Source organism: Triticum aestivum, chromosome 5D, assembly GCF_018294505.1.
Source record: "Triticum aestivum cultivar Chinese Spring chromosome 5D, IWGSC CS RefSeq v2.1, whole genome shotgun sequence".
Classification (NCBI taxonomy): Eukaryota; Viridiplantae; Streptophyta; class Magnoliopsida; order Poales; family Poaceae; genus Triticum; species Triticum aestivum.
In genome coordinates this window covers 274,205,878-274,277,966 of record NC_057808.1, presented here as the reverse complement: position 1 = coordinate 274,277,966, position 72,089 = coordinate 274,205,878, and the positions used below count along the sequence as shown (strand labels likewise).

General features: G+C 44.3%; 3 protein-coding genes and 1 pseudogene across 3 annotated transcripts; all 4 read left to right on the top strand.

Annotated features, from left to right (window-relative positions):
- The first annotated feature begins 28,461 nt into the window (after positions 1–28,461).
- On the top strand, positions 28,462–29,456 carry LOC123124654 (ribosomal L1 domain-containing protein 1). The gene has a single exon (XM_044545235.1). It carries the CDS (start codon positions 28,508–28,510, stop codon positions 29,297–29,299), a length of 792 nt encoding a protein of 263 aa, XP_044401170.1. The 5' UTR covers positions 28,462–28,507; the 3' UTR covers positions 29,300–29,456.
- A 4,175-nt stretch (positions 29,457–33,631) lies between these two features.
- On the top strand, positions 33,632–34,594 carry LOC123120500 (ribosomal L1 domain-containing protein 1-like; annotated as a pseudogene).
- A 4,237-nt stretch (positions 34,595–38,831) lies between these two features.
- On the top strand, positions 38,832–39,749 carry LOC123120499 (ribosomal L1 domain-containing protein 1-like). The gene is made up of 2 exons (XM_044540510.1): positions 38,832–38,837; positions 38,943–39,749. Exons 1-2 carry the CDS (start codon positions 38,832–38,834, stop codon positions 39,717–39,719), a joined length of 783 nt encoding a protein of 260 aa, XP_044396445.1. The 3' UTR covers positions 39,720–39,749.
- A 4,210-nt stretch (positions 39,750–43,959) lies between these two features.
- LOC123124653 (ribosomal L1 domain-containing protein 1-like) lies at positions 43,960–44,955 on the top strand. The gene has a single exon (XM_044545233.1). It carries the CDS (start codon positions 44,144–44,146, stop codon positions 44,933–44,935), a length of 792 nt encoding a protein of 263 aa, XP_044401168.1. The 5' UTR covers positions 43,960–44,143; the 3' UTR covers positions 44,936–44,955.
- Positions 44,956–72,089: the final 27,134 nt, after the last annotated feature.

The following is a 72,089-nucleotide window of genomic DNA, read 5'->3' as shown; positions in this document are numbered from 1 at the left end:
AGAAACAGCTTGATGAAATGCTCCAGAAAGGATATATCCGTCCCAGCTCTTCACCATGGGGATCACCTGCTATCTTCGTGGATAAGAAGGATGGCATCCTCCGCATGTGTGTGGATTACTGTCAGCTGAATGATGTCACCATCAAAAATAAATATCCATTGCCCAGGATTGATGACTTGTTTGATCAGCTCAGTGGGGCCAAGGTATTCTCCAAGATTGATTTAAGGATAGGATATCATCAACTCAAGATTAAGAAGGAAGATATTCCTAAGACCGCATTCACTACTCGGTACGGTCTTTATGAATATACAGTTATGTCCTTTGGTCTCACCAATGCTCCTACTTTCTTCATGCATATGATGAAAAAAGTATTCATGGACTTCCTCGATAAATTTGTGGTAGTCTTTATCGATGACATACTTATATACTAAAAAAGTGAAGAAGAGCACAAAGCACACCTCCGAGCAGTGCTACAACGACTCCGTGACCATCAGCTATACGCCAAATTCAGTAAATGCGAGTTTTCGCTCAAGCAAGTTGGATTTCTTGGACACGTGCTATCCGCCGAAGGTATAGCCGTGGACCCGAGCAAAGTAAAGGATGTGCTCGATTGGTTGCCACCCACCACCGTATCACAAATCTGGAGTTTTCTTGGATTAGCCGGATACTACCGTCGTTTCATTGAAGGGTTTTCCAAGATTGCTAAACCCATGACGGAACTGCTCAAGAAGGATAAGAAGTTTGAATGGACTGAGGACTGTGAGAAAAGTTTCAATGAGCTAAAGATATGGCTGACGACCGCACCTGTGTTGACTCTTCTAGATATCTACCGCAGTTTTGATGTGTACTTCGACGCCTCCAGACAAGGCCTTGGATGCGTACTTATGCAAGACGGCAAGGTGGTAGCATATGCATCGCGATAGCTACGCCCCCACGAGGGAAATTATCCTACTCATGATCTGGAATTGCCGCGGTGGTTCATGCTCTAAAAGTTTGGAGACACTACCTCAACGGGAAGAGGTGCCAAATTTTTACCGACCACAAAAGTCTCAAGTATATATTTACTCAGCCAGATTTAAATCTCCGTCAACGAAGATGGCTTGAGTTAGTCAAGGATTATGATCTTGGAATAAATTACCACCCGGGTAAGGCCAACGTGGTTGCCGATGCACTCAGTCGAAAGCCTGTCCGCCTGAATGTCATAATGAAATCCTTTCCTCCTAAACTTCAAGAGGAGATTGCTCAGCCCAACCTGGTCATCGTTGATGCGGGTCTTGCTAATATTTTGGAAGTTGCACCTACACTTGAGGAAGAGATCCTCAAGGCCCAGCCAGCTGACACCGTCCTGGAGAAATGTGCCAAACATACGATAGCAGGACAGACTTCAGATTTTTCTAAGGATCAATTTGGTACCCTCCGATTCAATGGAAGGATTTGTGTACCCGGTCAGGCAGATTTAAAGAAGAAAATCATGTCGGAAGCACATGAATCTTCTTATTCTGTTCACCCTGGAGGAACAAAAGTGTATGAAGACCTTCGACAAATATTCTGGTGGGATGGAATGAAGAAAGACATTGCCTATTTTGTGGCCTGTTGCGACATATGCAACAAGGTGAAGGCAGAGCATCAGAAGCCCGCCGGACTTCTCCAACCGCTGCTAGTTTCACTATGGAAATGGGATGATGTCTGCATGGATTTTGTCACCGGGCTACCTAAGACTCAGCGAGGCTATGATGCAATCTGGGTCATCGTGGACACCCTAACCAAGGTAGCTCACTTTATCCCGATCAGAACCACATATCGAGCAGATCAACTTACACAACTGTATGTATCCAGAATAGTCAGTCTGCATGGAGTACCCTGAACAATTACTTCTGACCGGGGGTCACTTTTTACTTCCACGTTCTGGTCCTGTCTCCATCAAGCCTTGGGGACAGCGCTAAAATATAGTACCGCTTATCATCCTCAGACTGATGGACAGACTGAGCGGGTAAACCAAATAGTTGAAGATATGCTACGAGCCTGTGCTTTGGCCCAAGGATCTAAATGGGAAGACTGACTGCCGTATGCCGAGTTCTCATACAACAACAGCTTCCAGACCAGTCTAAAGATGTCACCGTATGAGGCTTTGTATGGTCGTAAGTGCCGCACTCCTTTAAATTGGTCTCAAACTGGGGATAGCCGTATTTTCGGAACGGATCTCATGATGGAAGCTGAGAAGCAAGTCAAGGAAATCCGAGACAGATTGCAATTGGCCAAATCGCGACAAAAGAGTTATTATGATGCAAAGCACCGGCAGATCAGTTTTGAACCCGGAGAACACGTATACCTCCGAGTCACTCCTATGAAAGGAGTCAAGAGATTCCAGACTCGTGGAAAGTTGGCACCCAGATTTATTGGTCCATTTCTAGTCATGTCCAGAGTGGGTACTGTTGCATATCAGTTGGAACTACCCCCCGAATTGTCGGAAGTGCACAATGTGTTTCATGTTTCACAGTTGAGGCGATGCTTATCACCGCCTGAGAAAACGACTGCTATGACTGAGATAGAGTTGGCAAAGGATTTAACATATGAAGAGAGACCGGCCAGAATTTTGGATCAGATGGATAGGGTCACTCGTAGTAAAGCAAGGAAGTTTTACAAAGTTCAGTGGGAGCATCACACAGAGGCAAAGTCGACTTGGGAACAAGAAGAATTTCTAAAGGGACATTATCCAGAATGGTTTTCCCAAGAAACCGAATCTCGAGGACGAGATTCATCCTAAGTGGGGGAGGTTTGTGACAACCTGATTTTTTGCACTCTTCTCTTTGCCTGATTTTCAGTTGGTTTGATTTTTATATTTGGAGTTTTGAATCTTTTCAGATGGACTTAAACACTTGGGTACCCCTTGACTTTCACCCAAGTGCCTCATTTCCCTCTCTAACTATCATTTCCTCTCTGGTTCACCTCAAAATAATATTTTGAATATTTTTCTTAAATGAAAAATATTCATTTCCCTCTCTTAAACCCTAGCTAGCTCAATGTGCTCCAAAGCAACCCCAATTTTTCTTGCCCACAAAAATCTGAGAAAATTCCCAAATATTCTTTGAACCCTAGGGCACCTTCTTGAGCAAAAATATTTCATAACGTTTTGGAATATTTTTGCTACAGAAAATATTTTCTGTTATGGACAGAAATGGTAGTTTCTTCAGCAACTACCATTTTACTTGCTCTATTGTGGCTGATTTTTCTTGTGCATCATCACCTTAGTAGGTGATTACTAACCTCCAAAGCCCAGCTCCCAAATCTCAGTAGTTTGACCACAGTAAGCCCTCAAAGTTACTGACCAGAAACATACCAGGAAGTTGAAATCCATTCTACTGCGTCTGAGCTCAAACCAAAGCGTGGTAACCTCTCAATCTACCACGAACTACACGCCAGACATGAATTTTGGGCTTAGGTCGGCCTGAGGTCAGAGTTCACGCGGTGATCACGCGTGTGGACGATGCCAACCTGCATGTCGCCGCGCTCTGAGTGCCGCCGAGCACTCTATTGCGCCCGTGCTTGCTTCCCCGACTGCCAAACCTTGCCAAACTTCGCCATGATCTTCGTCCCGACCTTCTTAACTCCTTCCTGGCGCTCGCCGACGGCGGAGCTCGCCGCAGCGAGCACGGGCGCAGTCCGGCCAACGCAACAGTGAGCTGCGCACTATGTTCGTCGCCACCCTCTCGACCCTGTGCTCGTCTCCGCTCGCCGACAGTTCCCGCGTGAGCTGCGTCGCCTTCCCCCTCGCTCACTGACGTCGTTCGTCGCCGGGCGTCGTTCCAGGTGTCCTCCGGCGGAGCCCGATCCCCTCTCGCCGCTCGGCTATAAATAGAGCCCTCCCCAGCCTCCTCGAGCATCATCCACTCCTCCCACACACTCCACAATCTCGTAGAAAGCCGTAGCCCGGCCGGGCAGGCCGCGGGCCGCCATCCCCGAGCTCGACCTCGCCGGCGATCTCCTCGGGTCGTCTTCGCAGCTCCAGCCCCTCCCAGTCTCGGGCCACCCTTCCAGGGCTTCCGCCGTGCCTCGGTGGTGCCGTTCCGCCCGGTTGGAGCCCCTGGTGTCGCCCCTAGTCGCCGTCGTCTTCAACTCCGGCGACCTCGGCTTCCTGTCGCTGCTGGAGAGGTCGTTTCCGACGCCCTCCGACCACCCCTAGCTAACCTACGGGTATGGGCAGGTGCGCCTCCATCTCCTCTTTCGATCCCTCCCTCCAGTCCTGGCCAAGAAGCTCTCCTCGCCGGCGTGTGCTCCGGCGAAGCCGGGCCATCCTCTGTTTCCCTCTCCCCCTCCCTCTCACCTGACTAGTAGGGCCCGCTAGTCAGCCACTCAGTAGGCACGCGAAGCGATACGAGTGGTGGGGCCCGCAAGGTTTACGCCTTCGACGTCACCCCCCCCCCAGTTCTGTTTTAGTTAAATTCAAATTTAATTCTATCCAAAGAGCTTCAAACAGCCAAAACTTTTTAACCATAAGTCCAAATGAATTGATTCTTTTTGCATTGTGTTCTTTATGAGGAAATCTAGCAGCTCACCAAAAATGAGATTTTTCTCTGCTATCTAGATTTTCTGGTGAATTTCATAAGGGTTCTTGATGTTTTATTTTTGTGTTTTTAATTATTTTCTGAAGGTGAAGCTTGTCTTGAGGATCACCAGGAGGTTTGTGAACCTCATATGCACTAAGGCAAGCCACGGCAACATTTTCATGGTGCCGTTACAATATTTGTGATTTTTTCAACTTGAATTAATGGTTTAATCCATGCATTTAAATCACTTGAATATTATTTATATTTTGTTGGTTGCTTGTTTAAGTTGATATGCTTAGTTTACAGAAGTTTGAAGCTAACTAAGTTGGTTAAGTAACTAGAAGTAATATTTGTTATGAAGAAGTAATATGGTTATGGACATAAGTAATTATTTTGAGTTATTTTCTTGGATGAGAAAAATGATAAATTTGTTAAGTAAAGATTCTGTTTAAAGTGATGATTAATCATAACCAGAGGAGTGTTATGAGTTGTTGATGTCTATGCTTAGTGTGGATATAGTTGACCCAGTTATTTCCGTTGATGTATGATGCATATGTTAGTGCTGCATTTCATGGCATATTATGACACCGGTTACTTCCACTTTAAGTTGAACCTGATAATAACTCAACTTGAATATATCGTTGACCGGTTCATGGTGCCACTGAATCGAGTTTTTCCCAGTGCAACCACATTTGCCTTTATGGGAAGGCTTTTATTCGGTCCGTTGTCATGCCTCTGGTCGGTGCCTCCAACGAGGGAAGGTTATGGGCGTGCGGTACCCTGGCTTGGTAAGCAGACATAACCTTGTGTGCCCGTTGTTGTTATGGCACCTTGTCCCCGTTTGGGACCGTTTATGTTTTGCCACGACGGTGGCCATTGGTGTCTTTGGTAGACATGGGGCCACCCAGGACTAGCCCTGGGGGGAGTGAGTCGGAGTGGCCGGGAGAGTGTCATGGCAATGGAGGGGTTTCCTCGGAATGCCATTGGTCCACCCGAATGGGAGTGCGAGGCCTTGGGTTCCGTGGTGTGGGTACAGTGCGCTACCTCTGCAGAGTGTATTAAATCTATCGATAGCCGAGTCCACGGTTACGGACACGCTCGAAAGTAGGTCACACCATGGGTCAACGTTTAAATTAATTTGCACACTAAGTTATGAACATCGCACTGTTGAGAAGACGATGGTGGTTAAACCATCTTGATATTGGAGACCAAGTGTTGGTCATGGTTGTGATCGCCGGAAGGATCACCGTTTGGTCACGAGGTAACCCGATCAAAGGCCATGAGATTGGTCCGTTTGTGATCCGAGAGCGATCACCGTTGGTAAGCAAGTCCGAGGGACTTATATCATGAGATCATGATCACAACATGTATGATATGTTGTTGCATTATTAAAACAATTGGTTAAATATCATGATATTGTTTGTCATTATGTTTATGTTTGTTGTGAGCTTGCAAGTACATTCAATGTACTGACCTGGCGTGTCATGCCAGCTTTCAGGAAAGTCTCGTTGGAAAGGAGTGCTGTCCGGGTCTAGATCGTGTCCACATCGGTGTCCCTGTGCTATGGAGTTCCGCTACGACGTTGTTCCGCTGCCGCGTAGTTGTTATGATCGAGGCCCCTTTATGTTCACTAAATAATGTACATATTGTTCAGCCGCACCGTGTGTGCCGCTTGGCCTCGCCACCTGTTGTAATATGAACTATGATCCGCTAGCATCAATAAAGCGGTTGTGTTCTGTACCAAGATGTTGTGTGTTGCCAGAAGACATGGTCTCTGGGCTGGCAATGCATGGTAAAGCGGTTGCTCTGAGCCGGGGTGCCACATACATAAACATAAGTTTGTCCTTCTCAATTTCAGTCTTTAGTTGTACAATCTAGTTCCTTATTCGTACCATTTAAATTAAACTAAACATAGCAAGTAATCTTCTTTAGCACTATGTGTATGCTTGTGTTCTTGATCTGTAATCCAGTGGTGTGGTGAGACTACCAACAACAGCACAATGTCATATCCTGCTATGTCTCAACTATGAACAATGCCATATTATATTAATGTTATTTAAATCGTGTCTCTTTATTTACCAATCTGAAATGGTATAAATTGACAGTGCACTCACCATGGATGCTTATACGTTGTTTAGAACTACATCTATGCTTGTGTTCTTGATCTGTAATCTAGTGGTCTGGTGAAGCTGGCCGCTCCTGCACAATGCCATTTCCTGTCGTCTTAACTATGAACAATGCCTATTATGTTAATGCTATTTCAAACCGTGTCTCTTTATTTCTGACAAAGAAATGAGATGAATTGACAGCGCTGATGCTTATACATGCAAAACCTGTTATCTACCTACTTGTTTCTCTTTCAGGATGACAACACTGCTGCTAGGAAGAACTGCCACAATGATAGTGAGACGAACCCATTGTTTGTCCCTCTAACACATATTCTAGAGGAGAAGGCAACACATATTGAGGGTAGGGATACAACCACGAAGTCATATCTTGATGTAGTGTCAAATTTACTCAGTGACACAAGCTCGATGAAGTCGCCGCCTGAATCTGTTCGACTTATTCAGTCTGAAATTCAAGCAGAAATACATGCTTCCGCTCAAATACGACTGGAACTCCAATCTCTATGCAAGATTAACCGTAAGTACATGACGTTTATTGATGCTATGCAGCTTAAGTTGGTGGATATGAGCGCCAAAGAAGAGCAGTCTGATCAGGTTGCTAAGTTGCTTGCGCTGCAGCTCCTGGGCCGGGCTAACCTTTCTTGAACTGTGTTGAAGTGCTGTCAGTTCCGTCTATTATTTTGTCCGCCTGTTAACTTCCACTGGTGGCGACCTGCTCAGTTTATGTAATCAGCTGTCTAGTTGCCCTTTATTATCACTGGCGCCAAAGTTTGATGCCGAGGGGTATGCTGTAATTTCTTTGTTGTATAGTCTAGGTTTATTATTGGTCGGTATGCTGTAATTTAGGCCGGAAGGTTCACTGGATCTCAGTGTTGTCGGTCTTAAGGCCGGCCCGTTACTCATATGGGCCAAAACGTGGGCCTATAATCATCTTAGGCCATTAGCAGGTCTAAACCTATAGTAGTTTCTCGCGTTTAACAGGCTGAGTAAAGTTCTAGCCAGCTGGGCCAGAGAATACCATGGGCTTTTAACAGGCTAAAACCTAGATTGGGCCAGCGTTTGGCCGAAAAATTCACAGGCCAATACAGGCCAAAACTGCCTAAGGCCCATGTTTGGCCCAAATAGGACGAGCAGTTAACAGGCCAAAATATATCTCGGGCCAGTTTGGCCCAATAAAATTATGGGCTTTAAGTAGGCCGGTATCCATGTGGGCCATAGGCCCAAAAGTGTCACGTGCCATTATCAGATGGGTTGTAAGAAGGTCTGATTCAACGCGGGTTGTAATTAGGCCCAACTGTTCCACGGGCCATTAACTGGCCGATAGGCCTGTTGGGCTAAAATTTATCCATGAAGACTACGGGCCGTTAAGAGGCCTAAAGTTACTTCGGACAAGAAATAGCCCAGTTTCTGCATGGGCCATTAAAGGGCCTAAAGTTAAACCGGGCCGACAACGTCCCAAATGCACCACGGGCCGCTAACAGCCCAAAACTATTATCGAGCCGAACTAGTTAACGGGCATTTAACAGGCTAAAATACAAACATGTCTTGGAATGGTCCCAAAAGAACAGTGGCCTGTTAACGGGCCTGATCCGATATGGGCAGTAATTTGGCCCAAAAACGGCAGGATGTGAACGGGCCTGATCTGCTATGGGCCTCAATTTGGCCCAAAACATGGCAGGCTGTTAACGGGCCAGCCCACTAGTGTTTGAAAAAACATAATGGACCTTTAGCTGGGCCGGCCTTTTCACCGTAATGGGCCTCTGTTGGGCCGTGCCACGTGTCGACGTATCATAGGCGCCTCCTGTCCAATGAGTGGATGACATCTATCCCAACGGTGAGCAAACACGTGTTTCCTCCGGCCAATGAGAATTTTACACGTGGAAAATCCCCATTGGTCCGGGCTATTAACGGGTTATCGGATCCAAAACCAGACCCGATAGCTTAACGGCGACCCGTTACGGTCAATGCTACGTGTCGGTCACCCTTGACGAAAGCACTTGTATGACGCGGGATTTATCATCATGGAAGTGGACACTTTCGTGATGATAATTTTGGTAATGTCATGGAACACTTCTACGACAGCACAGGTATGACTATCTTGATTCTGTCATAAAATCGTCATGGATGCACATGCATGACAGAAAACGTGACCTACTGTGACAAACACGTATCATCACGGAAGTGTATTTTTTTGTAGTGAATCATGTCTTTCAAAATATCAACACTAAAGAAAGTTATCCCTACAAAATCATATAGTCTTGTCATGCTCTGTCTTCTTAACACAAAGTATTTATCATGCACAACCCCGATGACAAGCCGAGCAATTGGTTCATACTTTTTAACGCGATTCAGCTTTTTCAACCCTCACGCAATACACGAGCGCAAGCCATGGATATAGAACTATATGTGGAATAGAATATGATGATATGGGTAAATATAGAGAAGACATAAAAAAGTAAGGAAGTCTCACATCGACGCGGCTAATCAACGGGCTATGGAGATGCCCATCAATCGATATCAACGTGAGGAGTAGGGATTGCCGTGCAACGAAGGCACTAATAGCTATAAGTGTATGAAAGCTCAACGTGAAACTAAGTGGGTGCGCATCTAATCCTATAATGAAAAATTCCCACTAGTATATGAAAGTGACAACACAGGTGACTCCTCCATATGAAAAACATGGTGCTACTTTGAAGCACAAGTGTGGTAAAGGATACTAACATTGCCCCTTCTCTCTTTGTTTTTTTTTCTTTTTTTTCTTCTTTTTTTTCTTCTTTTTATTTTTATTTTTATATTTTTTCTCTCTCATTGTCCGGAGTCTCATCTCGACTTGTGGGGGAATCATAGTCTCCATCATCCTTTCCTCACCGGGGCACTGCTCTAAAAAATGAATAATGCTGATCATCACACTTCTATTTACTTATAACTCAAAAGAAATAAAAATTACAACTCGATACCTATGACAAAGTATGACTCTATATGAATGCCTCTGGCAATGTACCAGGATGTGCAATGATCTAGCGTAACATGTATGAAAATGATGAACGGTGGCTGAGCCACAACTATTATGTCAGCTATATGATCATGCAAAGCAATATGACAATGAATGCTCAAGTCATCAAACGGAAGCGGTGGAAGTTGCATGGCAATATATCTCGGAATGGCCATGGAAAAGCCATAATAGGTAGGTATGGTGGCTGTTTTGAGGAAGATATAATAAGGCTTATGTGTGATAGAGCATATCATATCACGGGGTTTGGATGCACGTGCGAAGTTTGCACCGACTCTCGATGTGAGGAAGGGCAATGCACGGTACCGTAGAGGCTAGAAAATTGCGAAAAGGTAAGAGTGCGTATAATCCATGGAGTCACATTAAACATAAAGAACTCATATACTTATTGCAAAAGTTTATTAGACCTTGAAGCAAAGTACTACTATGCATGCCCCTAGGGGGATAGATTGGTAGGAAAAGACCATCGCTCGTCCCCGACCGCCACTCATAAGGAGGACAATCAATAATAAATCATGCTCCAACATCATAGCATAACGAGAGACTATACGTGCATGCTTCGGGAATCACAAACCTTAACACCAATATTCTTACTAACCACAACCTTTACTAGTACCCCCCACATATTCCATCTCTATATCGCAAAACTATTGCAAGGAATCAAACATATCATATTCAGTGATCCATAAGTTGTATTTAGGATTTTATGACTAACCATGCAATTGACCAATTCCTTTTGACTCTCTAAATAGATATAAGTGAAGCATGACAGTTTAATTCTTTCTATAAAAGACAAGACCATGCTCTAACAAATATAAGTGAAGCAAAAGAGCAAAATGCGAGGGACAAGAGTTTATGATGGGTACTTGGTATGTCTTGACTTGAGCGTAGATCTCCCCGGCAACGGCGCCAGAAATGGCTAGTTGACGGGAGATCAAATCTTGACTTGACTTGGCGCAAATCTCCCCGGCAACGGCGCCAGAAATCCTTCTTGCTACCTCTTGAGCATGCGTTGGTTTTCCCTTGAAGAGGAAAGGGTGATGCAGCAAAGTAGCGTAAGTATTTCCCTCAGTTTTTGAGAACCAAGGTATCAATCCAGTAGGAGATTACACGCAAGCGCCTAGTACCTGCACAAACAATCAAGAAACTTGCAACCAACGCGATAAAGGGGTTGTCAATCCCTTCACGACCACTTGCAAAAGTGAGATCTGATAAAGATAGTAAGATAAATATTTTTGGTATTTTTGTCGTATAGATTGGAAAGTAAAGATTGCAAAATAAATAGATAGTAAACGAGAATTATAGATCTGAAACTTATATGATGTAAAGTAGACCCGAGGGCCATAGGTTTCACTAGTGGCTTCTCTCATGATAGCATATATTACGGTGGGTGAACAAATTACTGCCGAGAAATTGATAGAAAAGCGCATAGTTATGGGAATATCTAGGCATGATCATGAACATAGGCATCACGTCTGTGTCAAGTAGACCGAAACGATTCTGCATCTACTACTATTACTCCACACATCGACCGCTATCCAGCATGCATCTAGAGTATTAAGTTCATAAGAACGGAGTAACGCATTAGGCAAGATGACATGATGTAGAGGGATCAACTCAATCAATATGATATAAACCCCATATTTTTATCCTCGATGGCAACAATACAATACGTGTCGGTTCCCTTTCTGTCACTGGGATCGAGCACCACAAGATTGAACCCAAAGCTAAGCACTTCTACCATTGCAAGAAAGATCAATCTAGTAGGCCAAACTAAACCGATAATTCGAAGAGACTTGCAAAGATATCAAATCATGCATATAAGAATTCAGAGAAGAATCAAATATTGTTCATAGATAATCTTGAACATAAACCCATAATTCATCGGATCTCGACAAACACACCGCATAACGTATGACATCGAATAGATCTCCAAGAACTTCGAGGAGAACTTTGTACTGAGAACCAAAGAGAGAGAAGAAGCCATCTAGCTAATAACTATGGACCCAAAGGTCTATGGTAAACTAGACACACATCATCAGAGAGGCTATGGTGTTGATGTAGAAGCCCTCCGTGATCGAATCCCCCTCCGGCAGAAAGCCGGAAAAGGCCCCAAGATGGGATCTCACGGGTACAGAAGGTTCCGGCGGTGGAAAAGTGGTTTCGTGGCTCCCCTGGATGTTTTCAGGGTATAAGAGTGTATATAGGCGAAATCAGTAGGTCGGTGGAGCTACGAGGGGCCCACGAGGGTGGGGGGCGCGCCTACCCCCCCTGGGCGTGCCCTCCTGCCTCGTGGCCGCCTCGTTGTGTCTCTGACTTCCACTCCAAGTCTCCTGGATTGCGTTTGTTGCAAGAAAGATCTTCGCGAAGGTTTCGTTCTATTTGGATTCCATTTGATATTCCTTTTCTGCGAAACACTGAAATAGGCAAAAAACAGCAACTGGCACTGGGCCTCCGGTTAATAGGTTAGTCCCAAAAATAATATAAAAGAGCATATTAAAGCCCATTAAACATCCAAAACAGATAATATAATAGCATGGAACAATCAAAAATTATAGATACGTTGGAGACGTATCAGCATCCCCAAGCTTAATTCCTGCTCGTCCTCGAGTAGGTAAATGATAAAAACAGAATTTTTTATGTGGAATGCTACCTAACATAATTTTCAATGTAATTTTCTTTATTGTGGCATGAATGTTCAGATCCGAAAGATTCAAGACAAAAGTTTAACATTGACATAAAAATAATAATACTTCAAGCATACTAACTAAGCAATTATGTCTTCTCAAAATAATATAGCCAAAGAAAGCTCATCCCTACAAAATCATATAGTTTGGCCATGCTCCATCTTCATCACACAAAATGCTCTCATCATGCACAACCCCGATGACAAGCCAAGCAATTGTTTCATACTTTAGTATTCTCAAACCTTTCAACTTTCACGCAATACATAAGCGCGAGCCATGGACATAGCACTATGGGTGGAATAGAATATGATGATGGAGGTTGTGTGGAGAAGACAAAAAAAGTCTAACATCGACGCGGCTAATCAACGGGCTATGGAGATGCCCATCAATTGATGTCAATGCGAGGAGTAGGGATTGCCATGCAACAGATGCACTAGAGCTATAAATGTATGAAAACTCAACAAAAGAAACTAAGTGGGTGTGCATCCAACTTGCTTGCTCACGAAGACCTAGGGCATTTGAGGAAGCCCATTGTTGGAATATACAAGCCAAGATCTATAATGAAAAATTCCCACTAGTATATGAAAGTGACAAAATAAGAGACTCTCTATCATGAAGATCATGGTGCTACTTTGAAGCACAAGTGTGGAAAAAGGATAGTAGCATTGTCCCTTCTCTCTTTTTCTCTCATTTTTTTGGGCCTTCTCTTTTTTTATTTGTCCTTTCTCTTTTTTCTTAATTTGGCCTTTCTCTTTTTTTTCCTCACACGGGACAATGCTCTAATAATGATGATCATCACACTTCTATTTATTTACAACTCAAGGATTACAACTAGATACTAGAACAAAATATGACTCTATATGAGTGCCTCCGACGGTGTACCGGGATGGGCAATGAATCAAGAGTGACATGTATGAAAAATTATGCATGGTGGCCTTGCCACAAATACGATGTCAACTACATGATCATGCAAGGCAATATGACAATGATGAAGCGTGTCATAATAAACGGAACGGTAGAAAGTTGCATGGCAATATATCTCGGAATGGCTATGGAAATGCCATAATAGGTAGGTATGGTGGCTGTTTTGAAGAAGATATAAGGAGGCTTATGTGTGATAGAGTGTATCATATCACGGGGTTTGGATGCACCGGCAAAGTTTGCACCAACTCTCAAGGTGAGAAAGGGCAATGCACGGTACCGAAGAGGCTAGCAATGATGGAAGGGTGAGAGTGCGTATAATCCATGGACTCAACATTAGTCACAATGAACTCACATACTTATTGCAAAAATCTACAAGTCATCAAAACCAAGCACTACGCGCATGCTCCTAGGGGGATAGATTGGTAGGAAAAGACCATCGCTCGTCCCCGACCGCCACTCATAAGGAGGACAATCAAAGAAACACCTCATGCTTCAAATTTGTTACACAACGGTTACCATACGTGCATGCTACGGGACTTGCAAACTCCAACACAAGTATTTCTCAAATTCAAAATTACTCAACTAGCACGACTCTAATATTACCATCTTCATGTCTCAAAACAATCATCAAGTATCAAACTTATCATAGTATTCAATCCACTCTATATGGAAGTTTTTATTATACCCATCTTGGATGCCTATCATATTAAGACTAATTTTATAGCCAAAGAAAATTACCATGATGTTCTAAAAGACTCTCAAAATAATATAAGTGAAGCATGATAGATCAATAATTTCTATAAAATAAAACCACCACCGTGCTCTAAAAAGATATAAGTGAAGCACTAGAGCAAAATTATCTAGCTCGAAAGATATAAGTGAAGCACATAGAATATTCTAATAAATTCCGATTCATGTGTGTCTCTCCCAAAAGGTGTGTACAGAAAGGATGATTGTGGTAAACTAAAAAGTAAAGACTCAAATCATACAAGACGCTCCAAGCAAAACACATATCATGTGGTGAATACAAATATAGCCTCAAGTAAAGTTACCGATAGACGAAGACAAAAGAGGGGATGCCTTTCGGGGCATCCCCAAGCTTAGGCTTTTGGTTGTCCTCTAATTTTACCTTGGGGTGCGTTGGGCATCCCCAAGCTTAGGCTCTTTCCACTCCTTATTCCAAAATCCATCAAATCTTTACTCAAAAACTTGAAAACTTCACCACACACAACTTAAACAGAAAATCTCATGAGCTCCCTTAGTGTAAGAAAACAAACCACCACTTTAAGGTACTGTAATGAAATCATTCTTTATTTATATTGGTGTTAAAACTACTGTATTCCAACTTCTCTATGGTTCATACCCCACGATACTAGCCATAGATTCATCAAAATAAGCAAACAACACACGAAAAACAGAATCTGTCAAAAACAGAACAGTCTGTAGTAATCTGTATCAAACGTATACTTATGGAACTCCAAAAATTCTGAAATAAATTGTTGGACATGAGGAATTTATCTATTAATCATCTTAAAAAAGAATCAACCTAAAAGCACTCTCCAGTAAAAAATGGCAGCTAATCTCGTGAGCGTTAAAGTTTCTGTTTTTTACAGCAAGATCGCAAAGACTTCACCCAAGTCTTCCCAAAGGTTCTACATGGCACAAACACTAATAAAAACATAAAACCACATATAAACAGAGGCTAGATTATTTATTTATTACTAAACAGGAACAAAAAGCAAGGAACAAAAATAAAATTGGTTGCCTCCCAACAAGCGCTATCGTTTAATGCCCCTAGCTAGGCATAAAGCAAGAATAGATCTAGGTATTATCATCTTTGGTATGCAATCCATATGTGGCTCTCATAATAGATTCAGAAGGTAATTTAATTTTATTTCTAGGAAAGTGTTCCATGCCTTTCCTTAATGGAAATTGGAATCTAATATTTCCTTCTTTCATGTCAATAATTGCACCAATAGTTCTAAGGAAAGGTCTACCAAGAATAATATGACATGTAGGATTGCAATCTATATCAAGAACAATGAAATATATGGGCACATAATTCCTATTTGCAACAATAATGACATCATTAATCCTTCCCAATAGGTTTCTCAATGGTGGAATCCGCAAGGTGCAAATTTAAAGAACAATCATCAAATTCACGGAAACCTAACACATCACACAATGTTTTTGGAATCGTGGAAACACTAGCACCCAAATCACACGCATAGAATTCATGATCTTTAATCTTAATTTTAATAGTAGGTTCCCACTCATCATAAAGTTTTCTAGGAATAGAAATTTCTAATTCAAGTTTTTCTTCATAAGATTGCATTAAATCATCTACGATATGTTTAGTAAAAGCTTTGTTTTGATCATAAGCATGAGGACAATTTAACACGGATTGCAAAAAGGAAATAATCTATCAAAGAGAAATTATCATAATTAAATTCCTTGAAATCCAAAATAGTGGGTTCATTGCTATGTAAAGTTTTGACCTCTTCAATCCCACTTTTATTAATTTTTGCATCAAGATCTAAAAACTCCGAATCACTGGGACGCCTTTTAACTAAAGTTGACTCATCTCTAGTCCCATATTTATCAAGATTCATATTGGAAAACAAAGATTTAATAGGAGACGCATCAATCACTTATAGATCTTCATCATTATTATCATGAAAACTAGAAGAACACGCTTTCACAAAGCAATCTTTTTTAGCATGCATCCTAGCGGTTCTTTCTTTGCACTCATCAATGGAAATTCTCATTGATTTGAGAGACTCATTGATATCATGCTTAGGTGGAATAGATCTAAGTTTCAAAGAATCAACATCAAGAATTCTATCCACGTTCCTAGCCAACTCATCAATCTTAGGCAATTTTTCTTCAAGCAAAGCATTGAAATTATTTTGCAAATTCATAAATTCTTTAACACTAGTCTCAAAATCAGAAGGCATCTTATTAAAATTTCCATAAGAGTTGTTGTAGGAATTACCGTAATTATTAGAGGAATTATTAGGGAACAACCTAGAATTAAAGTTTCCTCTATACGCGTTATTACCAAAGTTATTCCTACCAACAAAATTCACATCCATAGATTCATTATTATTCTCAATAAAAGTGGACAAAGGCATATCATTAGGATGAGAAGAAACACTCTTATTAGCAAACAATTTCATAAGTTCATCCATCTTTCCACTCAAAACATTAATCTCTTCAACGGCATGAACCTTTTTACTAGTGGATCTTTCGGTGTGCCATTGAGAATAATTAACCATAATATTATCTAGGAGTTTAGTAGCTTCTCCTAAAGTGATTTCCATAAAAGTACCTCCCGCGGCCGAATCTAAAAGATTTCTAGAAGCAAAATTCAATCCGGCATAAAAATTCTGTATAATCATCCATAGATTCAAACCATGTGTAGGGCAATTATGTATCATTAATTTCATCCTCTCCCAAGCTTGTGCACCATGCTCATGATCAAGTTGCTTAAAATTCATAATACCGTTTCTAAGAGAGATGATCTTAGTGGGAGGAAAATACTTAGAGATAAAAGCATCTTTGCACTTATTCCATGAATCAATACTATTTTTAGGCAAAGAAGAGAACCAAGTTTTAGCACGATCTCTAAGCGAAAACGGAAATAGTTTCAATTTAACAATATCATTGTCCACATCTTTCTTCTTTTGCATATCGCATAAATCAACAAAGTTGTTTAGATGGGTAGCTGAATCTTCACTAGGAAGGCAAGAAAATTGATCTTCAATGACAAGATTCAACAAAGCAGCATTAATTTCACAAGATTCAGCATCGGTAATAGGAGCAATCGGAGTGCTAATAAAATCATTGTTGTTGGTATTGGAAAAGTCACATAATTTAGTATTATCTTGAGCCATCGTGACAAACAATCAATCCAACACACAAGCACACAAGAAGCAAGCGAAAAGAGATGAACGAAAAAGGAGGAATAAAACGACAAACGTGAAGTGGGGGAGAGGAAAACGAGAGGCAAATAGAAAATAATGTAATGCGAGGGAGAAGAGTTTATGATGGGTACTTGGTATGTCTTGACTTGAGCGTAGATCTCCCCGGCAACGGCGCCAGAAATGGCTAGTTGACGGGAGATCAAATCTTGACTTGACTTGGCGCAAATCTCCCCGGCAACAGCGCCAGAAATCCTTCTTGCTACCTCCTGAGAATGCGTTGGTTTTCTCTTGAAGAGGAAAGGGTGATGCAGCAAAGTAGCGTAAGTATTTGCCTTAGTTTTTGAGAACCAAGGTATCAATCCAGTAGGAGATTACATGCAAGTTGCCTAGTACCTGCACAAACAATCAAGAACCTTGCAACCAATGCAATAAAGGGGCTGTCAATCCCTTCATGGCCACTTGCAAAAGTGAGATCTGATAAAGATAGTAAGATAAATATTTTTGGTATTTTTTTCTATAGATTGGAAAGTAAAGATTGCAAAATAAATAGATAGTAAACGAGAATTATAGATCGGAAACTTATATGTTGTAAAGTAGACCCGGGGGCCATAGGTTTCACTAGTGGCTTCTCTCATGATAGCATATATTACGGTGGGTGAACAAATTACTGCCGAGCAATTGATAGAAAAGCGCATAGTTATGAGAATATCTAGGCATGATCATGAACATAGGCATCACGTCCGTGTCAAGTAGACCGAAATGATTCTGCATCTACTACTATTACTCCACACATCGACCGCTATCCAGCATGCATCTAGAGTATTAAGTTCATAAGAACGGGGTAACGCATTAGGCAAGATGACATGATGTAGAGGGATAAACTCAAGCAATATGATATAAACCCCATCTTTTTATCCTCGATGGCAACAATACAATACGTGTCGGTTCCCTTTCTGTCACTGGGATCGAGCACCGCAAGGTTGAACCCAAAGCTAAGCACTTCTCCCATTGCAAGAAAGATCAATCTAGTAGGCCAAATTAAACCGATAATTCGAAGAGACTTGCAAAGATATCAAATCATGCATATAAGAATTCAGAGAAGAATCAAATATTGATCATAGATAATCTTGAACATAAACCCACAATTCATTGGATCTCGACCAACACACCACAAAAAGTATTACATCGAATAGATCTCCAAGAACATCAAGGAGAACTTTGTACCGAGAACCAAAGAAGAGAAGAAGCCATCTAGATAATAACTATGGACCCGAAGGTCTGTGGTAAACTACTCACACATCATCGAAGAGGCTATGGTGTTGATGTAGAAGCCCTCCGTGATCGAATCCTCCTCCGGCAGATCACCGAAAAAGGCCCCAGGATGGGATCTCACGGGTACAGAAGGTTGCGGCGGTGGAAAAGTGGTTTCGTGGCTCCCCTGGATGTTTTCAGGGTATAAGAGTATATATAGGTGAAAGAAGTAGGTTGGTGGAGCTACGAGGGGCCCACGAGGGTGGGGGCGCACCTACCCCCCTGGGCGCGCCCTCCTGCCTCGTGGCCACCTTGTTGCGTCTCTGACTTCCACTCCAAGTCTACTGGATTGCGTTTGTTGCAAGAAAGATCCTCGTGAAGGTTTCGTTCCGTTTGGATTCCATTTGATATTCGTTTTCTGCGAAACACTGAAATAGGCAAAAAACAGCAACTGGCACTGGGCCTCCAGTTAATAGGTTAGTCCCAAAAATAATATAAAAGAGCATATTAAAGCCCATTAAACATCCAAAACAGATAATATAATAGCATGGAACAATCAAAAATTATAGATACGTTGGAGACGTATCAGTGGTCTCCCTGGCAGCGCTTTCTTTAAAGCCATTAAGCTAGGCATAAAGTGCTCAAGTAATGAATCCACCCGGATCCCAAAGTATATCAAAGCCAATTTGAATTAACAATGATTTAGCATTTAGTAGTGAGCACGAAGCAACATATATCAAGCAATGATGAAGTCTAACTCTCTTCCTATGCATCGGAATGTCATACAAGAACAATTCATGCACATCAAGTAAAGGCCAATACGCAGTTTCTTGTAATTTTTTCGTGTTGGAAACATAAAGATGCGGAGATGTAGTTCCTCTCTCATAATAACTGCAAGTAGGAGAAGCAAGCACATGCATATTATATTCATCAAAATCATCATGTGCAACGGTAAAAGGCAACCCATCAATATAATCCTTAACAAGAGCAAACTTCTCCGATATAGTGTAGTTGGGAGAATTCAAAAAGATAATAGGACTATTATGTGTGGGTGCAATAGCAACTATTTCATTCTTAACATAAGGAACTATAGCAAGTTCATCCCCATAAACATAATTCATATTGGCATCTTGGCCACAAGCATAGTAAGCATCAAGTTCATCAAAAAGGGATATTTCAAAAGAATCAACGGGGTCATAGCAATTATCATAGCATTCATCCTCCGGTAAGAACGGAGGAACATTAAACAATGTGTGAGTTGGTGGGTTACTCTCATTAGAAGGTGGGCACGAGTGACCAATCCGGTCTTCCTTCGCTTGTTCTTCGCTCTCCTCATCATCTTTTTCATCCAATGATCTCACAGTTTCATCAATTCCTTCTTCCATAGACTCCTACAAAATATTAGTTTATTCTTGCATAGCGGAGACTTTCTCAATAAATGCATTAATATCGGAATTGTATTTATAATTATCATAGCAATATTTAAGGATGGCAAAATTTTCAGGTCTATAAACATCATCATCAAAAGCTTCGTATTTTTCAAACAAAGATTCAATTTCATAAGCACCCTTAAAAGCAACAAATTCTTCTAGTCGTTCCACATCATAATAATCATATCTACCATTAGCATAAGAAGCTATTGTTTCATTATCATTAAATTCACATGAAAAGGGAAGATGTGGAGCATTCATCCTAGAGCAACAAGTATAATCATATCTCTGACATAAATCCCAAGCATACCATTGCAACATTTCAATTTGATCCCATAAAAATTCTCCCTTTTGAGTCAAGCGATAATCCCTAAAGTATTCACGTTGATCCAACGTTACTCCCATTATCAAGTTGAATGGGGTTTTCTTAGGATTATCAAAGTAGTGCATAATATTTTTCACATAACGAGCATCGAGGGTTTTAGGAGGTTCCCCATCTCCATGAGTAGCAAGTACCGCTAATTTTTTTGGTGTTTCGTGTTCCATATCCATAACTAAAGATAGATAACAACTTAGAACAAGAAATAAAAACTACTTAGTGATAAAGCAAACAAGCACACACGAGAATATTCACCCCACGCTATTGCTCCCTGGCAAAGGCGCCAGAAAAAGGTCTTGATAACCCACAAGTATAGGGGATCAATTGTAGCCTCTTTCGATAAGTAAGAGTGTCGAACCCAACGAGGAGCTAAAGGTAGAACGAATATTCCCTCAAGTTCTATCGACCACCGATACAACTCTACGCATTTGCCTTACCGGAAACAAGTATGAAACTATTTTGCAAGGATAAAACTACGAGTACTTTGCGAGATTAAAACTACGAATAAATTGCAAGGTAATAAAAGTGGATAGCTTTTGTCAACAAGAAAGTCATTTGTCCCTAGGCAATCGATAACAAGTACCGGTAATCATTCTTGCAACTTTATATGAGGGAGAGGCATGAGCTAACATACTTTCTCTACTTGGATCATATGCACTTATGATTGGAACTCTAGCAAGCATCCGCAACTACTAAAGATCATTAAGGTCATGAAACCCACCTATCCGAGTTTACTCCCATACACCATAACCCACCTAACCGCGTTTAAGTTTCTGTCACTCTCGCAACACTGACAATAAGCAAATCATGAACATATTGCAACACCCTACAGCGGGGGCCCCTCACGTTTGCGCAAGATGGAGGGCACCGTAGGACAGCACCATAAATAAAATATACAATCATACCAACCAAGATCATGATTAACCCATAGGACAAAACGGATCTACTCAAACATCATAGGATAACCATAGATCATTGGGAAATAATATATGGAGTTGAGCACCATGTTCAAGTAGAGATTACAGCGGGGGGGAGAGGTGTTACACCGCTGCATAGAGGGGGAGAAAGTTGGTGTTGACGGTAGCAAGGTTGTTGATGTAGATCGCCGTCACGATCGTTGCCCCGGCGGCACTCCAACGCCACCGGAAGCGAGGGGGAGAGAGCCCCCCTCCTTCTTCTTCTTCTTCCTTTTCCTCCCCCTAGATTGGAGGAGGGTTCCCCCTCTGGTCCATGGTCTCCATGGCGGCGGAGGGCCGGGAGCCCTCCGAGATTGGATCTCCCTCTCTGTTCTCTTCTGTTTCGCGTTTCCCAGATCTGGCCGAAAACCGTTTCTTATATTCCCGGAGATCCGTAACTCCGATTGCGCTGAGATTTTAACATGATTTTTTTCTGGATATAAGCTTCCTTGCGCCCGAAGTACAGTTCCAACCGACGTACGAGGTGGGTACAACCTACCACCACGCGCCAGGCTCCTGGCCCGTGTGCTGGTGTATCGTGTCCTGTGTGGGCCTCCGTTTGCGGTGATTCCAACTCCCAAAAATCACAAATATTCCAAAATAAATCTCCGTATTTTTTATTGCGTTTGGACTTCGTTTGATATGGATACTCCGCGATACAAAAAACATGCAGAAAACAGGAACTGGCACTGGGCACTGGATCAATAGGTTAGTCCAATAAATCATATAAAAAGTTGCCAAAAGTATGTGAAAGTGGTATAATATTGGCATGAAACAATAAAAAATTATAGATACGACGGAGACGTATCACCTCTCCAGGGAAATACCGACGTAGTTCCAGCTACCACCACGTCATTGACAAAGTTCTTCAATCACTGCCACCAAGCTATAAAAGCTTCATGATGAACTATAATATGCAAGGGACGGATAAGACAATTCCCGAGCTCTTCGCAATGCTAAAGGCTGCGGAGGTAGAAATCAAGAAGGAGCATCACATGTTGATGGTTAACAAGACCACTAGTTTCAAGAAAAAGGGCAAAGGGAAGAATGGGAACTTCAAGAAGAACGGCAAGCAAGTTGCTGCTCAAGTGAAGAAACCCTAGTCTGGACCTAAGCCTGAGACTGAGTGCTTCCACTGCAAAGGGACTGGTCACTCAAAGCGGAACTGCCCCCAGTATTTCGCGGATAAGAAGGATGGCAAAGTGACAGGTATATTTGATATACATGTTATTGATGTATACCTTACTAATGCTCGTAGTAGCGCCTAGGTATTTGATACTAGTTCTGTTGCTCATATTTGCAACTCGAAACAGGGGCTACGGATTAAGCAAAGATTGGCTAAGGACGAGGCGACGATGCGTGTGGGAAATGGTTCCAAAGTCGATGTGATCGCCGTCGGCACGCTACCTCTACATCTACCTTCGGGATTAGTTTTAGACCCGAATAATTGTTATTTGTTGCCAGCGTTAAGCATGAACATTATATCTGGATCTTGTTTGATGCGAGACGGCTATTCATTTAAATTAGAGAATAATGGTTGTTCTATTTATATGAGTAATATCTTTTATGGTCACGCACACTTGATGAGTGGTCTATTTTTGTTGAATCTCGATAGTAGTGATACACATATTCATAGTATTGAAGCCAAAAGATATAAGTTTAATAATGATAGTGCAACTTATTTGTGGCACTGCCGTTTAGGTCATATTGGTTTAAAGTGCATGAATAAACTCCATGCTGATGGGCTTTTGGAATCACTTGATGCTTGCAAACCATGCCTCATGGGCAAGATGACTAAGACTCCGTTCTCCGGAACAATGGAGCGAGAAGCAGACTTGTTGGAAATAATACATATTGATGTGTGCGGTCCGATGAGTGTTGATGCTCGCGGCGGGTAGCGTTATTTTCTGACCTTCACAGATGATTTCAGCAGATATGGGTATATCTACTTGATGAAACATAAGTCTGAAATATTTGAAAAGTTCAAAGAATTTCAGAGTGAAGTGGAAAATCATTGTAACAAGAAAAATAAAGTTTCTACGATCTGATCGTGGAGGTGAATATTTGAGTTATGAGTTTGCTCTTCATTTGAAACAGTGCGGAGTAGATTCGCAGCTCACGCCACCTGGAACACCACAGCGAAATGGTGTGTCCGAACGTCGTAACCGCACTTTATTAGATATGGTGCGATCTATGATGTCTCTTACTGATTTACCGCTATCGTTTTGGGGTTATGCTTTAGAGACGGCTGCATTCACGTTAAATAGGGCACCATCTAAATCCGTTGAGACGACACCATATGAACTGTGGTTTGGCAAGAAACCGAAGCTGTCGTTTCTTAAAGTTTGGGGCTGCGATGCTTGTGTGAAAAAGCTTCATCCTGATAAGCTCGAACCCAAATCAGAGAAATGTGTCTTCATAGGATACCCAAAGGAGACTGTTGGGTACACCTTCTATCACAGATCCGAAGGCAAGATATTCGTTGCTAAGAATGGATCCTTTCTAGAGAAGGAGTTTCTCTCAAAGAAGTGAGTGGGAGGAAAGTAGAACTTGATGAGGTAATTGTACCTGCTCCCTTATTGGAAAGTAGTTCATCACAGAAATCAGTTCCAGTGATTCCTACACCAATTAGTGAGGAAGCTAATGATGATGATCATGAAGCTTCAGATCAAGTTACTACTGAACCTCCTAGGTCAACCAGAGTAAGATCCGCACCAGAGTGGTACGGTAATCCTGTTCTGGAGGTCATGTTACTTGACCATGACGAACCTACGAACTATGAGGAAGCGATGATGAGCCCAGATTCCACGAAATGGCTTGAGGCCATGAATTCTGAGATGGGATCCATGTATGAGAACAAAGTGTGGACTTTGGTTGACTTGCCCGATGATCCGCAAGCAATAGAGAATAAATGGATCTCCAAGAAGAAGACTGACGCTGACGGGAATGTTACTGTCTACAAAGCTCGACTTGTTGCGAAAGGTTTTCGACAAGTTCAAGGAGTAAAATACGATGAGACCTTCTCACCCGTAGCGATGCTTAAGTCTGTCCGAATCTTGTTAGCAATTGCTGCATTTTATGATTATGAAATTTGGCAAACGGATGTCAAAACTGCATTCCTTATAGAGGCAATAATAAAGTTGTTATTTATATTTCCTTATATCATGATAAATGTTTATTATTCATGCTAGAATTGTATTAACCGGAAACTTAGTACATGTGTGAATACATAGACAAACAGAGTGTCCCTAGTATGCCTCTACTTGACTAGCTCGTTAATCAAAGATGGTTAAGTTTCCTAGCCATGGACATGTGTTGTCATTTGATGAACGGGATCACATCATTAGAGAATGATGTGATGGACAAGACCCATCCATTAGCTTAGCATAATGATCGTTTAGTTTTATTGTTATTGCTTTCTTCATGACTTATACATGTTCCTCTGACTATGAGATTATGCAACTCCCGAATACCGGAGGAACACCTTGTGTGCTATCCAACATCACAACGTAAATGGGTGATTATGAAGATGCTCTACAGGTGTCTCCTATGGTGTTTGTTGAGTTGGCATAGATCGAGATTAGGATTTGTCACTCCGTGTATCGGAGAGGTATCTTTGGGCCCTCTTGGTAATGCTCATCACTATAAGCCTTGCAAGCAATGTGACTAATGAGTTAGTTGCGGGATGATGCATTACGGAAGGAGTAAAGAGACTTGCTGGTAACGAGATTGAACTAGGTACGATGATACCGATGATCGAATCTCGGGCAAGTAACATACCGATGACAAAGGGAACAACGTATGTTGTTATGCGGTTTGACCGATAAAGATCTTCGTAGAATATGTAGGAGACAATATGGGCATCCAGGTTCCGCTATTGGTTATTGACCGGAGATGTGTCTCGGTCATGTCTACATAGTTCTCGAACCCGTAGGGTCCGCACGCTGAATGTTCGATGAGGATTTGTATTATGAGTTATGTGATTTGATGATCGAAGTTTGTTCAGAGTCCTGGATGAGATCACGGACATGACGAGGAGTCTCGAAATGGTCGATACATAAAGATTCATATATTGGAAGGTTACATTCAGACACCGAAATGGTTCGGGTCATTTCGGATAAGTTTCGGAGTACCGGGGGTTACCGGAACCCCCCGGGAAGTTCATGGGCCTTCATGGGCCTTAGTGGAAAGGAGAGGAGGGCCACACGGGAGGCCGCGCCCCCATGGCTAGTCCGAATTGGACTAGGGAGGGGGGCGGCGCCCCCTCTTTCCTTCTCCCCTCTTCCTCCTTCCCTCCTTCTCCCTCTCTTGGATGGAAGGGGACTCCAACTAGGATTGGGAATCCTAGTAGGACTCCCCATGGCACGCGCCCCTCCTTGGCCGGCCTCCTCCTCCTCCCTCCTTTATATACGTGGGAGGGGGGCACCCCAAAGTACACACAAGTTTCTCTTAACCGTGTGCGGTGCCCCCCCTCCACAGTTACACACCTCGGTCATATCATTGTAGTGCTTAGGCGAAGCCCTGCGCCAGTAACTTCATCATCACCGTCGCCACGCCGTCGTGCTGACGGAACTCTCCCTCGGTCTCAACTGGATCAAGAGCTCGAGGGACGTCATCAAGCTGAACGTGTGCTGAACGCGGAGGTGCCGTACGTTCGGTACTTGGATCGGTTGGATCGCGAAGACGTTCAACTACATTAACCGCGTTACTAAACGCTTCCGTTTTCGGTCTACGACGGTATGTGGACACACTCTCCCCGCACGTTGCTATGCATCTCCTAGATAGATCTTGCATGATGGTAGGTAAATTTTTTGAAATACTGTGTTACCCAACATATATATCCTTCTTGTTAGGTCCATATTCATCTTGCCTAACAATTGGTGATGGTTATGGTTTCCCTTCAATGCAAATCACACGGTGTTAAATCTACAGCTTCTTAGTACATTCTTTAAGTCGCATTTTGCGTCCATTACTCCTTATGTCTACTCGTTTGAGGATACAAATAGGGGTAATGCTTATGCCAATGTAAAGACATAATGAGGGTAAGTGACTTGAAGCTCTTGGTGGAGCACTGGAGCTATTTAGGCCTTACAGAGTAGCGTTAGTAGTGCCTACCTACTTTCATGTCACAACACTGCTCTGCCATGTGTTTGATGAACCCAATTTCCTAAACTAACCCAAATTATGAAAATGAAATGAAATTTAGTATGTATGAAAGATAAAACAAGGATGGATGTGCTAAGTGCTAATATTGTTACAGCACTGCTCTGCCATGTGTCTGGTGAACCCATTTTCCTAAATTAACCCAAATTATGGAAAGAAATGGAATTTAGTATTTTATATTATGAAAGATTGAACTCGGACGGATGTGTTAAGTGCTAACTAATTTATTTGTTTAGTCACATTGTGGTATTCAACAAAATTGTCCTTTATAGTCTCCTGTATTCTAGACCAGAATAATAAAAATGTAGGAGGTTGAGAAAACTTGTCTTTCAAATCTCTGCTCTTCCAAAAATACTCAATAGTATTTCTTTCTGTACTCATCGGATAAATAGTTGTACAATTGATGCAACTGGAGGGTCGTCTTAGTCGTTAAGGGCAAGGGGTCATTTAACCATAACCCCCCAATCGACAAGGAGGAGTCACCTTCTAGCTTCTGGTAGTACACGAAACATATATATTTTTTATAACTGGGAACTAAATGGCCATGATTTGCCACCAAATGTTAGTCGTGCAAGCAAACCTATTTGTGTACGTCCTAGAGAGGACATGCATAGAACACACTTCTAGCAGCACATAACCTTTTCTTGTGGTGACTACAACAATCAATCACGAGGTGTTTATGCTCATCAATATTTGCCCAAACAGGTACAAACCTTCGTGTGACAAAGATGGTGCTCTGGAAGGGTTTAGAGGACTGGTTGAGCGGCATCTCGGGCAACACTATCATAGTAGAACTGGTCAAGAACCCTTGTGCAAAACTTCTCGAACTGCCAATGGTAGGTTTACTCTTGAGTCAACTCACACAACCAAATTGGTCTCTACCTATCGGCAGGGTAACCGGACTATGGTGTAGACTATGGTGCTCGTTGTTTGTGTGTGTGGTTGTTCGTGTGCTGGTTTGCTTTTTATATAAAGAAGGGCGAAAGCTTTTTTCTATAATAGGTAACTGGGTGGGTTGGGCTTCCAAGTTAGGCCGCGCTTGGAACCTCGTTTTCTAGCCGATTTACACCTTTTTTTAGACAAAGACGATTTACACTTTTTTTGACAACGCCAACGCCCACACGTGTAGTGGGAGTCAAAACCGCCCACACGCCTTATAACACACGGACTGCACCACGTCACCGCATGCATGAATGTGCGAATCTTTTTGGATTTTCAGTTTTTAAAATGTTTTATCTCTTAAATGAAAAATCCGATTGAAGATCCGTTTTCACCATTAAATCCCTCGCGACGAGATCTTCGAAACTAGATCCCATATCAATATATTTCGACGAATTTTTTTTGAGTTAAAAGTTGCCATGTCTATTGCACATGAATTGCCATGATGTTTACACTGAAGTTGCCATGACATGTTTCAGCTATTTTCTTCTACATTTAAAAGTAAATTTTGACATATTATAAAACGGGAAATTAAGAAACTAGACTTGCCATGAACCATAAACTAAAATTGCCATGATACATGCACTTAAAATTGCCATGGTTCATACAAAAAATAATTTTCATGTTCAAAGTACTAGAATTGCCGTCATAAAAAAACTAAAATTGCCATGCTCTACAAACTAAAATTGCCACATGGCAACTTTAGTTTAAACACTATGGCAACTACAGTGTAAACATCATGGCAACTTCTGGGCAAAAAAATTTCATCGAAACATATCAACATAGGGTCTAGTTTTGAAGATCTCGTCGAGACGGATTTAATGGTGAAAACGGATTTTTGATTTGATTTTTTAATTAGGAGATTAAAAAAATTAAGCCAAAAACCAAAAAGATTTCTGCTGATGTCATCTGTTCCTACGTGGCAAAATGAGTGGTGATGAAGGCGTGTGGGCGATGTGCAAGATGCCACACGTGTGGGCGTTAGTTTTTCCGTTTTTTTGAGTTGAAAGCCAATTTACACCTGGCCCGTATAACTATGGTTGTGCCGTGCCGGTCCGGTCCATTTGACCAGGTTTGAGCCCAACTACTATGCCCTGGGCCGGGCTATTCCCGTGGCCAGATAATAAGGCCCCGCGCCTCAGTAAACCCTAAACTACTCTGCCGCCGAAGCCATGCCGCCGCCGCAGAAAAAGACCAAGGTGGAGGACGAGGTGCCCCGCGCGACGGTGGCCAGCGCCGTGGTGTCGCTGACCAACTGGATGCGCGAGCGCGCGGCGGAGGCACCCCCGAACCTGCTCGCGGACGAGCGCGACGACGTCGTGGTGCTCCAGCTCTCGCTCCGCCGCGTCCCGCCCAAGCCCACCACCAAGCCGCACCTCCTCCCGCTCCCGCACCCCGTCGTCGCCCACTCGGCCGCCTCCGTCTGCGTCATCTCCGACGACCGCGCCGGCTCCGGATCCCCCGCCGCCGCCCCCATCCTTGACGCGGCCAGGTCCCTCGAGCTCCCCGTCTCGGAGGCCATCCCCTTCTATGCCCTGCGGACCGACTACCGCCCCTACGAGTCGTGCCGCCGCTTGGCCGCCTCCTACGACCTCTTCCTCGCCGACCGCGCCCTGCTCCCGATCTTGCCCTGCCTCCTCGGGAAGTCCTTGTACTCCACCAAAAAGGCCCCACTCGCGGTCGACTTCACCCGGGCTGGATGGCCAGAGCAGGTCCACAATGTCCTGAGCTCCACTTGCGTCTACCTGCGATCCGGTACCTGCTCGGGGATCAAGGTGGGCAGGCTGGACATGGAGGAAGAGGAGATCGTCGAGAACGTGATGGCGGCAGTGGAGGCTGCTGTGGAGAAGGTGCCAGAAAAGTGGGCAAACGTGAGGGCTTTGCATCTCAAGGCTGTGGACTCGGTTGCCCTGCCGATATACCAGGTTGTGCCGGAGTTGGGCATGAAGATTGAGGTTTGTTAGCTCATTCACGCAGCCCTAGATTTTTCACCTGCTAAGGTTCGCTGTATGTGGTATCGGTCAGACTGTCGCTGATTAATTTGTTTGCAGTGAACTTCAATTTGTACTCGAATAATGATGCATGTTTGAGACCCTGTTTAAAGCTGAACATCCAACTTCATACTTCTCGTTCCTTTTTTCTGAATCAATGAGCTCTATCGATCAAAGATTACGATTACAATCTTGCCTTGGAGTATCGCTAAGGAACGTAGGAGTGTTATTGAGCCAAAGGCATCTACCTCTTTTAGCACAAAGATATGCAACTACATTAGCACCCCACACTCGACACCACAAGCTCATGTAAAATACTCCCTCCGCTTCCTAAATATAAGTCCTTTTAGAGATTTCAACATGGACTACATACGAATCTATATAGATATATTTTAAAGTGTAGATTCACTCATTTTGTCCATATTAAAATCTTTAAAAAGTTATTTAGGAACGGAGGGAGTACTTCCTACTGCTTACCTTAGGCTGCATTCGGTCCGGAGGAAAACTCAAAGGAATCTGATCCTGTCCTATTTTCTACCTTGGGTGTGTTCGGAGTGAAGGAAAAATGAGCAGTAAAACTTTGGAATGTCTCAATTCCTGTGTGATTCCTACAGATTTCACGGGAAAAGAAACATCCAGTCAGACCTCTTGTTTATCGCGGTTGGCCGAGGCAACACACTGGTTCTGACGTCTAATCCAATAAAATATTCATTATATAGCATGGAGTGTGAGAGAGTCAAGTCTGCAGCCAAATAAAAAATAAACCCAAGATATGGGTCACAACTGTGGTGATGTCCAGCTTCTTTTGATCACCGCTGAACGGTTCACTCCTGACTATTTCTCTGTTTAAAATTCCTCAGTTTCATATGTGCTTGTTTTCCCTATTCCTTTACATTTTTTTGTTCCTATGTTTTCTGATCCTGCAAACTGAACAGAGCCTCAGAGGGTGCTTGGATCCAAGGGACTTATTTTAGTCTGACTAAAAATAGTCTCTTTAAGAGGCTAAATTTTCAAGCACCCTTGACTAAAGAGGGGCTAAAACTAGTCTTGAGACTAAAAAAATTTAGTCAGGGGTACGCCTACTAAAATGTGGATTAGTCCTCTCTCTCCTCATTTAACTCCTCTCCTTTAACACATGCGAGTTCTGGATTGGAGGGTTTGGAGGATAATAAATGCTCATTTACATGATTTAGTCTCTTTAGTATTTGGATCCAAGCATGGATGAGGCTAGCAAGTTTTAGTCCCACTACTTTTAGTCATGGGACTAAAACATATCCAACCACCCTCTCAAAGTTTTTATCTTCCCAAAGTTTGATAACCTGCTGGCATCATTCGATATGTACATTCAGTATGGCTCTTTCTGCTGCCATAATGGCCCCATCTCGGATAGCATGAGCTTCCATTACCAAAGGGCTTACAGCTGTTTCATATTGCTTGCCCTCGCAGAAATGTCCCAGCACTGTCTCTCCACACAAGTCCTGCTGCACCAGTTCCTTCTTCCTCCTAGTATGATGCATGAACATTTATCTTGGTCTCTGCCACTTCAGAAGGTTTCCATACTGGCCGCACCTTACGAGGCTTATGTCTCGCCCCCTCCCCGGTCAAAGCCAAATCAGTAGTGGTGTCGATTGCCGAAAGGACCGAGGCCATGATTGATTTGCCTCGTTCACCATGCCGACGTGCGTTATGCTCAGTCCAGACAGCCCGCCGCCACAGAAGATCCATGCATCAACGTTCTGTATCACCTTCCCCTCAACAATATCAACAGCCCAGGAATTAGGATGTAGCGATGGTACTTTGTGGCGTGTCCAGCTCTTCAGCTCCTGCCAGAATATCCGTGCCCAAGTACATTCAAAGAGGGCATGGAAGATAGTTTCCTGACCTGCGCAGTCCTCGTAGAAGTCGATTTGTTCCATGCGGCGTTCCTTTAGAATAGCCTTGCACGGGATATACTTCTTGATCGCTCCACCACAAGCTCCTGACTTTAGGTGGTACCGGCAAGCCCCATAATTTCTTCCAGAACATCTTGACATCGCCTCCAGATCCTCCCGGAGCGGTTGCAATCCTTTGTTTAGTGGTCAGCACTCAGTATGTTAAACGGACTGAGAAACACCCGTTCTTTTCAAGGTGCCAACCCCACGTATCTTCCGTTCAAAATGTGCTTGAACTCTGTGAACATCCCATTGGCATGTGTCCATTAGTATAAGTTCACTCACCTTATTTAGAGTTGCCCCCGTTCTTTTGACCATGGGTTTCAGATTGGGGTTGTTTCGTTTCCATGAATCTGCCCAAGGATTGATTGAAGTGGCACCCCACCTGTTTGATCAGGCCAACCAGCAAAGCCTCTCTACGGTGCAGTATTGCTCTCCACACATGGGAGCATCCTCGCTTCCAAGAAATCACAGTTGCGAAAATATTTTCCTTTGAGTACCCGAGCACATAATGACTTCGGATTTGTTAACATCCTCCATGCTTGTTTATACTCACACTTATTTTGGGACGGAGGGAGTAGCTAGGAAGGACTGATTGAACGTGGGAAAGTCTCTGAAGCCCATGCCACCTTGAGATTTTGGAATGGCAATCTCCTTCCACTTCCTCCAATGCATCTTTCCTTTTGTTCATCACCTCCCCAGAAAAAGCGAGCCACGATACTCGCTATTTTCTTCCATAGCTTCTTTGAGAGCTGAAAACAACTCATAGAATAAGTCAGAATCGCTTGGCAAACAGCTTGACAAGGGCTTCTCTAGCTGCACCATTCATGAGTTTTGGAGACCATTCACGAAGTAAACTTTTCAGTTTTGTAACAATACTTTCGAAGTGTTCATCCGTAGACCTACCTAGGACCATTGGGAACCCTAAGTACTTCTCCACCAACGCTTCATTGGTTATTCCGGTCTCATTGTGGATTACCTGTTTCACATCAACATCACAATTAGCACTAAAAAATATAGGAGATTTGCTATTGTTCACCATCTGTCCAGATCCTTGTTGGTAGAGATCCAGAATATTTTGCAGTCTCGTCGCTCCTTGTTTCGTCGCTTGTGAGAATAGAATGTAGTCATCTGCGAACATAAGGTGTGACACGCAAGGTGAATTTATTCCAATGCTTATTCCTTTCGAGAGGTGTCCCTCTCCATACTCCTTGATCATGTAACTTAGCCCTTCCACACACAACAGAAAATGGTATGGAGAGATGGGGTCATTTTAGAAAATTGCCTATTCACCTTCACAGAGAAAGTAACAGATTCAACACAGGCCATAATGCGATTAATCCAGCCACAAGCAAATCCTAGCTTAGTCATAATCGCCTTCAAGTAATCCCATTCAACCCCGTATTCATGTCCCCTTCTTTTAGATATTGTACTCTAGATCGTTGCCTTGCTTGAGCCTCCTCTCTAGTTAGCAAGGAAGTGAGAACCTTACTGGAGGGAGAGGAAATGCTTAAAGAGGTTAATAGTACTGGAAGGAGAGGAAATGCTGAAAGAGGTTAATAGTACAATTCTAGTTCTTATACCCAAGGTGAAGTAGGCCCAGCACCTTGGACGGTACCGACCCATCTCGTTGTGTAATGTATTATACAAGACAGCAGCTAAAGTTCTAGCGATGACATTGAGGCCAGTTTTGGATGAGATCATCTAAGAGGAGCAATCAACGTTTGTACCTGGAAGGCTTATAATGGATAATGTTCTCAGTGCTTACGAGTCTATTCATTACTTGAAGAAGGGGAAGGCTTTGGGTTTTTCCACGCGCGTGCTCGTAAGAGAAGGACAACTAATTACAAAACAGTAAACAGAGCTAGCTACAACACTCCACAACGATTTGAACTTGCTAGTCGTTCGGTTCAAGAAGCGTACATACCAGATTGCCTGGTCGTCTAGTGCCACTAGCACCGGGTCACGTTGAGCGCAACCTTTACCATGGCGTCCCGTCGTTGATTGAGCTTAACTGGGCCAAAATTGAGCTTGTGTTCCGTTCCAATTTAGCTTGTTCCTAGAACATCGGCCTCAGTTTCTAAAAAAAAAACGCCTCAGCCTCGGCAGCCTCCCCTTCGCTAAGCCATCTCCGCCCTACCTCCCCCATCAAAAAAAGAAAATATGTGCCCTGTCTCCCCCAATGGCTAAATCTATGACTCTGTCCCATACACCGCGAGGCGCCTCCACTCCTCTTGCCCACGATCGTGCGCATGCCCTCGGCACAGAGCCGCCTCCTCCATCAGCCACCTCTCTCTATGCCCCCTTTGAGCATCACCGTCCACCTTTGTCGCCTTCCCACCTCCATTTGCCACGGGCTTCGCTCGCTTCTGAGATGCCGGTACAGACGGCAGTCTGCCTCTCCTGACCCCATCGACAACCGCCTGCATCCCTGCCACGGTGAACCCTAAACTACTCTACCGCCGAAGCCATGCCGCCGCCGTAGAAAAAGACCAAGGTGGAGCACGAGGTGCCCCGTGCGACGGTGGCCAGCGCCGTGGTGTCGCTGACCAACCGGATGCGCGAGCGTGCGGCGGAGGCACCCCCGAACCTGCTCGCGGACGAGCGCGACGACGTCGTGGTGCTCCCGCTCTCGCTCCGCCGCGTCCCGCCCAAGCCCACCACCAAGCCGCACCTCCTCCCGTCCCGCACCCTGTCGTCGCCCACTCGGCCGCCTCCATCTGCGTCATCTCCGACGACCGCGCCGGCTCCGGATCCCCCGCCGCAGCCTCCATCCTTGACGCGACCAGGTCCCTCGAGCTCCCCGTCTCGGAGGTCATCCCCTTCTCCGCCCTGCGGACCGACTACCGCCCCTATGACTCACGCCGCCGCTTGGCCGCCTCCTACGACCTCTTCCTCGCCGACCGCGCCCTACTCCCGATGTTGCCCTGCCTCCTCGGGAAGTCCATGTACTCCACCAAAAAGGCCCCACTCGCGGTCGACTTCACCCGGGCTGGAAGGCCAGAGCAGGTCTGCAATGTCCTGAGCTCCACTTGCCTCTAACTGCGATCCGGTACCTGCTCGGGGATCAAGGTGGGAAGGCTGGACATGGAGGAAGAGGAGATCGTCGAGAACGTGATGGCGGCAGTGGAGGCTGCTGTGGAGAAGGTGCCAGAAAAGTGCGCAAACGTGAGGGCTTTGCATCTCAAGGCTGTGGACTCGGTTGCCTTGCCGATATACCAGATTGTGCCGGAGTTGGGCATGAAGATTGAGGTTTGTTAGCTCATTCACGCAGCCCTAGATTTTTCACCTGCTAAGCTTCGCTGTATGTGGTATCTGTCAGACTGTCGCTGATTAGTTTGTTTGCGGTGAACTTCAATTTGTACGCGAATCATGATGCATGTTTGAGACCCTGTTTAAAGCTGAACATCCAACTTCATACTTCTCGTTCCTTTTTTTTTAATCAATGAGCTCTATCGATCAAAGATCACGATTACAATCTTGCCTTAGAGTATCGCTAAGGAACGTAGGAGTGTTATTGAGCCAAAGGCATCTACCTCTTTTAGCACAAAGATATGCAGCTACATTAGCACCCCTCACTCGACACCACCAGCTCATGTAAAATACTCCCTCCGCTTCCTAAATATAAGTCCTTTTAGAGATTTCAATATGGACTACATACGGATCTATATAGATATATTTTAAAGTGTAGATTCACTCATTTTGTCCATATTAAAATCTTTAAAAAAGTTATTTAGGAACGGAGGGAGTACTTCCTACTGCTGACCTCTCAGGCTGCGTTCGGTCCGGAGGAAAACTCAAAGGAATCTGATCCTGTGCTATTTTCTACCTTTGGTGTGTTCGGAGTGAAGGAAAAATGAGCAGTAAAACATTAGAATGTCTCGATTCCTGTGTGATTCCTACAGATTTCACAGGAAAAGAAACATCCAGTCAGACCTCTTGTTTATCGCGGTTGGCCGAGGCAACACACTGGTTCTGATGTCTAATCCAATAAAATATTCATTATATGGCATGGAGTGTGAGAGAGTCAAGTCTGCAGCCAAATAAAAAATAAACCCAAGATATGGGTCACAACTGTGGTGATGTCCATCTTCTTTTGATCACCGCCGAACGGTTCACTCCTAACTATTTCTCTGTTTAAAATTCCTCAGTTTCATATGTGCTTGTTTTCCCTATTCCTTTACATTTTTTTGTTCCTATGTTTTCTTATCCTGCATATCGAACAGAGCCCCAGAGGGTGCTTGGATCCAAGGGACTTATTTTAGTCTGACTAAAAATAGTCTCTTTAAGAGGCTAAAGTTCCAAGCACCCTTGACTAAAGAGGGGCTAAAACTAGTCTTGAGATCAAAAAAATTTAGTTAGGGGTACGCCTACTAAAATGTGGATTAGTCCTCTCTCTCCTCATTTAACTCCTCTCCTTTAACACATGTGAGTTCTGGATTGGAGGGTTTGGAGGATAATAAATGCTCATTAACTTGATTTTAGTCTCTTTAGTATTTGGATCCAAGCATGGATGAGGCTAGCAAGTTTTAGTCCCACTACTTTTAGTCATGGGAGTAAAACGTATCCAAGCACCCTCTCAAAGTTTTTATCTTCCCAAAGTTTGATAACCTGCTGGCATCAGTTTCGATATGTACATTCAGTACGGCTCTTTCTGCTGCCATAATGGCCCCATCTCGGATAGCATGAGCTTCCATTACCAAAGGGCTTACAGCTATTTCATACCATATTGCTTGCCCTCGCAGAAATGTCCCAGCACTGTCTCTCCACACAAGTCCTGCTGCACCAGTTCCTTCTTCCTCCGAGTATGATGCATCAACATTTATCTTGGTCTCTGCCACTTCAGAAGGTTTCCATATTGGCCGCACCTTACGAGGTTTATGTCTCGCCCCCTCCCCGGTCCAAGCCAAATCTGTAGTGGTGTCGATTTCCCAAAGGACCGAGGCCATGATTGATTTGCCTCGTTCACCACGCCGACGTGCGTTATGCTCAGTCCAGACAGCCCACAGCCACACAAGATCCATGCATCAACGTTCTGTATCACCTTCCCCTCAACAATATCAGCAGCCCAGGAATCAGGATGTAGCGATGGTACTTTGAGGCCTGTCCTGCTGTTCAGCTCCTGCCATAATATCCGTGCCCAAGTACATTCAAAAAGGGCATGTAAGATAGTTTCCTGAGCTCCGCAGTCCTCGTAGAAGTCGATTTGTTCCATGCGGTGTTCCTTTAGAATAGCCTTGCACGGGATATACTTCTTGATCGCTCCACCACAAGCTCCTGACTTTGGGTGGTACCGGCAGGCCCTATAATTTCTTCCAGAACATCTTGACATCGCCTCCAGATCCTCCCGGAGCGGTTGCAATCCTTTGTTTAGTGGTCAGCACTCAGTATGTTGAACGGACTGAGAAACACCCGTTCTTTTCAAGGTGCCAACCCCACGTATCTTCCGTTCAAAATGTGCTTGAACTCTCTGAACATCCTATTGGCATGTGTCCATTAGTATAAGTTCACTCACCTTATTTAGAGTTGCCCCCGTTCTTTTGACCATGGGTTTCAGATTGGGGTTGTTTGGTATCCATGAATCTGCCCAAGGATTGATTGAAGTGGCACCCCCACCCGTTTGATCAGGCCAACCAGCAAAGCCTCTCTATGGTGCAGTATTGCTCTCCACACATGGGAGCATCCTCGCTTCCAAGAAATCATAGTTGCGAAAATATTTTCCTTTGAGTACCCGAGCACATAATGACTTCGGATTTGTTAACATCCTCCATGCTTGTTTATACTCACACTTATTTTCGGACGGAGGGAGTAGCTAGGAAGGACTGATTGAACGTGGGAAAGTCTCTGAAGCCCATGCCACCTTGAGATTTTGGAATGGCAATCTCCCTCCACTTCCTCCAATGCATCTTTTCTTTTGTTCATCACCTCCCCAGAAAAAGCGAGCCACAATACTCGCTATTTTCTTGCATCGCTTCTTTGAGGGCTGAAAACAACTCATAGAATAAGTCAGAATCCCTTGGCAAACAGCTTGACAAGGGCTTCTCTAGCTGCACCATTCATGAGTTTTGGAGACCATTCATAAACTAAACTTTTCAGTTTTGTAACAATACTTTCAAAGTGTTCATCTATAGACCTACCTAAGACCATTGGGAGCCCTAAGTACTTCTCCACCAAGGCTTCAGTGGTTATTCCGGTCTCATTGTGGATTACCTGTTTCACGTCAACATCACAATTAGCAGTAAAAAACATAGCAGATTTGCTATTGTTCACCATCTGTCCAGATCCTTGTTGGTAGAGATCCAGAATATTTTGCAGTCTCATCGCTCCTTGTCGCATCACTTGTGTGAATAGAATGTAGTCATCTGCGAACATAAGGTGTGACACCCAAGGTGAATTTATTCCAATGCTTATTCCTTTCGAGAGGTTTCCCTCTCCATACTCCTTAATCATGTAACTTAGCCCTTCCACACACAACAGAAAAAAAGGTACGGAGAGATGGGGTTGTTTCACAAAATTGCCTAGTCACCCTCACGGAGAAAGTAACAGATTAAACACAGGCCATAATGCGATTAATCCAGCCACAAGCAAATCCTAGCTTAGTCATAATCGCCTTCAAGTAATCCCATTCAACCCCGTATTCATGTCCCCTTCTTTTAGATATCGTACTCTAGATCGTTGCCTTGCTTGAGCCTCCTCTCTAGTTAGCAAGGCAGTGAGAACCTTACTGGAAGGAGAGGAAATGCTGAAAGAGGTTAATAGTACAATTCTAGTTCTTATACCCAAGGTGAAGTAGGCCCAGAACCTTGGACGGTACCGAACCATCTCGTTGTGTAATGTATTATACAAGACAGCAACTAAAGTTATAGCGATGACATTGATGCCAGTTTTGGATGAGATCATCTAAGAGGTGCAATCAGCGTTTGTATCTGGAAGGCTTATAACGGATAATATTCTCAGTGCTTACGAGTCTATTCATTACTTGAAGAAGAAGGGGAAGGCTTTGGGTTTTTCCACGCGCGTGCTCGTAAGAGAAGGACAGCTTATTACAAAACAGTAAACAGAGCTAGCTACAACACTCCACAGCGATTTGAACTTGCTAGCCGTTCGATTCAAGAAGCGTACATACCAGATTGCCTAGTCGTGTAGTGCCACTAGCACCGGGTCACGTTGACCGCAACCTTTACCATGGTGTCCCGTAGTTGATTGGGCCTAACTGGGCCAAAAGTTGAGCTTGTGTTCCGTTCCAATTTAGCTTGTTCCCAGAACGTCCGCCTCAGTTTCTCAAAAAAAAAAACGCCTCAGCCTCGGCAGCCTCCCCTTCGCTAAGCCATCTGCGCCCTACCTCCCCCATAAAAAAAAGAAAATGTGTGCCCTATCTCCCCCAAGGGCTCAATCTATGACTCTGTCCCATACGCCGCGAGGCCTCCACTCCTCTTGCCCACGATCGTGCGCATGCCCTTGGCACAGAGCCTCCTCCTCCATCAGCCACCTCTCTCTATGCCCCCTTTGAGCATCACCGTCCACCTTTGTCGCCTTCCCACCTCCATTTGCCACGGGCTTCGCGCGCTTCTGAGATGCCGGTACAGACGGTAGTCTGCCTCTCCTGACGCCATCGACAACCGCATGCATCCCCGCCATGGTGAACTCTAAACTACTCTACCGCCGAAGCCATGCCGCCGCCGTAGAAAAAGACCAAGGTGGAGAACGAGGTGCCCCGTGCGACGGTGGCCAGTGCCGTGGTGTCGCTCACCAACTGGATGCACGAGCGTGCGGCGGAGGCACCCCCGAACCTGCTCGCGTACGAGCGCGACGAAGTCGTGGTGCTCCAGCTCACGCTCCGCCGCGTCCCGCCCAAGCCCACCACCAAGCCGCACCTCCTCCCGCTCCCGCACCCCGTCGTCGCCCACTCGGCCGCCTCCGTCCGCGTCATCTCCGACGACCGCGCCGGCTCTGGATCCCCCGCCGCCGCCTCCATCCTTGACGCGACCAGGTCCCTCGAGCTCCCCGTCTCGGAGGTCATCCCCTTCTCTGCCCTGCGGACCGACTACCGCCCCTACGAGTCGCGCTGCCGCTTGGCCGCCTCCTACGACCTCTTCCTCGCCGACCGCGCCCTGCTCCCAATGTTGCCCTGCCTCCTCGGGAAGTCTCTGTACTCCACCAAAAAGGCCCCACTCGCGGCCGACTTCACCCGGGCGGGATGGCCAGAGCAGGTCTGCAATGTCCTAAGCTCCACTTGCCTCTACCTGCAATCTGGTACCTGCTCGGAGATCAAGGTGGGCAGGCTGGACATGGAGGAAGAGGAGATCGTCGACAACGTGATGGCGGCAGTGGAGGCTGCTGTGGAGAAGGTGCCAGAAAAGTGGGCAAACGTGAGGGCTTTGCATCTCAAGGTTGTGGACTCGGTTGCCCTGCCGATATACCAGATTGTGCCGGAGTTGGGCATGATGATTGAGGTTTGTTAGCTCATTCACACAGCCCTAGATTTTTCACCTGCTAAGGTTTGCTGTATGTGGTATCTGTCAGACTGTCGCTGATTAGTTTGTTTGCGGTGAACTTCAATTTGTACTCGAATCATGATGCATGTTTGAGACCCTGTTTAAAGCTGAATATCCAACTTCATACTTCTCGTTCCTTTTTTCTGAATCAATGAGCTCTATCGATCAAAGATTACGATTACAATCTTGCCTTAGAGTATCGCTAAGGAACGTAGGAGTGTTATTGAGCCAAAGGCATCTACCTCTTTTAGCACAAAGATATGCAGCTACATTAGCACCCCTCACTCGACACCACAAGCTCATGTAAAATACTCCCTCCGCTTCCTAAATATAAGTACTTTTAGAGATTTCAATATGGACTACATACGGATCTATATAGATATATTTTAAAGTGTAGATTCACTCATTTTGTCCATATTTAAATCTTTAAAATGTTATTTAGGAACGGAGGGAGTACTTCCTACTGTTGTCCTCTCAGGCTGCGTTCGGTCCGGAGGAAAACTCAAAGGAATCTGATCATGTGCTATTTTCTACCTTTGGTGTGTTCGGAGTGAAGGAAAAATGAGCAGTAAAACTTTGGAATGTCTCGATTCCTGTGTGATTCCTACAGATTTCACTGGAAAAGAAACATCCAGTCAGACCTCTTGTTTATCGCGGTTGGCCGAGGCAACCCACTGGTTCTGACGTCTAATCCAATAAAATATTCATTATATGGCATGGAGTGTGAGAGAGTCAAGTCTGCAGCCAAATAAAAAATAAACCCAAGATATGGGTCACAACTGTGGTGATGTCTAGCTTCTGTTGATCACCGCCGAACGGTTCACTCTTGGTATTTCTCTGCTTAAAATTCCTCAGTTTCATATGTGCTTGTTTTCCCTATTCCTTTACATTTTTTGTTCCTATGTTTTCTGATCCTGCAAACTGAACAGAGCCTCAAAGGGTGCTTGGATCCAAGGGACTTATTTTGGTCTGACCAAAAATAGTCTCTTTAAGAGGCTAAAGTTCCAAGCACCCTTGACTAAAGAGGGGATAAAACTAGTCTTGAGACTAAAAAAAATTAGTCAGGGGTACGCCTACTAAAATGTGGATTAGTCCTCTCTCTCCTCATTTAACTCCTCTCCTTTAACACCTGCGAGTTCTGGACTGGAGGATTTGGAGGATAATAAATGCTCATTAACTTGATTTTAGTCTCTTTAGTATTTGGATCCAAGCATAGATGAGGCTAGCAAGTTTTAGTCCCACTACTTTTAGTCATGGGACTAAAACCTATCCAAGCACCCTCTCAAAGTTTTTATCTTCCCAAAGTTTGATAACCTGCTGGCATCAGTTTCGATATGTACATTCAGTACGGCTCTTTCTGCTGCCATAATGGCCCCATCTCGGATAGCATGAGCTTCCATTACCAAAGGGCTTACAGCTATTTCATACCATATTGCTTGTCCTCGCAGAAATGTCCCAGCACTGTCTCTCCACACAAGTCCTGCTGCACCAGTTCCTTCTTCCTCCGAGTATGATGCATCAACATTCATCTTGGTCTCTGCCACTTCAGAAGGTTTCCATATTGGACGCACCTTACGAGGTTTATGTCTCGCCCCATCCCCGGTCAGAGCCAAATCAGTCGTGGTGTCGATTGCCCAAAGGACCGAGGCCATGATTGATTTGTCTCGTTCACCACGCCGACGTGCGTTATGCTCAGTCCAGACAGTCCGCAACCACAAAAGATCCATGCATCAACGTTCTGTATCACCTTCCCCTCAACAATATCAGCAGCCCAGGAATCAGGATGTAGCGATGGTACTTTGAGGCCTGTCCTGCTGTTCAGCTCCTGCCATAATATCCGTGCCCAAGTACATTAAAAGAGGGCATGGAAGATAGTTTCCTGAGCTCCGCAGTCCTCGCAGAAGTCGATCTGTTCCATGTGGCGTTCCTTTAGAATAGCCTTGCACTGGATATATTTCTTGATCGCTCCACCACGAGCTCCTGACTTTAGGTTGTACCGGCAGGCCCCATAATTTCTTCCAGAACATCTTGACATCGCCTCCAAATCCTCCCGGAGCGGTTGCAATCCTTTGTTTAGTGGTCAGCACTCAGCATGTTGAACGGACTGAGAAACACCCATTCTTTTCAAGGTGCCAACCCCATGTATCTTCCGTTCTAAATGTGCTTGTACTCTCTGAACATCCCATTGGCATGTCTTCATTAGTATAAGTTCAGTCACCTTATTTAGAGTTGCCCCCATTCTTTTGACCATGGGTTTCAGATTGGGGTTGTTTGGTATCCATGAATCTGCCCAAGGATTGATTGAAGTGGAACCCCCACCCGTTTGATCAGGCCAACCAGCAAAGCCTCTCTACGGTGCAATATTGCTCTCCAAACATGGGAGCACCCTCGCTTCCAAGAAATCACAGTTGTGAAAATATTTTTCCTTTGAGTACTAGAGCACATAATGACTTCGGATTTGTTAACATCCTCCATGCTTGTTTATACTCACACTTATTTTGGGACGGAGGGAGTAGCTAGGAAGGACTGATTGAACGTGGGAAGCCTCTGAAGCCCATGCCACCTTGAGATTTTGGAATGGCAATCTCCTTCCACTTCCTCCAATGCATCTTTTCTTTTGTTCATCACCTCCCCAAAAAAAGCGAGCCACAATACTCGCTATTTTCTTGCATAGCTTCTTTGAGGGCTGAAAACAACTCATAGAATAAGTCAGAATCGCTTGGCAAACAGCTTGACAAGGGCTTCTCTAGCTGCACCATTCATGAGTTTTGGAGACCATTCACGAACTAAACTTTTCAGTTTTGTAACAATACTTTCAAAGTGTTCATCCGTAGACCTACCTAGGACCATTGGGAGCCCTAAGTACTTCTCCACCAAGGCTTCAGTGGTTATTCCGGTCTCATTGTGGATTACCTGTTTCACATCAACATCACAATTAGCACTAAAAAATATAGCAGATTTGCTATTGTTCACCATTTGTCCAGATCCTTGTTGGTAGAGATCCAGAATATTTTGCAGTCTCATTGCTCCTTGTTGCGTCGCTTGTGAGAATAGAATGTAGTCATCTGCGAACATAAGGTGTGACACCCAAGGTGAATTTATTCCAATGCTTATTCCTTTCGAGAGGTGTCCCTCTCCATACTCCTTGATCAAGTAACTTAGCCCTTCCACACACAACAGAAAAAAGGTACTGAGAGATGGGGTCGTTTCAGAAAATTGCCAATTCACCCTCTCAGAGAAAGTAACTGATTCAACACAGGCCATAATGCAATTAATCCAGCCACAAGCAAATCCTAGCTTAGTCATAATCGCCTTCAAGTAATCCCATTCAACCCCGTATTCATGTCCCCTTCTTTTAGATATTGTACTCTAGATCGTTGCCTTGCTTGAGCCTCCTCTCTAGTTAGCAAGGCAGTGAGAACCTTACTGGAAGGAGAGGAAATGCTGAAAGAGGATAATAGTAATGGAAGGAGAGGAAATGCTGAAAGAGGTTAATAGTACAATTCTAGTTCTTATACCCAAGGTGAAGTAGGCCCAGAACCTTGAACGGTACCGACCCATCTCGTTGTCTAATGTATTATACAAGACAACAGCTAAAGTTCTAGCGATGACATTGAGGCCAGTTTTGGATGAGATCATCTAAGAGGAGCAATCAACGTTTGTACCTGGAAAGCTTATAATGGATAATGTTCTCAGTGCTTACGAGTCTATTCATTAGTTGAAGAAGAAGGGGAAAGCTTTGGGTTTTTCCACGCGCGTGCTCGTAAGAGAAGGACAACTAATTACAAAGCAGTAAACAGAGCTAGCTACAACTCTCCACAGCGGTTTCAACTTGCTAGCCGTTCGATTCAAGAAGCGTACATACCAGATTGCCTAGTCGTCTAGTGCCAGTAGCACCGGGTCACGTTGAGCGCAACCTTTACCATGGCGTCTCGTCGTTGATTGGGCCTAACTAGGCCTAAATTGAGCTTGTGTTCCGTTCCAATTTAGCTTATTCCCAGACGTCCACCTCAGTTTGTCAAAAAAATATGCCTCAGCCTCGGCAGCCTCCCCTTCGCTAAGCCATCTCCGCCCTACCTCCCCCATAAAAAAAGAAAATATGTGCCCTCTCTCCCCCAATGGCTAAATCTATGACTCTGTCCCATACACCGCGAGGCCTCCACTCCTCTTGCCCAGGATCGTGCGCATGCCCTCGGCACAGAGCCTCCTCCTCCATCAGCCACCTCTCTCTATGCCCCCTTTGAGCATCATCGTCCACCTTTGTCGCCTTCCCACGGGCTTCGCTCGCTTCTGAGATGCCGGTACAGACGGCAGTCTGCCTCTCCTGACGCCATCGACAACCGCCTGCATCCCCGCCACGGTGAACCCTAAACTACTCTGCCGCTGAAGCCATGCCGCCGCCGCAGAAAAAGACCCAGGTGGAGCACAAGGTGCCCCGCGCGACGGTGGCCAGTGCCGTGGTGTCGCTGACCATTTGGATGCGCGAGCGCGCGGCGGAGGCACCCCCGAACCTGCTCGCGGACGAGCGCGACGATGTCGTGGTGCTCCACCTCTCGCTCCGCCGCGTCCCGCCCAAGCCCACCACCAAGCCGCACCTCCTCCCGCTCCCGCACCCCGTCGTTGCTCACTCGGCCGCCTCCGTCTGCGTCATCTTCGACGACCGCGCCGGCTCCGGATCCCCCGCCGCCGCCGCCATCCTTGACGCAGCCAGGTCCCTCGAGCTCCCCGTCTCAGAGGTCATCCCCTTCTCTGCCCTGCGGACCGACTACCACCCCTATGAGTCGCGCCGCCGCCTGGCCGCCTCCTATGACCTCTTCCTCGCCGACCGCGCCCTGCTCCCGATCTTGCCCTGCCTCCTCGGGAAGTCCCTGTACTCCAACAAAAAGGCCCCACTCGCGGTCGACTTCACCCGGGCTGGATGGCCGGAGCAGGTTCGCAATGTCCTGAGCTCCACTAGCCTCTACCTGCGATCCGGTACCTGCTCGGGGATCAAGGTGGGCAAGATGGACATGGAGGAAGAGGAGAACGTCGAGAACGTGATGGCGGCAGTGGAGGCTGCTGTGGAGAAGGTGCCAGAAAAGTGGGCAAACGTGAGGGCTTTGCATCTCAAGGCTGTGGACTCGGTTCCCCTGCCGATATACCAGGTTGTGCCGGAGTTGGGCATGAAGATTGAGGTTTGTTAGCTCATTCACACAGCCCTAGATTTTTCACCTGCTAAGGTTCGCTGTATGTTGTATCTGTCAGACTATCGCTGATTAGTTTGTTCGCGGTGAACTTCAATTTGTACTCGAATCATGATGCATGTTTGAGACCTTGTTTATAGCTGAACATCCAACTTCATACTTCTTGTTCCTTTTTTTTGAATCCATAAGCTCTATCGATCAAAGATTACGATTACAATCTTGCCTTAGAGTATCGCTAAGGAACGTAGGAGTGTTATTGAGCCAAAGGCATCTACCTCTTTTAGCACAAAGATATGCAGCTACATTAGCACCCCTCACTTGACACCACAAGCTCATGTAAAATACTCCCTCCGCTTCCAAAATATAAGTCCTTTTAGAGATTGCAATATGGACTACATACGGATCTATATAGATATATTTTAAAGTGTAGATTCAATCATTTTGTCCATATTAAAATCTTTAAAAAGTTATTGAGGAACGGAGGGAGTACTTCCTACTGCTGACCTCTCAGGCTGCGTTCGGTCCGGAGGAAAACTCAAAGGAATCTGATCCTGTGCTATTTTCTACCTTTGGTGTGTTCGGAGTGAAGGAAAAATGAGCAGTAAAACTCTGGAATGTCTCGATTCCTGTGTGATTCCTACAGATTTCACGAGAAAAGAAACATCCAATCAGACCTCTTGTTTATCGCGGTTGGCCGAGGCAACACACTGGTTCTGACGTCTAATCCAATAAAATATTCATTATATGGCATGGAGTGTGAGAGAGTCAAGTCTGCAGCCAAATAAAAAATAAACCCAAGATATGGGTCACAACTGTGGTGATGTCCAGCTTCTTTTGATCACCGCCGAACGGTTCACTCCTGACTATTTCTCTATTTAAAATTCCTCAGTTTCATATGTGCTTGTTTTCCCTATTCCTCTACATTTTTTGTTCCTATGTTTTCTGATCCTGCAAACCGAACAGAGCCTCAGAGGGTGTTTGGATTCAAGGGACTTATTTTAGGCTGACTAGAAATAGTCTCTTTAAGAGGCTAAAGTTCCAAGCACCCTTGACTAAAGAGGGGCTAAAACTAAAAAATTTAGTCAGGGGTACGCCTACTAAAATGTGGATTAGTCCTCTCTCTCCTCATTTAACTCCTCTCCTTATCACATGCGAGTTCTGGATTGGAGGGTTTGGAGGATAATAAATGCTCATTAACTTGATTTTAGTCTCTTTAGTATTTGGATCCAAGCATGGATGAGGCTAACAAGTTTTAGTCCCACTACTTTTAGTCATGGGACTAAAACGTATCCAAGCACCCTCTCAAAGTTTTTATCTTCCCAAAGTTTGATAACCTGCTGGCATCATTCGATATGTACACTCAGTATGGCTCTTTCTGCTGCCATAATGGCCCCATCTCGGATAGCATGAGCTTCCATTACCAAAGGGCTTATAGCTGTTTCATACCATATTGCTTGCCCTCGCAGAAATGTCCCAGCACTGTCTCTCCACACAAGTCCTGCTGCACCAGTTCCTTCTTCCTCCGAGTATGATTCATCAACATTAATCTTGGTCTCTGCCACTTCAGAAGGTTTCCATATTGGCCGCACCTTACGAGGTTTATGTCTCGCCCCCTCCCTGGTCACAGCCAAATCAGTAGTGGTGTCAATTGCCCACAGGACCGAGGCCATGATTGATTTGCCTCGTTCACCATGCCGACGTGCGTTATTCTCAGTCCAGACAGCCCGCAGCCACACAAGATCCATGCATCAACGTTCGGTATCACCTTGCTCTCAACAATATCAGCAGCCTAGGAATCAGGATGTAGCGATGGTACTTTGAGGCCTGTCCTGCACTTCAGCTCCTGCCAGAATATCCGTGCCCAAGTACATTCAAAGAGGGCATGGAAGATAGTTTCCTGAGCTCCGCAGTCCTCGCAGAAGTCGATCTGTTCCATGCGGCGTTCCTTTAGAATAGCCTTGCACGGGATATACTTCTTGATCGCTCCACCACAAGCTCCTGACTTTAGGTGGTACCGGCAGGCCCCATAATTTCTTCCAGAACATCTTGACATCGCCTCCAGATCCTCCTGGAGCGGTTGCAATCCTTTGTTTAGTGGTCAGCGCTCAGTATGTTGAACGGACTGAGAAACACCCGTTCTTTTCAAGGTGCCAACCCCACGTATCTTCCGTTCAAAATGTGCTTGAACTCTCTGAACATCCCATTGGCATGTGTCCATTAGTATAAGTTCACTCACCTTATTTAGAGTTGCCCCCGTTCTTTTGACCATGGGTTTCAGATTGGGGTTGTTTGGTATCCATGAATCTGCCCAAGGATTGATTGAAGTGGCACCCCCACCCGTTTGATCAGGCCAACCAGCAAAGCCTCTCTACGGTGCAGTATTGCTCTCCACACATGGGAGCATCCCCGCTTCCAAGAAATCACAGTTGCGAAAATATTTTCCTTTGAGTACCCGAGCACATAATGACTTCGGATTTGTTAGCATCCTCCATGCTTGTTTATACTCACACTTATTTTGGGACGGAGGGAGTAGCTAGGAAGGACTGATTGAACGTGGGAAAGTCTTTAAAGCCCATGCCACCTTGAGATTTTGGAATGGAAATCTCCTTCCACTTCCTCCAATGCATCTTTTCTCTTGTTCATCACCTCCCCAGAAAAAGCGAGCCACGATACTCGCTATTTTCTTGCATAGCTTGTTTGAGAGCTGAAAACAACTCATAGAATAAGTCAGAATCGCTTAGCAAACAGCTTGACAAGGGCTTCTCTAGCTGCACCATTCATGAGTTTTGGAGACAATTCACGAACTAAACTTTTCAGTTTTGTATCAATACTTTCAAAGTGTTCATCCGTAGACCTACCTAGGACCATTGGGAGCCCTAAGTACTTCTCCACCAAGGCTTCAGTGGTTATTCCGGTCTCATTGTGGATTACCTGTTTCACATCAACATCACAATTAGCACTAAAAAATATAGCATATTTGCTATTGTTCACCATCTGTCCAGATCCTTGTTGGTAGAGATCCAGAATATTTTGCAGTCTCATCGCTCCTTGTTGCGTCGCTTGTGAGAATAGAATGTAGTCATCTGGGAACATAAGGTGTGACACCCAAGGTGAATTTATTCCAATGATTATTCCTTTGGAGAGGTGTCCCTCTCCATACTCCTTGATCATGTAACTTAGCCCTTCCACACACAACAGAAAAAAAGGTATGGAGAGATGGGGTCATTTCAGAAAATTGCCTATTCACGCTCACAGAGAAAGTAACAGATTCAACACAGGCCATAATGCAATTAATCCAGCCACAAGAAAATCCTAGCTTAGTCATAATTGCCTTCAAGTAATCCCATTCAACCCCGTATTCATGTCCCCTTCTTTTAGATATTGTACTCTAGATCGTTGCCTTGCTTGAGCCTCCTCTCTAGTTAGCAAGGCAGTGAGAACCTTACTGGAAGGAGAGGAAATGCTGAAAGAGGTTAATAGTACTGGAAGGAGAGGAAATGCTGAAAGAGGTTAATAGTACAATTCTAGTTCTTATACCCAAGGTGAAGTAGGCCCAGAACCTTGGACGGTACCAACCCATCTCGTTGTGTAATGTATTATACAAGACAGCAGCTAAAGTTCTAGCGATGACATTGAGGCCAGTTTTGGATGAGATCATCTAAGAGGAGCAATCAGCGTTTGTACCTGGAAGGCTTATAACGGATAATGTTCTTAGTGCTTACGAGTCTATTCATTACTTGAAGAAGAAGGGGAAGGCTTTGGGTTTTTCCACGCGCGTGCTCGTAAGAGAAGGACAACTAATTACAAAACAGTAAACAGAGCTAGCTACAAACCTCCACAGCGATTTGAACTTGCTAGCCGTTGTATTCAAGAAGCATACATACCAGATTGCCTGGTCGTCTAGTACCACTAGCACCGAGTCACGTTGAGCGCAACCTTTACCATGGCGTCCCGTCGTTGATTGGGCCTAACTGGGGCAAAATTGAGCTTGTGTTCCGTTCCAATTTAGCTTGTTCCCAGAACGTCCGCCTCAGTTTCTCAAAAAAAAACGCCTCCGCCTCGGCAGCCTCCCCTCCGCTAAGCCATCTCCGCCCTACCTCCCCCATAAAAAAAAGAAAATATGTGCCCTGTCTCCCCCAATGGCTCAATCTATGACTCTGTCCCATACGCCGCGAGGCCTCCACTCCTCTTGCCCACGATCGTGCGCATGCCCTCGGCACAGAGCCTCCTCCTCCATCAGCCACCTCTCTCTAGGCCCCCTTTGAGCATCATCGTCCACCTTTGTCGCCTTCCCACCTCCATTTGCCACGGGCTTCGCTCACTTCTGAGATGCCGGTACAGACGGCAGTCTGCCTCACCTGACGCCATCGACAACCGCCTGCATCCCATCTCGCCCTGCACGCGCAACCTCACAATGATCGTGATGAGGCAACATGATGCCTACGCTTGTGGACACCTCCGACCTAATTGAACCCATTGAAGATGACATAGGTGACATGCCAAATCCAGTCCGCACAGGTGAAATGCCAATTTTTTTTTGAATTTCCATCGGGGGGAGTTTTCCCCACCTGAATTGTATTCATGTTGCCTATAAGGCTTTGCAGCCTTTTTTGCAAGATAGGTTCAAGTGAGGTACAGGGGGCACAGGGGAAGAGATAAAGAAAAAAGACACACACTAACAACACACTTAGTAGGTGAGAACAAAGAGGGTCAACAAAACACAACAAAGAGCACCACCGGCATAATCGAACGGCATCGGCCAGCCGAGACCAACCCACGGCACTGCACCGTCGACGCAATCGAAAGGCTCCACGCAACCGAGACTACACAACGCTGCGACACCACCTGTGTCATGGGGCACATTCGAAGGGTCACGCGAAATGCCAAATATAATTCACCCATTTGGGCTCCATTAGGGGAAACATTAATCATTGTCAGGAATTTTGACTGTTGCATTTAGTCAATCTGGTAGTGGATTGGTTCTGTTTGCTTGACCTGTTATGCTTTTTATCGGTTGGCGATATATATGATTATAGTTCAAAATAGATGGTGATGTGATTCCTGTGTTATTTCTGCATGGTTTTATTTTACTAAAAACACGCAGTTTTGATCAATGGCATTGCAGTCATCTCTCCAGCCTAAAAGGGTATTTTCATTAAGACCAATAGCACAATCCGATTATTCTTCTGTAAGGTGACAACATTTTCCTTGCTGCAAAGTTCTTCTTGGTGCAACAATTGTTAATTTCAGCACATTAGAGGCTTTGATGTTTTGTTTGATGGCTTATAGGGTATACATAAAAATGTCAACATTTGTTGTAAAGTCTCAGTCGCCTTACAATCCCTTTAACACATATATGCCAGATTCTTGTGTTGTACATAGCAAATATTTTTCTGGTGTGAATAGGACTTCTAGTTTTTTGTGACAGGCCTGTGGCGAACCAACATACTACTTCGGTCTCCAAATTGCTAGAAGTATAAGATCCAGTTTACCCTAACTATATCATCAGATGTCAGTCTAAATTAATATCAGTTCAATTTAGTCAAACCAATGTGTTAGGGCATATTCTCCTTTAGTGGTTTTGGTGATTGATGACAATGCTTTTGCGGACTAATCATGTGCATTGAGCATTTTAGAAAATCTATTATATGGCCCAAGACGATTCGTGCCCCTCGGAGATATATAGCGAAGACGGTTGTTTTTCTTGCTTTTCATTTTCGGTGGATTTGAGTCGTAGGATCACCGTACTATTAAGAAGGGTTCCGCTTCGGAAATGTTTGGGTGGAATAAACACGTACACAGTCTTTTTGCACCCACTTTCCTTCTCGGCACTAGAGCTTTTCCTATCTTATGCATGGGCTTATTTGAGGCATATAAGTTGTAGTACCGCTCTTCTCCGTGGTAGTAACGCTCCAGCGATACTGCCGCAGTCCGGTACTACTAGCACTTCTGCTTACTTTTAGTGCTCTGTAAATGAGCGGTAGTTCAGCGCAGTAGTACCTCTCCCGCGGTACTGCGGCTCTGACTAGCACCACACTGCCGCAGATCTACTCGGCTTCTAATAGTGCGGATGTACCACAGTTTTTCTACCGCTTGGAGTACCACTTATTTTATGCCTCCTGTACTGCTCTGTCCTTCGAGCAGAAGTAGAGCGTCACTATCGAGCGGTAGTACTGATACGTCTCCAACGTATCTATAATTTATGAAGTATTCATGCCATTTTTACAACAATTTTATATGGTTTTGGTATGATTTGCATGGAACTAACCTGGACTGACGTTGTTTTCAAAAGAACTACCGTGGTGTTATTTTTTGTGCAGGAGTAAAAGTTCTCCAAATGCAACAAAACTTTCTGACGATTTTTTTGGAACAAAAGAGGCACTCGAAGCTTCGTGGGAGGACCAGAAGGTGAAGGAGGTGAGCACAAAGACACCTGGGCGCGCCAGGAGGCCCAGGTGCACCCAGGTGGGTTGTGCCCACCTCGAGGACCATCTTCGCGTGATTCCAGCGCTGAAAAATCCTACAAATAGAGAAACCATCAGAAATAACCCGAGATCAGAAGTTCCGCCACCACAAGCCTATGTAGCCACGAAAAACCAATCTAGACCCTGTTCTGGCACCTTGCCGGAGGGGGAAATCATCACAGGTGACCGTCTTCATCATCCAGGCAGCCACCATGATGAGGAGGGAGTAGTCCACCCTCGGGGCTGAGGGTTTGTACCAGTAGCTATGTGTTTAATCTCTCTCTCTCTCTCTCTCTCTCGTGTTCTTGATGGCACAATCTTGATGTATCGCGGGCTTTGTTAATACAGTTGGACCATATGGTGTTTCTCCCTCTCTATCTTCTTGTGAAGAATTGAGTTTTCCCTTTGAGATTTCGTTTTATCGGATTGAATATTTTTATGGATTTGAGAGCACTTGATATATTTTTTGCATATGAATACCCGTGGTGACAATGGGGTATTATATTGATTCACTTGATATATGTTTTGGCACTCAACTCGCGGATTCCCGAGGTGACATTGGGGTAATCATGCATAGGGATTTATGCACGTTTTCGTCCTTGTTTCTATGGTAGAAATCTTGGGGCACTCTGTGAGGTTCTTTGTGTTGGATCAAGTATTATGAATCTGAAATTATTTGATGTGTATCGTATAATTAACTCATGGATACTAGTGGTGACATTGGAGTATCTATGTGACATTAGAGTTGGTTGATGCGTATCATATGGTGTTATTTTAGTATGAACTCTTGGATAGATCGAACGGAAAGAATAACTTTGCATTATTTTAGTACGAACTCTTTAATAGATCGAACGGAAAGAATAACTTTAAGGTGGTTCTGTACCCTACAAACAATTTCTTCTTATATTCTCCGCTAGATAAGAACTTTGGAGTGATTCTTCATCACACGTTGAGGGATGGTTATATGGTCCAATTACATTAGCATTGTTGAGAGATTGCACGAGCGAAAGTACGGACCCTAGGCCTTGTTTTCAAGCATTGTAATACCGTTTGTGCTCACTTTTGTTACTTCTACCTTGCTGTTTTTTATTGTTCCTATTACAAAAATCAATATCTACTATCATTACTACACTTGTATCATCATCTCTTCGCCGAACTAGTGCACCTATACAATTACCATTGTATTTGGTGTGTTGGGGACACAAGAGATTCTTTGTTATTTGGTTGCAGGGTTGTTTGAGAGAGACCATCTTCATCCTACGCCTCCCACGGATTGATAAACCTTAGGTCATACACTTGAGGGAAATTTGCTACTGTCCTACAAATCTCTGCGCTTGGAGGACCAACACGAGTCTACAAAACAAGTTGTGTAGCTCTTTTCTGGCGCCATTGCCGGGGAGGTGAGTGCTTGTAGGTATATCTTTAAATCTTGCAATTGAAACTTTTAGTTTCTTGTTTTATCATGTTTGGTTTATAAAAGAAAACTACAAAAAATGGAATTGAGGTAGCCTCATATTATTCGTCTTTATAATGTCTTTCTTGAAATTGATGGAAAGGAAAATTGTGCTCAATTGATAGAAGAAGAATTCGATAATATGCATGGCATAAAATATTTGAATGATGAACATGATTGCAATGTTTTTGGTATGAATTCTTTGAATATCCATGATGTTAATGATATGCAAAGCCATAAGCTTGGGGATGCTATGTTTGATGAAGATAATATTTTTAGTCCCCAAGTTTTGATGAGAATATTTATTATGATGATATCATGCCTCCTATTTATGATGATTATATTGATAAAGGTGGATTTGGAGAGGTCATGACTTTATTCAGTAATGATTCCACTATTTCGGAAGAGGTTTCAATTGACTATGATGAGAACAAAGTTGCTACTTATGATGATTATTGTGATGATACTTATGTTATAAAAAGTAGTGATAATTATTGTCATAATTTTGAATATCCTTTTACTGAACATTACTCTTTTAATGTGGAAACAATTTATAGTATTCGAGTTTCCTATGATACTCCCACTATTAGAGCATCTCCAATAGATGGTCCAAATTTTGGCGGTCCAAACCGGTGATGGTCCAAATTTGGAGCACCAAAAAATGCTTTTTACATCTCCGAAAAAGGCTCAACTCCAACACATGGTCCAAAACGGAGATGTAAAAAAAGAGCATCTCCAACAGATGGTCCAAATCGAAGATGCAAAACCGGCCGGCGGCCGCACGACTGCTGTTCAGCCACTGTACAACTGTGGTTTTGCGTTAAAATATCACTTCAAATTTGAAATAAAGTGCATCATCATCATAGTTCAAATCATAACAAAAGTGCTTCATCATCATAGTTTGAAATCCCTCTACCAAAAGTGCAACGTCCCATTCAATTTTTTTGGCCTACAAATTAAAATACACATGCATATCATACATGCGGATCATCAGCACCATCGGTGTTGTGAACCGTGGTACAATCATCATCATCACCGGCTTCTTTGTCGACGTTGTGATGTGGTGAAGTATTGTTGCCAAGAGCACGACTGGAAGAACCTTCATTGCCTCCCATATCGCTCATGTTGCCACCCATCATGTTGCCACTAAAGCTACCTCCCATGCCGATCATGTTGCCTCCGAAGCCACCCATCATGTTGCCGCGAAAGTCACCTCCCATGCCAGTCATGTTGCCTCCGAAGCCGGCTCCCATGCCACCAAAGCCACCTTCCATGTTGCCACCGAAGCCACCTCCCATATTTCCGTCAAATGCACCATTCATGCCACCTCCCATCATGTTCATGTAGCCACCCATGGCACCTCCCCTGCCTCCTCCCATGCCTCCTCCCATCATCATTTGCCTCATGAGCATTTGCTTCTTCATGGGCATTTCATTGCGACAAAGTTCAACATAGGCCTTTGCCTTGGGATGAAGACTAGATGTGTCCATGAACATAAATTTGAGTGCCTTCTCCTTGACCATCTTCATCTCCTCGGCTGTGGCCTTTTTCTCCTCTAGTTCCACCTTCCTCTCCTCGGCCGCGGCCAACCTCTCCTTGGTCGCCGCCCTCCTCTCTTCGGTCGCTGCCCTCCGCTGCTCGGTCTCACTCCTCTCCTCTCACTACAAAAAAAATTACACTTCTGTGATGATACGTGTTTGTCACAGTAGGTCATGTTTTCTGTCATGCATGTACATCCATGACGATTTTATGACAGAATCAAGATAGTCATACCTGTGCTGTCGTAGAAGTGTTCCATGACATTACCAAAATTATCATCACAGAAGTGTCCACTTCCATGACGATAAATCGCGCGTCATAGAAGTGCTTTCGTCAAGGGTAACCGACACGTGGCATCCACCGTAACGGATCACCGTTAAGCTATCGGGTTTTGGTTTGGATCCGATATCCCGTTAACAGCCCGGACCAATGGTGATTTTCCACGTGTAAAATTCTCATTCGCCGACGATCCACATGTCGGCTCAGCGTTGGGACAGATGTCAACCGTCCATTTGACAAGAATCGCCAATGAAACGTTGACACGTGGGACGGCCCAATAGAGGCCCATTAGGTTTAAAAGCTGGCTGAGGAACAAGCCCACAAGATTTCGTCAGATCTAATGGGCCGGCCCGTTAACAGCCTAACATTTTCTGGACCAAATTATAGCCCACATCAGATACGGGCCGTTAAATGACTGCAATATTCTGGGCCAGTTTACGGCCCATATCAGATCTAGCCCGTTAACAGCCTGCAATAGTTTGGGCCAAATTACGGTCCATACCTGATCCAGCCCGTTAACTGACTTTCATTTCGTAGGCCAAATTATGGCCCATAATAAATACGACCCTTTTAACAGCTACTGTGCCATTGGGCCCATTGGCGGCCTGATTTGCTCTTCGGCCTCTTAATGCCCCGTTTAACAGTTCGGCCCGATATTAGTTTCAACCTGTCAGCGGCCCTGTCTACATATGGGCCTCTTTCGGCCCGGTTTCACTTTCGGCCATTTAAAGGCCCGAGTTGCACCTGGGCCTAATTATGGTAAGTAGTTACTTTCGGCCTCTTAACGACCCATAGTCTTCGTAGATACATTCTAGCGCAAACTGCCTATCGCCCATTAAAGGCCCTTAAGAGTGTTGGGCCTAATTTTGGCCTGTTATACATCCGGCCTGCTTTCCGCCGTCATGTAATTGGGTCAGCCAAGGCCCAAACACATTTCACCCTGTTAATGGCCCGTCACCCGAATGGGCCAATAATGGGCCGATTTATATTACAGCACGCTGTCAGCCTGGGATTTGTTCGCCACAATTAAGGCTGAATCTAGTTTTCAACCTGTTAAAAGCCTATTTAATTTTCCAGCCCAATTAAGGCAAGTGGTTTACTCGGCCTTTTAAAGGCCCGAAATTGGCCAGATTAATACTAGACCTAACTAATGGCCCAAGATGATTGTAGGCCCATGGTTCGGCCGATTGGCGACCGACCAGTTTTAGTACAAAAATTATTATTTTATAAACCTAACCTATTGGCTCATTGTGCACCGATCGAAGATTACGACCTTTTCTCAGAGCGACGACAGCAGAAACAACAAATAAATTACAACATCGTGACGAAGAATAAACCTAGACTACACAACAAAGAAATTACAGCATATTACATCCCCTGGGCATCAAAGTTCGCTGCCAGTGATAATAAAGGGCAACCAGACAGCAGATTCCATAAACTAGGTAGGTCGCCACCAGTGGAAGTTAATAGGCCAACAAAATAATAGACAGAACCGACAGCACTTCAACACAGTTCAAGAAAGGTTAGCCCAGCCCCGGAGCTGCAGTGCAAGCAGCTTAGCAACCTGATGAGACTCCACTTCTTTGACGCTTATATCCACCAACTTAAGCTGCATAGCATCAATAGACGTCCTGTACTTACAGTTAATCTTGTAGAGAGATTGGAGTTCCAGTCGGATTTGAGTGGAAGCATGTCTTTCTCCTTGAATTTTAGACTGAAGAAGTCGAACAGATTCAGGCGGCGACTTCATCGAGCTTATGTCACTGAGTAAGTTCGACACTACATCAAGATATGACTTTGTGGTTGTATCCCTACCTTCAAGATGTGTTGCCTTCTTCTCTGGAATATATGTTAGAGGGACAAACAATGGGTTCGTCTCCCTATCATTGCGGCAGTTCTTCCTAGCAGCAGTGCTGTCACCCTGAAAGAGAAACAAGTAGGTAGATAACAAGTTTTGCATGTATAAGCATCAACGCTGTTAATTCATCTCATTTCTTTGCCAGAAATAAAGAGACACGGTTTAAAATAGCATTAACATAATAGGCATTGCTCATAGTTAAGACGACATGAAATGGCATTATGCAGGAGCGGCCAGCTTCACCAGACGACTAGATTACAGATCAAGAACACAAGCATACATGTAGTTCTAAACAATGTATAAGCATGAATGGTGAGTGTACTGTCAATTTATACCATTTCAGATTGGTAAATAAAGAGACACGATTTAAATAACATTAATATAATATGGCATTGTTCATAGTTGAGACATAGCAGGATATGACATTGTGCTGTTGTTGGTAGTTTCACCACACCACTGGATTACAGATCAAGAACACAAGCATACACATATTTCTAAAGAAGATAACTTGCTATGTTTAGTTTAATTTACATGGTACGAATAAGGAACTAAGTTGTACAACTAAAGACTGAAATTGAGGACAAACTTATGTCTATGTACTTCTTCTTTATAAACTTTGAACAAGCAATTTGATGCAAACGACAAAAGTAAATAGCATTTGCACTCATAGCTATCCAAATATACACAATGAAGGCTCGAGGCGGACAAATGTACATTAGTAGTGAAGACATGATCTATAAAGCCCTTGTGGGGGGGGGGGCAATTCAAGAAGTTTACCGCACACTCTTCTTCAAGAGCATTGGATTTATTCTACATTTTGTTAAGAGTAAATATAGATGTGAAAATATAGGAACAAATGGCGATTATTTAACTTGAGATGCAGAGTACAAATGTAAATACAGCATACAGACAAAAGGCACTGACAAGAGCAATGCGGAGCTAAACTTCTTCAGTAACATTGGTTTTATTCAATATTTTGGCAAGAGTAAATGTAGATCTGATGTGTAGAAAATGGAGGAGAAGGGAAAATAAGCTGCAAAGTGTACATGAAGAACTAGCTGACAAATATTAGTACAGTGATGAAGGACAGCTGATACTTACAAGAACAATGCAGAACTAAATTTCTTCATAAGCATTGGGTTTATTCTACATTAATTTAAGCATTAATATAGGTCTGATAATTTGGAGCGAACATTGGATAAGCAAGCTATAATGCACAATGATGTCACATAATCCACCAGGTATGAATGTAAGGACAACGATAGGACAATAGGTACTCATAAGAGCAAAGCAGCGACTAGCATAGTTGCGATATCCTAGGTTTTGTGGCGCTGGTTCTATCGCCAATATACGTCGGGTGCTATGTGATTTCTCCGGTAGCACCACCTTTTTCAAGGACTTTCCTTGTACTCCTTCAGGTTCTGCAATCACCCTCTTCCTTTTGGATGTCTGAAACACAAGAACAACATTTGAATGAAAAAACATGGTATGACGACAAATGGAATAGGTGTTGATAATGGATGGGCATGTCATCTTCACATATAGCATGAGTAAACTAAGCAGATGGCGGTGCAAGGAAGCAAAAGAAATGCAAGACACCTTATGTAAGATATGTGCAACCAATAAAACCTTGCCAAATTAGAACAGGCACCTTATTGGGTGAACAGGATAGGCCATCTGCCTTTGACTCCTTGAGCTCAGAATAGTCATTAGGATCATATTCTGTATACGAATCTATAGGTCGGGAGCATGTGGGTTTAATTGCATCCACAATGGACCTCAATCCCTTGATGCCAAGTTTGTTACCCATTGAACTGTTCTGCAATATTCTTCTGATGTGTGCATTCTTATATTCACTGTGATTACGTACAATATTTGAAAAGCATGAAAACATATATAGTAGTGAGATTATATTTGTAATGCGGAGGATACTGTAATATAATAGGGGCTCCCTGTAAACTGCAAATGTCCCTGCTCCTCTTCATTACAAAGAACATATTGTACAAGTATTATACTCCCTCTGTTCCTAAATACAAATCTTTGTAGAGATTCCACTATGGATCACATATGGATGTATATAGATCGATTTTAGACTGTAGATTCACTCATTTTGCTCCATATGTAGTCCATGGAGGAATCTCTACAAAGACTTATATTTAGGTATGGAGAGAGTACTCACAAAGGAAGAACAGAAGAGGAGCATGCTAAAGAAGAGCAAGCAGATCTTGGATAATAAAATGTTGGTTGGCCACACATGATGAACCAGAGCGCATAAAGAACGCAACTCTCTTCTGTCCCTCGATATGTGGCGCATGTGCTTTTTGAAAGTAAAGTAGGAACATTATCTGACCAATTAAACATTCTCTGTTTTAGTACATGTCAGCATCATATCAGATTCGTATTTGAGCAACTAAGTTTGGAATTATGAGTGGCATGTTGTTTAGCTTGATGGGTTGAGGAGCACTGCTTGCACGTACGTCTCGAAGCACCTACGATAATACTAGTACTGAATATATGGAAATGTCTACATGCAAGTCGCGTGACTTCCATCATTTGGGTTAGTCGACCATTTCAGGCGGTTGGATGAAGATCCTACGTCTCCTAACCCTTCTTCTTCCTCGCCTCTTATTCTTCCCCTAAAGACCACCGCACGGGTCGCCGGCCGAACCAACGGCCCCTGCCCTCCCCTGAACCGCCCACCGCCTCCGATCTTCTGCCACCCCGGCCATCCCTCTAGCTAACCCCACCCCCCACCCGCGTCGAGTTTTGCCTCCAGTGAGGCCCCACCATAGCCCAACGACAGCCCCCCACAACCACTGTCCCCACCCAAAACCCTAAGATAGATAATGGTGCAGCCCTACGGCGAGCCCCTTCCTTCCCACCAGCGAACTCCGGCGATCTCTCAAAAATCAACCGACCCAATTTTGAAATATAGTCTACTGTCATTTAACTAGTGTGGAATATAAAAGGGGAAAACCATAAGCATTGCGAGTATAGTGTTGAGCATGCCATGGCGGATCTGAAGGTGCAAACCGGACATAGGCAACTTCACAACCAATGTTTGCGTTCAACTAACAAGTAAGATCCTAAGTGATGGACAAGAAATCACATTAAAGCAGTGGCGACCTATTATCTAGCTGCGATAAATAATTTGAGCAGATACGAAAGAGTACCGGCTCCGGTGCAGCGCCGTGTATGCATCTGCTGAGAATTTGACAGTGCTGCGGTAGCGATGGTTGTCCACTACAAAAAAATACACTTCCGTGATGATACGTGTTTGTCACAGTAGGTCGCTTTTTTTGTCATGCATGTACATCCATGACGATTTTATGATAGAATCAAGATAGTCATACCTGTGCTGTCGTAGAAGTGTTCCATGACATTACCAAAATTATCATCACGGAAGTGTCCACTTCCATGACGATAAATCGTGCGTCACAGAAGTGCTTTCGTCAAGGGTGACTGACACGTGGCATCCACCATAACGGAACGCCGTTAAGCTATCGGGTCGGGTTTTGGATCCGATAACCCGTTAACAGCCCCGACCAATGGGAAATTTCCACGTGTAAAATTCTTATTGGCCGGACGAAACACGTGTCAGCTCGTCAGTGGGTCAGATAGGCGCCTATGATATGTCGACACGTGCCACGGCCCACCACTGGCCCATTTAGCTTACAAAGCTGGCCCGTTTGACTTGGTCAAAAGTTAACGGGCTGGTCCATGAAAAGCCTGTTAACGGTCTCTTCGCAAATAGCCCATTTTACGGCCCGTTAACTCACGGCCCCGTTAGGCCCTAAAGGAAATCGGCCCAACAATGTCATGTGGGCCGTCGAATATAACACCAGCCCATTTCACTTTCGGCCCATGTATGGCCCACGACGTCTTTCGGCCCATATGAGGCGTTCGTATCTTTCGGCCCTTTACAGGCCCACGGTGACTCTAGCCCATAATGAACAGTAATTTTCTTTATTCCCGTTAACGGCCCGTGATTTACATGGGCCGTTTCCAGCCAGTGTTAGCTTTCAGACTATTGACGGCCCATACGTTCTTGGGCTCCTTTTCGGCCTTCGATTACTTCCGGCCCGTTACTGGCCTGTTCCCCTAATGGGCCAAATTCAACCCATGGCAAGAGTCGGCCCGTTACTGGCCTGTTCCCCTAATGGGCCAAATTCGGCCCATGGCAAGAGTCGGCCCGTTACTAGCCTGTTACCCTAATGGGCCAAATTCGGCCCATGGCAAGAGTCGGCCCGTTTCTGGCCTGTTAACCCGTTGCGCCGTTTCCAGCCCGTCCTATGTTCTGGCCCATTAACGACCCGTTATGCCTGTGACAGAATTAAGCCTTTGCTATCCTACGGCATGTTACCGTGCTGGGCCGATACCAATTACGCCCGATTACGGCCCATGTAGACCCATTTATCCGACGGACCGAGGCCCACCGATTACAGGCCCATTTATTGACGGCCCGTAGGAGACCCATGGATCCTACGGCCCGTATATGGCCCATGGTAGTTGCGGCCACTAGCGAACCAGGGAAAAAGAAGACTAGGAAATAAATTAGGCCGAAACTAATGCTAGGCTATTAAGGCGATTGCACAGATTACATCCACTCGGCATCAAAGATCGCCACCAGTGCAAATATAGGGAACACCCTACACTATACAAAAATGGCTTGCTGTTTTCTTTAGCCGGCGGCTGCACGTTAAGAATAAATTTTGTATCGCACCAAACCAAATTACAACTATATAACAAAAGGAAGGTTGGCATAAAACTTAACAGTCTAGCAGATAAATGCACCACCAGAAGTTCAGAAGCTCAGTTCATTTGACCTGACTGTTATGTTTTCATGCTGTATTGTCCGATGGAGCACCATAACCCTCGCCTTCATTTCCCCTAGGCTCCTGAACAACATAGCAAATGTTTGATAGTCTGGTTACAAAACCATGCATATCTTGACGACATTGAGGAATGTTTCTCCTTGTTTCACAATGGGTCTCTATTAGGGAATGGACCTGTGTCTGGAGTGCAGATACAACATTGCTTTGAGCTTGCATATCTTGATCATGAGGCAGTTTGGACGATATTGCCTTAACAACCAACCCAGTATTACGTAGGAACGTGCTTTTGGCACTGTTAGTGGACAGGTACTGACCCACTACAGCAAGAGCTGACATTGCGGTTATAGTTGCCTCGCCACCTTCAGAAGGTGGCTGTTCCACCATTTTTTCCATAGCTTGCTAAAAAGTTGAGGTTTTACATTAGTAGTACCAGAACAGAAGGTATTAAGGAGGCAGCAAAACCAAACAAAATAGCTTTGGTCTATATACAGAACTTATTCTGGTGAACCCATGTAAAATATTAGTTGTATTTTATTGCAAAGTACATAATAAAACCAGGTTCCAAACATATGACCATGTACCATCGCTAATGTATTGTCTATTTCTTCACATTGTATTGAGGGCTAAGGATAAAGAGACGAAGTTTATAATACGGTAAGCATAGTATGACATCATTCATATCACAAAACAACTGAGAATAGACAAACAGTCAATTGTAACGTTGTGTGGGCAAGTCTAGCACAGAACTAGATTACGGGTCAAGATCAAAGGAACATCACTCCTCTCTTTTAAACCTTGTAAGGTGCAATGATACGCTAAGACAATTGTGTATAAAATTGAAAAGAGTAATAGAAATTGGCTCAAAACCATGCAGTTCAAGGCACAAGTCAGAGTAAGTAGTAGTTAAAAGTCATGAGGATTAAGGACTTACAACAGCGGCTTGACTGGTGTGGTCATGCCCTAATTCTTGCTGGTGTGACAGTCCTTGAAGATTTCCACAACATTTGGTTCATGTACTTTTTGGTCCTTGCGGGCTTTCCTCTGCATTTCGAACAAGTCAATATAGATCTGATAATATGGTATAGCGAAAAGAGTGAAACATCAGCTAATTACAAGAGCCTCGCAGTGTGCAATATAGCTACGAGATCCTGTCGTCTGTTGGAATTTCACTTTCGTACGGTTGGCCTTGTTCTTTGAATAGTTCACCTACAAGAAGATAGATTTGTGTGGCACATGCGTAAATAGGACTTCAACATGTGATCAGATCACATATATATAATGTACCTGATACTTCGGATCAGACCAGTGTTTAACAAGGCCCCTCCAGTCTTCATCCGATATATTTTCCACTGGAGATGTTTGGGAAAGTTCACTGTTAGCCTTGCCTTCAAAGTGAGTTTTCCTCAAGTTATACCGATACTGTCGCAGAGCAGACTTGAAAACATGGGTGCAAGCTTGTCTGGTTGCATCATCTTGGCTATCCAACTTGAACCTCATCTGTTGAAAATTATGGGAGTCTCATTATCAGCAACCTAGAAAGTATGGGACAGAGCAAGACGATATTACTAGTTTCCATACATAACCATATTTACAGATAAATGGTCGAGGAAGGTGTTGAACTGGGTTTCGTCTTTGTCATTCCTGTACTGAATCCATGTTGGGAGGATACGTACATGACACCTAATGGCAACCGCCACCTCTGATACTAACTTGGCTGACTCTGTAGCATCACGTGGCCTTTTTAAACCTGCCTCAAAACGGATCTCCATTCTTCCTCCTCTAGATTTAGTTAACCTATCGAGCATTATCCCTGATGTTTGTTTCCTCTTGCGCCTAGGTGCTAGTCTAACAACGAACATAGGAAGTGTTAGTGTACATCAAACTGTGAGACTACATATAAAGAAGCATGCAACTGTAACTTGACTCCAGCAACTACCTTCTTGCTGTTGAAGCTCACAAGGTTCATCTGATATTGCCAACTCGTCTTGTGTCAAGAGTGCTTGGGAAGTAGTGTCAGGTGGCAAGGGAGCTTGGGAACGTGTTGCTAGCTTAGTTGACGCACGAGTAAGTCGTGCAACTGGTAGTACTGTGGTAGGTGTTACAAGAACTAGGGCTGTCTCTGCTTGTTTGGTGGCAGCTATTTGTTTCTGTTTGGCTTTGTTTGCAACTCGTGTAGCATGGGATGCCGTGTTTGTAGAATTTTCCACTGGACTTTGACCTTCTATTGCACCATCAGTACCAGCAGAATCTGCAGGATTCATCCGCTTCTCATTCCCTGCCATTCTATGTTTCTTCCTCTTTCTCTGTGCCATGTTAAGTCAAGCCGACAAGAAAAACGAATAACAATTTAGTTCTTCAGAACAAATTGATGCATGATGCAGACGAACTGAACTTTGATGTTAGACAACCACATGATAGGAGGATGTAATATGTATGAAAAACAGGACGGAAGAGATAACCAGAACTATGATGTGTAAACTAAGAAGAAGACATTTCACCAAATTTGAAGCAATTCAATGGAAGGTAGACACCATATGAAAGATGCTAGAAATATCGCTCTGCCATGTTAACAGTGTCTCATCATAAATGGCGTTTAAACAAATGTGAAGCAGTACAAGAAATAAATCATATGCAAGATGCAAACAACATCACACTACCATGTTAGAGGTCTCTCGTCATTAGTGCCATTGCATATTCACAGCATTGCATATTCACAACTTATGATGTGTAAACTAAGGAGAAGGCATTTCAACAAATTAGAAGCAATGAAAGCTAGACACCATATGAAAGATGCAACGAATATCACTCTACCAAGTTAAAACTGTCTCGTCATAAGTGCCATTTCAACAAATTAGCAGTACAAGCTAGAAAAGAATGTGAGATGTAACCTATATCACACTCCGAAGTCAAATGTGTCTTATGATAAGTGATTGTTGCAGGTTACACAACAGTAGTAATTTGATGTAAGAACATGGTGTGATAGACAGATATTGTATGTTCTAGAAATAGGAACACGTGCCTTATTCAAGTATAATGTGTAAAGTAAGCAGATGGAATTCAACAAAATTAGAAGCAATACAAGCTAGACATCACACATAACATGCAACCACATATAACAGTGCCAAGTTAGAGGGAGCATCGGTGATGCTGCACTAGGGGAGACGTGCTCATCATAAACACAGCTTTGTTGAGTGTCTATGCATGTGTTGTCTTGGAAATCATCTTGGGGGTGTGGAGGAGTAGAAACTGTAGAGGCCCTCCGTTCGGAAGGAGCACCTTTATCCGCTGCCTTGCTAACTTCCTTCCGCTTTATTGATTTTGAATTGTCAAGTGAAACCGACAAGAAAAAGCAATAAAATTCTCTCTTCAGAACTCATTCATGCATGATACTGGCAATCACTACTTTGATGTAAGGCAAACACATGATACCTGGATGGAATATGTACGAAAAACAGGACGGCATGACATGTTCACAACTGTTTGTGTAAACTAAGCAGAAACCATTCCAGCAAATAAGAAGCAATGCAAGCTAGACTCCACATGAAAGATGCAACCAATATGACTCTGCCAAGTTAAAAGCGTCCCATCATAAATGGAATTTCAACAAATAGAAGCAGCGCATGATATAAATCATATGAAAGATGCAACTAATATCTCACTGCATATACTAAAGGTGTCTCGTCATGTTGATTGATGCGGGATACAAAAAAACAATAGTTTTATGTAAGGACATGCTTAATAGACAGATGTACTATGTACTAAATACAGGAAGGCATGTCACATTAACAGGTATAATGTATAAGCTAAGCAGACTAGCACATGCAGTTTAACCAGATTGGAAGAATTACAATCTAGACACCATATGCAACATGCAACCACATATCACGCTGCCAAGTTAGAGCAAGCACCTGCGATGCTAGTGTAGGGGAAATGCTATAATCAACTACAGAGCTATGTTCACTATCTTCATCTAGCATTTCTGTTTCTTGAGAATCATGTCGGGAGGCTGACGCTGCATTCTTTAAATGAGGAGTAGTCCCCTTGCCTGCCTGCCTCGTTATAAGTGATTGATGAGGGATACACAAGAACATTAGTTTGATGTAAGAACATGGTTAATACACAGATGTACTAGTATGTACCAAAAACAGAAAGGCATGTCATATTCAAAGGTATAATGTGTAAGCTAAGCAGATGCAATTTAACCAAATTGGAAGCAATACAAGCTAGACATCCGGCTGGAGTGGTGAGCATGATCATCTAGGACCTGAGAGCCTGGTGGGAGGCGGGCTGCTTCACCACCAACACAGCTTTTTAGTTGGCTTCCAGGTGATGCCTATCTTTGCTGGGCTTGTCACTGGCTCGACCAGTGCCCTGACTAGCTATTTGTCTTCTGGTGCTCACGGGATGGTGGTTCATGTAAAAAAATATCTTTCCTTATCTTACCGACTTCGGCCTTTCGAATACAAGCTAGACACACCATATGGAACATGCAACCACATATGACACTGCGAAGTTAAAGCAAGCACCTGGGATGGTGGTTCATTGCGAGCGAGGTCATCAACTCCAGAGCTACGTTTACCGTCTCCATCTGCTGACACTGCACCCTTTATAGCGCTGTAACGTGTCTTGCCTACCCGCACACGAAGCTGGAGCGACTTCTCTCTTTTCTTTTTGGCTTCTCTCATGGCAGCAGAGTTTGAAATACCCTTGCATAAAAACACAATAGTGAGAGTAAGGGTGAAGTGTGTGCAGAACTAGTGCACTGTAAAAGTAGCAGATAGCAGGTGGCCGAAAAATAAATGACAGGAGACATATGATAGCTCTACAACATTGCATGGCAAACAAGATTCTACTCCGTATGATTTTTTAATATGAGCATAGGAAATGCAGGTACTCCTCCAGCACACCACCACATGTGGTCATATCTAAGATAACAGTCGACTGAAAATAAATAGGTCAGTCGATTTTTTTAATGAACCGTCCGATCTATAAGGAACGGGCAGATGGCCTTTGTCTACCTCCCGCCAGTCACTGTTGACGATCTTTCTCAAACTGCCAGCGAGCACCGGCCCAGACCCCTGCCTCTGCCGCCCCGCCCTCCCATCGACCTCACACCACCGCCGTGCTTGGCAGCGCCCCCAGGCCATCCCTTTAATCCCGGCCAACCTCCAGATCGGGCGCCAGTAGCTCTAGGCCGCACACGCCCCTAAGATAAACACCAAGGCGCTGCTTCCCCGGCGTAATAGGCGTACTAGCGCCTGTTACGCCGGGGAATGCTTCCGTTAATTGGGAATCAACTGGCCAGAAATTGAAATTCAGGGGGCGACGGACCTCTAGCTAAGGTGAAATAGTATATGAGGAGAAACCTTGTGCATCGCGAGTTACTAGGAACATCTAGTATCAAGAATAAGCGGTCAACTAGTGTCTTCTATGGGATGAATACCATGCAAGCAGAGACGTAAGATTTGCACGAATAAGGGAAGAGGAGTACCTTTTTCGGTTACCGGTGTGGTCACCTCCACATGTCGCGCGGATCTTCTTCTTTTTACCGGGGAAACCGATGTTCCGGAGGGTGCAGGCTTGGACGAACCCATGGCCAAATTGTTGACTGTGTTGCCGTGGCCGTATGTCGGCGGAGGGGAAGCAGATCCGAGGCGGCAAAGGACGGCGTAGCAGGAACAGCTCCGGTGCGGTGGAGGGTGGCGAAGTTCGAGCGGCAGCGGTGAGGCGCAGGACGACGTGGTTGAACTGGCTCGGGTACGGACGGCTCGGCCTCGGCTTCAACTACTAGCCGTGGAGGGCGTTGCGGTTGAGGTTGCGATGGACGACGACGTCAGGGTATCGGCTCCGGCATGATGGAGGAGGGCGGCGGTTGATGGGTGGGATGGGGTGGCGGACGGAGGATGCCGGGGTTTCGCGGCTGGTGGAGAGGTAGTTTTGGCGCCCACGGAGTACGAATGGGGAATCGGACGGGTGGGGGGGAACCATGTTTCGGTCTGGGACGCGCTTGTTTTTGGCTTTTTTCAACAGAAGATGGGACGCGCTTGTTTGAAATTTGGGGAAAGTGCAAACTTTGCCCCCCTCTTAAATTTCGGACCTACTGCGGGTCGGGGGTAGGATGGTAATCCCAGGTGTCCCAAATAGTGGGCGGGAGCGATTTCGGCCGCGCGCATGTGTGCTTAGGCGGCCATTGTGTATGAATGTTTTTCGGATGCGGTTGCGTGGCGTCTAGATGAAGCTACAAAACTACCCCGGTTTAGACCTTTGGATGTCGGGCCGGTAGGTTTCACGGGTCGGAGTTATTAGAAAAGTAATTTCCTTGTACTACCAAACATTGGTCTCACGCGGTTTCGGGCGAGTAGAGGCTCTTTTGGCGCTTCGTTCGAAATTTTGAAACACAAGCATTCACGTTTAGAGTATTCTTGAACTATGAGGATTGACCTAAATAGACAACGTTATATTTGACCTTGTATGTTTGAAAACCTCATTAAATTATCCGCTTCTTTTTGAAATTTTGACGCTTGAAAATCCTATAACTACGATTAGTTTGGAATGGAGGAGCTAAATTTGAATCTGTTTTGTACACGACTACATATGCTATTATGTACAAAATCAGAGCAAAGATTGGTGCCCCCATAATTAAGGTATGGTTTACAAATGCCATGATATCAAATTCAAATAATTGAATGGACTTCATGTTGAATTCGATTTTTTTAAACCACCTTAAGTTGAATTCAAATGTATGCTAGTTCATAGGTAGCTATTTATAATGTCCATTGTGTAATTTTTGTATGTATAATGTGCTTTACACACACAACATGAACTATACTCGCGTTTATATTCGATTGCTAAAGCGATGCATTGTCTGGAGTTCAAAATACTAACTATGTGGATCAATTGTGTAGAATAATAACATATACATGCTCAAATTCGATAGAATCTAGATGTCTGATGGATCAATGACCGCTCCTTACGCGAATTGCAAATATCATGATCCCATCCTAATATTTGGATACAATTTATATCTTTAATCAATGTGTAGAGCAGTCTTTTATGTGTAGTTTCACTCTCCATCGGTGGTCTCTCACACATGCTCACACACTCTCTCCCGAGGTGTCTTTCTCGCACACATGCTCTAGATATAACCCTCCCTCCCTCTCGTAACCATTTACAACTGTTTTCACTAACATTTATCACAAGCACTCTTCCTCTTGCAAACATACACACGCACAATCCTCATCGACCCTTTCTATATACATGGACCTGCCTACGTGTCTCATGTACGCACATTATCTTTACGCCTGTCTCTCACGCATTGTCTCACACCTCTCTTCCTAATCGACGAGTATGATTCTAGCAGAGCATTCTGTAGGATGCCCCTTAAAGTTAGGTTGGACGAATAGTAATATCAGAGATAAAGGGGTTACCTTAGTCCGAGAACCTAGGGTTACAAATCCTAGCCAGCTTTGTCAGTGGACATAGAGTCCTTCACAATTCTGCTATCTTTGTCTTGTACGACTAGTCATCCATGGGTCTTCCTAAATGCGTCACGGGCCGACCAATGTGGCGCAGGTCGGAACCAAACGAAGGGCCTCACCTCGACCCACCGGACCTCACGCAGTGACACACCCTCTGCCCCCACGTCTCATTATCTTCTCACACCCACACATACCAACACAAACACCACACACACAGAAAATTTCTCCTGGTGCCTCTATTCCCTCCCCCCTTGCATATACATCTCAAGGGAATGAAATCTCTTATCCTGACGTCATATTCGTCTCTCTCTAGACCACTCTCATTTCTCGTGCTATCTCTCCCACGCCCCCCCGTCGGCCCCTCTATCCATGCCTCTCTCGAATACGTAATACACACACATACCTCTCTAGGCCCCGCCAAATGCATGAACTACACATTCACACATGTTACATCACGTACCCCATTGATCTAAAAAGCCCTCTCTTCATGTTTATTTTGCATACAACATTCCTTTTGAATAAAGTGTGGCCAAAAAATTATTTTAGAGTTTCTACATGTATACAACATTACAAAGTTATATGGAGGAGTACGAACGCTAATTTGCATTGCATGGTGCCCACAATGATATTTATTCCGCACTGTGAATTTGTATATTTTTATACTATATACAAAGTTAGTCATAATAAAGAGAAACGAAGAGCATCTCTCTCTCCATCGCTTACCCCCTGTACGCCCCTTTCACGTATGCACACAAACCTATCTCCAGGTCCTCTAAAAGTAAGCCCCCAGAAAATTCACGCATGTTTCATCTTTCTCTCGCGATATATGCAATGACGATCATTGTATTTGAAGCGAAAGCACGATACATACATTGGACTTCAGAATCCACTCATTACGGTCACCATTTATGTTTAGTGGTTATTATACAGTCATGGGCTCACCGTACAACTCTGTATTTGCTCATGACATGACTAGTTGACCAGTTAAACGCTCCACGTGGCACCTCTAGTGTTGCATCACATTATCTCACTACCATCGTGCCCACCTGTCGACTTGTATCTACTCTACATCTACACTCTTATAAAATACACTCTTATAAAAACAGAGTTGGTGATGATGGTGTGCCTGTCATCCTGCAATATAGGCCGTCCGATTTATATCTGACGGATAGGAAAGAAACTATGGCAATTTTGCAAAACGGTACCCACACACCTCTCCACATTTGCAAATAAGGCCTTCCCTCGTTCATCCTTTTCTCTCACAAGATAAACAAGTCATACAAATGCATCTTGATGTTACGTGCAACGCACGGGCATCTTGCTAGTAAGAATGTAAACAAACGACAAAAAAATATTTGGACGGTGGCTCGAAGTCATGACCGCGGGCACAGCGGACAAGGTGGCCTTGTATTGGTATGTTGAGCCGTCTGTTTTAACACAAAGGAGCTGGTGTGGTGATTATACACACACGCACGCATGCACACGAACTGCATCCACGCAACACTCACACAAACACATGCACCCACGCACGTATGCAACACTCACACGTACACACGCAGCCACACACGCACGCAACACTCACACGCACACACGCACGCATGCATGCACACACCAGTACACCACACGACCAACACACACTCTCACGCTCAAGTGCTCAACCTACACGTGCATGCGCACACATCAGGCCCTGACAGACACATACACAACCAGGTGATTCCCGCGCACGGGTTGGAGCCTTGTCGCGCCTGCGTAAATTTGTGTTTATCTGACCTTTTGCCTATGAGAACTGACAGGTGGGACCCACAAGGAACGTGGTCAATTTAACTAGTCAACATGGCGCCACGCAGACTATTTGACCGGTCAACAGAGTGCAATCCGATGCTGAACTGTGAGCAAGTGACCTATAATCACCGCAAAATGTATATAGTGACCGTAATCAGCTTATTCTGAAGTTCGGTGACCGTATTACGCTTTTCTCTCTGTAGGCCCTCCAAAACTACATCTCTACACGTTCTCGCATGTTACATCTAACAACTATGCAATACAGCACTACTACTACACTCTAACACAATAAATCATATGTGTTTTTAGTTTTACTAGATATCATATGGTTACTTATAATTATTCAGTTTGCATACATTAAAATTGCCTTTGAAATGTATGGCCAGTATCATCTACCGCGCGGGAAAAATCCTGCCCTTTCCTGTTTAATCGGGTTTGTATCGATGGATCGTGCGAAACAACAAAACTATAGTACTATACAGTACTACAAGTGACAGTTCACTGGGCCGTCGTGTCGTCTACTCCTCCGTCGTAAGAGTGGAGCGCTCGCTTTCATAAATCTTCTAGTCCCTTTCGCCGACATGTGGGACAGCAAGCTACCGGGTCCACGTGCCATACTAGAATACAGTGCAGAGCAGCCGGGGTGAAGCACCCCTGTCATGGCGCCGGCGTAGTAATGAGCAATGAGGCGTCAAATCACAAGCTGCACCTTTCCCGCAGTTAAGTTGGAGGGACGAAGCAACCATCATTTTCACTCGTTGCTGAATCCGCTTCTCCCTCATCTTCTTCAACTTAACCATGTGTTGCTTCTGCCGTTGTTCTGCCTCATGTGGGACGCGGATCGGCTTGGTAAAGCACTGACATGTGGGACCGCATGTTAGCAAACCGCCAGGACAACGTCCTCCGAAAATAAGAAGCCTAATCCTAGACTTACAAAGGGCTACGTAGCTGCTACGTATACTTTCCATCTAATCTATATATGCCCCCCTGATTTTCAGGTGGGGTGGCCTAATCCTCTCCTTTAATCCAATCAAATAGTCCCACATCACATCAGTTCGTAACTTTAAGTAAACCATTACGTGGATGTAGCATTGCTCAAATAAGAAACCTCCCCCGCCATCCGCGCGGCAAAATCACCTCCTTTTTACTAATCTTGATTCTATAATTTTTTAGATCAATATAATTGAGATTTGTATAGATAGCACACAGGAGCAAAACCAAGTGGTACGGTTAAGGGCATCCACAATGTGTAGCCAAATGTGAAAATAGCTTTTGGCATCGTGGGAACCATTGTGGACGATGTTGCCAAAGCCAAAAAGATGGAACCGAAGCTCCCTGATTGATTGATTGAAGGAATAGAAAAATGCAACGTCTCTCCTCTTTCTCCCATGCTTGGACGCATGTAGTACAGTATAGAGCACAGAGTCTACTCCCCTGTCCCTTCTATCACAAATCACAAAGCAGTG

Coding starts and splice junctions, on each gene's coding strand:
- LOC123124654 (XM_044545235.1), top strand. CDS start 28,508: ATGCCGCCGCCGCAGAAAAAGACCAAGGTGGAGGACGAGGTGCCCCGC.
- LOC123124653 (XM_044545233.1), top strand. CDS start 44,144: ATGCCGCCGCCGCAGAAAAAGACCCAGGTGGAGCACAAGGTGCCCCGC.